The following is a 69,422-nucleotide window of genomic DNA, read 5'->3' on the forward strand; positions in this document are numbered from 1 at the left end:
TTAAACAAAAAAAAGAAGAGGGAGTCAACTTATTTTCCAAAGCACCAGAAGGAAAAATCAGAAGCAATGGTTTGAAATCCTAAAGGTGCTTTTTCAAGAGGCAACTGACCTTTCTGGGTTTTTTTCTTTGAAGACATTTAGCTTCTCATCCAAGAAGCTTCTTCAGCTCTGATTGGATGGTGGGGAATGGAAGGATTTATACTCCTTGCAGACAGCTCAAGGAGTGTCTAGAAGGAGCATGCGCAGCAGAGCCCCAAAGACCAACTAGCCGGCAGAAGATGGGGCATACCAACACCGGCAGTACAGCAAGAGGTAAGATCTTTTTCTTTCATGAGTTTCTGTTTTGTCATTTACAGGGAAACAGAAGCTTATGAAAAAAATGCCACCGAGATCTGACCTGGGGCGATGGCACATGTGCTAGCAGTGAGGGCTCTGCATGCCACCTCTGGCATGCGTCCATAGGTTCACCATCACGGACCTAGAACTAAGAAGAAATTTCCCTACACTGGGAACAATAAACGAGGGGCACAGCTTGCCCTCAGAAGTTGTGGCTGCTTTACCACTGGAGGCTTTTAAAAAGAGACTGGACAGCCACTTGTCTGAAATGGTATCCTGTGTCCTGCTTGTGCAGGGGATTGGACTGGAAGACCTTCAAGGTCCCTTTCAACTCTGTTATTCTATATGGAAGCCAGTGCAGATAAGAAACATATAAAAGAAAATTATAGTTATAGTACAGAGGAGGTGCTGCATTGAAAGGAAAAACTGACATCTGAAGTTATTTTTTTAGGGATGTGTATGTTTGTGTGTGTTTCCTAGCATTTTAAATCAAGCACAGGGGCTTGACAATTGTGTATACTATAGCTACCTAGAGGAGTGGAGGCAGCATTTATTTTTCGGAAAAAACTGTTCTTCTAAAGAGCTATAAACCCTTCCTTTCATTATGTGTAAACGGCAGATTGCCATTTGTTGAAGGGAAAAACATTCAATTTTGACATTGGTAGAAATAATGTTTGCTTATGTTGTCCAATCAATCAATCATATTTATTCTTTCAATAACCAGCAGTATTTAAAAGAATAAAACAAACAAAATCAGAGTGAAGGAAACAAATACAACAATATACTAAGACATAAGCCGAAACATGATTTGTGAACTCCTAAGAAAATTTTCTTGCTACAGAGAGTTGTGATTTCCCTCAGGCAAACAGTCCAAGACATGCTCATTTTCTAGAAAGTACTTTCTGCATTTGGAACACATGTGAGGAAACCTTTTAAAAAGAGAGATAAGAAATAAACAGGAATTGGAAGAGATCACTGCAAAAGTGACTTATGGAATGCATATACCAGGCACAATTTGCTTAGTGTTGGTGTGGGGATCTTTCTCTTGTAGAAAGGCATAAAGCTATCTGAAGTTATGTTTCTCCACCCCTTCTTTTCACAGATGGCTGCTTACTTTATCTGCAAGAATGCTGTGCCAATTCATACAACCAGACATGCAGAAAGGCCAAGCTTTAAAACAGATGTGATGTTGACAGATGGCAAAGTCTTGACTTCAAAAAGGAGGAATGGCTGAATGAAAGAAGGATACCATAATTTTGTACATACACACACATGTGTATATATGTGTGTGCATGTTTCCAATTACCAGAAGAATGTGTATTTATTTCTTCTTATAATTAATGACAAGCAAGCTAAAATTAAGTTTTGCCATTAAGAGTGTATATGAGAGAGAAATAAACACCTCCACTGTATTCCTTAGTCCTTTGATTTCCTGACTCTATCCATACCAGCATTACTTTAACTGTTTAAACCAACTGTTCTATGTCACTTTATGTTGCTCTATGAGAAGATGGATGGTTCCTAAATACATTAGAAAGCACCAGATGATATTAGGCACTTCTAAAGATGCTATAAGCTTGCAAAAATACTGAACCCCTAGTCTGATCTAGTCTCTAATCAAACCAAATAAATAAGATGTTATGGATTCCCCAGGCTGTAATTACTTTGATATCATCACCTGAATTACAGTTTATTCATAGATAACAAAGATACATAGATGCCCAGAATATTTTTCCCTTTCAAGAAAAGTGGTGTTATAGAGAACACAGAAAATTAGTAAGGAATAGTAAACAAAAGAAATGAAAAGCAGATAAAGGCAAAAGAAACTATTACCATGAGTAGCAATTTACACTAATATCATTCTCCATACTTAATCCTTGCAATCTATTCTTGTTTCTGCTGTACCCATACTTGCTTCATAGATTATCTTTCATTCTTTAACATTCTCACCCATCTTTTTGAGGATCTCACTAACACCATTCAAACCACACTTTCTCCATTTTACTTTTCTTCTCAATCTATTCATTCATTCATTCATTCATTCTTCTTTCTTATATTTGTTTTGTTATTCAGTTTTCATTCATTCTCTTTACTTGACCAAATCACTTCAACGTACTGGTCATTTTTATATGCAATCCACCTTCATTCAGCATCCATTTATTTTTGAGTATTTTTTCTTATTTTACCCATGCATATATCTTAAGTATCCCATTCACATTCCATTCAATTTTTTTATATATATTTCTCTTGATATATCCAATTCTCACAAACTGGCCAGAAGCATTTTTTGACATGGTATGTTTACTTTTTTTTAACTAACATTTATTCATTCCTTTCAATAGTCATGCCATCCACTATCCTTCTGTTAGCATTTATATATCCTAAACATTCTCCATCCATTTCTCCATCTTTGATAAACATTCTACCATACATTCATCTGTTTCCTCTAGTTTTTGATCATTTATATATAACTTAAAACTATTCATTTTATTTCTCCTATCAAAAACAATACCTTGGTTTTGTTAACACCAATTATAAATATTCATTATATTAACACCCACTACAAATAATTTGGTTTCACTGTCAATAGCACATCAACTACACATAAAACTTCATTCATGTCCCCTATTAACATCCCTCTACCTCTTCATCTACCATAAATATATCTTACACTTTTATCCATAAATGCATAAAAACACCAAGAGGGATACTACATACTGTATCCTTTTTTACTCTATCCATAATGCCAAAACATTTGCTAAGCATTTCACTTTTTCTCACACAAGCTTTACTTCAATCATATGTCATCTTCATAAGATTGGCTGAGCATAAACCATGATTTGGGGAAAAATGATGTAATTTACACAAGTTGCTAAACAAAAAACTGAAGCCAAATACAGTAAGACACATTTTGGCTCACCACCCTATGACAATAAGGACAGTGTCAGTTAACATAGCAGCACATAAGGACATAGAAAAATTCCATACTCAAATTAGCTTCTTTTTAATTTAGCCAACTTATTTCATTGAGTCTTACACAAAATTCCCTAGTTTTTCTGCCTTTTGTTAAAGCACTGGAATGTTTTGACTGCATATTCTGCCTCTGGCTCTTTTTATTTTCATCTGTTTTTTCCAAATCCTGACTACATCAACCTTTTGATCCTTAATTGCCAGAATATGCATAGTTTGTTCCAGAAAAATGGGTCTAGGATCTGGCAAAAAAAATTTCATCTATGCACAGAAGAGAATAGAAGAATACATTTAAAAGTGTGATTATTTTGTAATCCCTTTATAATAATCTGACAGGAAGAGCCTTACTGAGAATTAATCACATGAGCCTTAAAATATAGCACATTAGGAGAGTTCCCATTCTGTTCAAGTTTGTCACCTGTCTATGAGGACTATTTTATCCACTCAAGAAGCAATTACTGCTTTCCAAACTTTGACAAGGAATTCTCTGAACAATGACAATTCCAGCACACTTTGATTTATTTCCTGAAGACAATACATTTTGGAATAAATAGCAAACATTGCATCTTAATGGATATTTCTAATTAAAGAGAAAGTATTGATCTTGTTGGTGAACACATGTTAAAAGCAAAATACATATAATTGGTTTCTCTCCTGACTTCTGGGAAATTTGAGTTTGGATATAGCCAAGCAAATAATTAGGCAATAGTTTAAAGACAGTGTTACAAAATGAACATATCACAAAGATACCAAAATATTAAGAGAAATAAAGACTAATACCTGTAATATATTTATATTGTCTTAGAATAGAAAAGGGATATGAGAAGACAAAATATTATATTGACAGTACATTAAAAAGTAGCAACAAAACAGATAATAACAAACCTCGCAACAGCTAACAGCAGGCAAGAGACAGAGGTGCTAACTCTTGCTGCACAAGACCAAACATTAAAAATAAATGCATACAAAGCCACAATTGGGAAGAAAGCAACAACAGCAAATGCCGCCTCTGCAAATAAGTTGAAGAAACAGAAGAGTACTTGGTTAGCGGCTGCAAGAAGATCAGACTGACTACAAACGATGGCATTACAAAGTAGCATCAATTGCAAGATGCCACTTGCCTGAAAGCAAGAACTGATGGGACCACAATGAAGTAAGCCAACGTGCTCTTGGAATTTAGAATTCAAATAAACATATGCCATGCCACAGTCCAGACTTGATAAGACAGACCAAAAAAATCTGGATAGTGGACATGACAGTACCTGGAGACAACAGAAGAGAAGAGAAAGAACTGGAGAAGATAACAAAATAGAAACACCTGCAAATAGAAATAGAACAACTGTGACAAAAGGAGGCAAATGTAACACTAATAGTTGTAAGCGTCTTGGGTATAATCCCAATATAACTGGAGTACCACTTGAACACCTTTGGCATTGATAAATTCACCTTCAGTCAATTGTAAAAGGCAGCTTTACTCAGGACAGCTTGATAATTTTAACACTATAAAATGTCAACATCTGCCTATGCTATGCTAGGTTCTTGGGAAGGACTCGATAGGTGGATAAAAATGCTAAATCCAGTCTGAATAACAAGTTGACTGTGCAACGAACCATAATAATAATCTTTCCTTCTTGGGTTGCGTGGTTGCCAGTTATTCTACAGTTTTCTTCATCATACTGATATCAGGCCACAGATGTTTGCAAAACACTAAGAGAAAGACAAGCTGTGCAACCAATGGACTATAAATGATGAAGTCTTTGTTGAGAACAGAATGCCTTGCAGAGCGGGTGCATTGTCTAACAAACAAAGCTTGCGTTAATACTGCTGAAAGCTGTTCATCCATCAAGAAATCAGTGGACATAAACACCCACCATAAGTACTGCAGTTACAAATGGGAAAAAGTGCTTTATCCATCTACTTGGAAGGTCAGATATTGTCAATGGCTGCATTAATGCTTATTTATCTGAATAAACATAACAAGAAATTAGTTTAGTGTTTAAATTTGAAATTAGTAGACACAATTTAGTTTTGCATTTTTTTTTACTTCAGGAAGACACTGCAAATCTTACTTTTCAAATATTTTGTATGTAGCTAATAAACATTAGGTGACCTATTTTCATTTTTATAATAGCTTTGTAATATTAAAAAGATAATTTTTATGGGTTGTTTTATGTTGTTATTTAATTATTCTAAGCCTTCTGCATAGGTGATATAAAATTGATTTTAATAAAATTAAAACTTACCAAACTAGTAGTTTTATGATATGACATGCCACTGAAATAATATATAAAGTCATATTTTAAAAAAATAAATAAAACAAAACTGCAGTAATGAACATAGGTAATTCTTCACAATCAGAATGTGAAGAGAGTAAATGTTTTTGTCAATTAATCCTAAAATCATGCAGACTGAAAACTCTCCTTTTTTTTTTAAAAAAAAAAAAAAGGAAAATGTGATTTACCCCGGCAAGGTGACAGGATATCTTTAGGATCAATTGACTTGAAAAGTTTCTGAGAAAAGTTTTCATTTGAGAATACTATATATTCTCAAACAGTAGCCAGAATAATTATAAAAATTATATCATTTATAATATGTAATTTATAATTTGTATTATATATTATAAATTATATTTTATAATTGAGGCATAATTTGCATAGTATCTGTTGATCTTATTTAAATATATTGATACAAATGACATGTTTTATATCATTTGTTTAACCGACATTATACATAGTACAAATTACCAAAAATAAGGCAATTTTAATGAGAGGCTGTGTTTTTAGATACCTTGATACCGACTGCTTGGATGCAACATGCCCAGTATTTAGAGTGGTTATTGGACATATATTGTACTCATTGGATTCAATGACTGACAAATAGGGCTCCGTTAGACATGTCTAATAAACAGTTAGATTATACAGACGTTTTGATAGCTGGAACTAAATAAGATTAAGAATAGCTCATTATGAAAGTAAAATAGAAAGTGAAAAGTATAAGTTAAATATATACTACATATGCTAGTCTCCGTTGAGGTAAGCAACTTGATGCAAATCATAGAACAGGTATAAGAAATAACATGCAAAAGAAAATGAGAGAGAAAAAAAGGACAGCTAGGTTTAATTTACTCCAACACTACTTATTACTGCCTATCCCACATCTTTTTACATCTACATTCTGGGTTCCACAACATCCACATATTAATAGATATTGTGCAATTCGTTTTTATTTTCTCAGCTCTTTCCTTTTGAAGATCTAGACCTACTCTCTATCTCTTTCTGTTCTCCGTTAGACAAAGAGTTTACATTCTTCCTCCTCTCTTGCTTTTATCTCCTCAATCAAAGGCGTCTTTCCCTCCCTTTTTTCCCATTGGATGGTCTCCTGTCCAATCAAAATTTCACAATTCGATATCCCTGTCAAATTCAGCTCCTTCGCTTCGCCTCACCTTTTGTTCTGCGTGGCAGAACTGAGTAAAATTCGCGCTCGTTCTGCCCGAATAGTAATAATTAAAACAAGGCAGCGCCCTCCGTTCTTCACGCGTCCAATGTGGTGGTGGCTGAAGGCGTGGGGTCGGCTGCCAGAAACGGCGTTTGGGCGGGATTATTCGTGGCAGCCCAGAGCAGGGCTCCCGCGCTCGACGGGGCTTCAGAAATACCAGGCCTCGTTTCCATGGGAACAGGATCCCTCCGTAAGGAAACCGCTCGTGCCCTGCCGTTGGAATCACGCAAAGGAGGCTGAGGGAGAACTTGGCTTCCTAGGCATAGTCGAAAGCTACTTCGACCGGGCGGTACGTGTGGTTGAAAATGAGCTCGTAAAGCGGCTTCGCACTCCCAAGGACGAGAATGAGCGAGTGCTGCGGGTTCGCGGGGTCCTGGACGCAATCCGGAGCTGCGGCCACGTCCTGGAGGTGGCCTTCCCCGTTCGTAAAGACAGTGGCTGTTGGGAGTTGATCAAGGGCTGCCGTGCCCAACACAGCCAGCACCGTATGCCATGCAAAGGAGGTGAGCCTGAAGAGGCCTCCTCTCCTGTACTGTAAATTTAAGCAAACAATAAAAACCGTTAATTTGTCCTTTCACAGCAAGTGTAGATATTCAAAAGCAATAACTGATGTTGAAGATATTAACACTTATTGGGTAAACATGCACAGGATTGCAGCTATTGGTTGTGTTGATTGGACTTCGATCTGATTGACTGAACTGTGGTTTCAATATTGGTCTATCTATGGTATTCTACACCACACAATCATTATGGGTTGGCAACAGTAAATTTAAAATAATAATGGACTAGTTTATGGTTCATTCTTGTGCAAATCTATGCATAGAATTAGATGCATTAAAAGTTAAGTTGTCAGCTTGAGCAGATGAAAGACTTCAGATAACAAATCCCAAAATAAATTGGTGTTTAATATATTAATTGATCACATCTTTAGAATTTGTTAAAAGTAAACATAGCCATCTGGCTATCCAAACAAAAGTGGGACTGCAAAAACAGATTGCTTAACACCTGACAATCTACTGCATGACTAGTGAACCTGCGTTCTAAGAAAAGAAGGTTTATAAACATGTTGGAAACAGTTGCAAGATGATACAAAAGTAGATATCTGGCTATTTTAAGATCTGTCTACTTGTAGTTACCAATCCCTGCTGTTTAAGGAAGCTTAGTGTTCAGAGTTAAACAGTATACAACACATGTGGTAAACTGCCTGCTTTCTAGCAACCCGCAGTTGGTAGATGGTAGGTTGTAAAAATCCAGAGTAACTCCAAGTAAGATTTTATCTATCATTTGGTAAGCAGCAAAGAAATGGTTGAATTACTCTTTACTATTAGTGATCCAGAGTTTTTCAGCTGAGATCTGGTACCTCTAAATACAAACAATGGGTTTTCTGTGGTATTAAAAATAGAACTTTGAAAAATGGTGTGCACTTTGCTGCTTTCCATTCATTAATGCTGCCATCTAGCTTAATAAAATGGTACTGCTATCTGCTCAATTGATTTTTTCTTCTTTTTTTGACTATTAATATCTAGAGGGGTTTTAAAAACATATTAGAAATATATATTTTGAATATGGTCCTAAAATTATGAATTGTTTTAGAAACACTGACAGTTTTTTTCAAATATAAACATTTGGAAGTCATGGAAAACGCTTAGGTATTTAGAGGAAGTTGAAAAATATATAACACAACAAACAAAAAAATTGTATTTCAATGTCTTAATGATTGACAAATGATGACATATTTGTGTTTGTTTTTTTTTTTAAAGAAAAATAAAAAAGTTCTCTCTCTTATATGAAAAATATATAAAACTCTTTCCTATTGATCTTAATCTGGAGCAATGACAATTAGACTCAATCATAGTTTGGCTTGTAAAGTGTTTATCATGATGTGAGTATACTTTTCACAGTTGACTAACAGAGTTTTCTATAGATACATATCAAAGTGTAATTCAAGCTGAGTTCATCTTCCCTCTTTTCCACAATTATCTACCAATATGTAACTTTTCCTCTCATTAACAAAATATGGAAATTAAGAAAACAAAATGCATCGTACTAACACAACTCTAAACAGGGAACTTTGTATGATTGAGGCTGGCACAAATAAAGGATCCATGTAAAAACCTCATCAAAGAGTCTTTGATACAAAGTCTGTAGCATTTTCAAACATTTATTACTAGAGCTCACAAAAATAATAAAGTGTGTTTGCAATGGATATAGATGTTCAATATACATGGATATATATTTGTTTTTTTCTTTCTCCAGGATTTCGATATAGCAAATCAGTTAATTCTGATGAAGTAAAAGCTTTGGCAGCTTTGATGACATACAAGTGTGCAGTAGTAGGTAAGTTAGCACTGTATGAGTAAATATTAAGGATAGGAAGAGCAGACTTGGAAGTCAGTATGTTCAAAATTCACTACATTTGAGACAGACTATTTAACACTTGCAGTGGGGACCTTCACAAAGATTTGTGGTCGAATAGAAACAATTGCATTCCCATATGCTAATGCTAGCTACTGTATATACTCGAGTATAAGCCTAGTTTTTCAGCCCACTTTTTGGGCTGAAAAAAGCCGCCTCGGCTTATACTCGAGTCAGTGAAAAATTTGCCCGAAATGGAGGAGAAAAAGGGGCGGGGCCATGCCGCTGGGTGACACTCGTGAATGGCCCAGTGCCCCTGTGAGTTTCCCCTCCCTCTGTGTCAGTTTGCTGCGCAGCGCGCACCGCACCATCCCCCCTCCTCACGTTCTAATGTAATGCAGGGCTGTCTTACGATTCCCCTTCCTCCCCCTCCTGCCGCTCTGCAACGATGTCCCACCTCCTCCTTGTTATGGCAAGCAGCCACATAGCGATGTCCCACCTCCTCTGGTACAGTGATCCAATGATAGGAATCACTGTGCCGTGTGTCATAGGAGGCGGGACATCGCTCCCGCGGCTGCACGGGACATCATCATCACAGCGGGACATCAGCATCATGAGGTGAGTGAAGTATTTCATTGAATACACCGCTAGTTTACTGTTTTTCTTTGAAATAAATATTCAAAAACATTATTGGTATCTATTTTTATTTTTGAAATTTACCGGTAGCTGCTGCATTTCCCACCCTAGGCTTATACTCGAGTCAATAACTTTTCCAGTTTTTTTGTGGTAAAATTAGGTGCCTCGGCTTATATTCGGGTCGGCCTATACTCGAGTATATACGGTAAATATTTTGGAGAATCTGTTTTGTCCTCCTACAATAAAAATGTTGTCAAGTTAATAGCATTGAACATATTTTGTTATTCTTTTTGTCAATATACATTATTGTTACTATAAAGGTGGTCCTCAAATTACAACACTTCATTTAGTGACATTTAAAGTTACAACGGCACTGAAAAAGTGACTGGCAACAGTTTTTCACACTTCACGACCATTACAGATCCCTAGTGTCACATGATCAAAATGCAGATGTTTGGCAACTGACTCGTATTTAGGACGATTGCAGTGTCTCAGGTTCCTGTGATTATCTTTTCTAACTTTCTGACAAGCAAAGTCAGTGAGGAAGCCAGATTCCTTTAACTTAACTACTGCAGTGATTTACTTAACAATTCTTGCAAGAAAAGTGGGGGAAATTCACTTAACAACTATCTCACTTAGCAACAGAAATTTTGGGCTCAGTTGTGGTTGTAAATTGAGGACTATCTATATTTACAATATGCCAACTAGGGAGCAACATTTAACTGACTATGGATCTCAGAATACTTAAATAGAGTCAAATCTGTTTAGTATTTGGGTGAGAAACTACGAAAAAGTTCCAGAGCTGCAGTTTATATTATTATAAACTACTATCCTAGAAGAAAGTAAAAGGCTTCAAAATATATTTTTATCAGTATTTTATGTGAATATAATGTTTGCTTGACTTCAGAGAAAATTAAATTACACCTCAAGTTAAGTATTTATGTAAAAAAGTTTGTTGAATAGGTCAAATGTTCAGATATTTATTATGAATGTATTTAACATGTTTAAATGTTTTACTTGCTTTTTTCTAAGAAAAGAAAAACTTTTGAATTATAAGGCAATACTCTCTCAACAGTTCTTAAAAGTTGTATTCGTATTAGATTTTTGTGGCTGGATAAGGAATGAAAATATAAGATGCTAATTTGTTGGTAATGGTGTATTTCAGATGTTCCTTTTGGCGGGTCAAAGGCTGGTGTGGCTATTGAGCCAAAGAATTATTCAGTAAGTATAGGTTCTTCCTCTACTTACAGGGCATACTGACTTGCACTTTAAAAAAAAATCAAATAACTTTATTAAGAATAACAACTTATACAAACTACAAAGACATAAAGAAAAAGGCAATAAAGAAAAATGTAAAAAAGGAAAAAAGGAGAAAAAGAAGCAAGTTACCTCTTCATCCCTGCAAATAAAAACAATTTCAATAGTTTATCGCCAACTCTTTAACACAAGATATTCTATCTTCACCCCATGACTTATTTCTTAACTAGAAAACAAAATTTAAAAGCCTTGTTATTCATTCTTTGTCAGCAAAAGTCCAGAAAGAGAAACCAGTTGTATCTAATTTTCTATTTCAGCCTTAATCAAATAAAGCTTAATTGAGTTTTGTGTCCTTAAAAGTCTGCTTCATGAGTATGAGTTTGATGGTATCCCTCAATTCCCAGAACTCAATTGAAAAGTGATTTGCAAAACAACAGTTCTTGCAGTCTGCTCAAAAAGAGCAGCTGTCGGGGGCTATGTGGGTTATCTCAATGATCTCTCTGCTTCTGAGAATTTTTGCCAGTCCAGCCACAAATTTCCTTGTAAATGCAGACCTGCTACCAGCAGGATATGAATTTGCCATGCCCTCGTCCCAAAGTCTCATGACATACTCTAATTTTGAGAATGAATTAGTGTGTTATAGAATTTGAATCAATGTCATATCAGACAATGCACTGTAAAAATGAAAGGGGAAGACCAAATCTTAATTATTCGGTATAAAATAAGAAAACTTGAATCCTTTAGAAACTTATTTATCAACACCAAAGGTGATGCTGGATGGCAAACAGGAATTAATATGAACAATAAATAAAAACAAAAATATGTACAATATAAAAACTCTTATTAATAAATTATTATTAACAAAATAATAATAAAGCAAAAATGTTCACCTCTACAATGGAGTCATGTGAGCTGGACCTTGAAGCCTCAGTCCTGACAACATGCCTACGTAGTCTGCCAGATCTAGTGGGGTGGGCTGATGTAACCGTGAAGAAATGGTCCCTTAGATAATCCAGTCCCAAGTCATGAAATAAAGTATAAAACCAGTACCTTGAATTGGACCCAGAAGCAAACTGGCAACCAATGCAGCTCGCAGACAGAGTTGTAACACATGCTGGTCTAAAAGTGCACATTACTGCGCATGGCATGGCATTTTGTACCACTGAAGCTTATGGATACGCTTCAAGGGCAGCCATATATGAAATGCATTGAAGTAGTCTGGAGGTGACCAGGGCATGAATGATGTAAATAGGATTTACCAATCCAGGAATGGCTACAACTAGCACATCAGATGAAGCTGTGCAAAGGCCCTCCTATCCCTAACTGCCACCTGCTCCTTGAGCCGGAGTTGTTAGCCTAGGGATGATGATTGTTTGGGGGAGGGTAGTGCAATCCCATCCAGCCCCAAAGATGATGAAGTTCTGTAATCAATGAGCCCCACTACCCAAAGCCACTCAGTCTTACCAGGATTCAGCTGAAACCTGTTGTTCCTCATCCAGACCCAAATGGCCCAGACACCGAGATAAGATATTAATGGCATCACTTAAATCTCCAGGGGTAGAGATATATGATTACCTCATCCCATGGCTGTGAATGAGCACCTTGGAGAAAATATTAAACCATGTGGCAACCCAGATAGTAGAGGCCAGGAGTGGGACCTCTCTTTCCCAACTAATACTAACTGGAATGACCCTGAAGGAAAAACACAAACCAACACATTACTGTATTCACCCTGCCCCCGATCATTTAAGCTGGATTTATATTAATTTTTTACGATATATAAAAAGAATTTTTAAATAATTGCCTGTTAAGGCAAAGTACTGATGTTGAAAGATGTTTGTCTTGTAGGATTCAGTTTATTCCTGAAAAAAAAATTGTAATGTAGATGTCATAGGTTTTAGTCACAATTATCCTTTTGGCATCCCTGACAGAGCCTATAATAATAACTGAATGTTGATATACTTATACAGAAAAATGAACTGGAGCAAATAACAAGAAAGTTCACATTGGAATTGGCCAAGAAAGGTTTTTTAGGTGAGTTCATTTTTGGAAAAAAAAAGTCATTGTTTCACAAGCTGCCCAAATATTATAAGAGGTTAAGAGATCATTCTCCAATCTATTGTCCTCTTATTATAGCAATAGCACTTAGACTTATATACTGCTTTACAGTGCTTTACAGCCCTCTCTAAGCAGTCAGCATATTGTCCCCAACAATTCAGGTCCTCATTTTGCCCACCTCAGGAGGATGGAAGACTGAGTTAACCTTGAGCCTGATGAGATTTGAACTGCCAAACTGCAGGCCACAGGCCGGCAGCATTATGTCTTATTATATTGAATGAGAGGACCCAGCATATAGTTATAAAAATATGGGCTAGAATAATGCCTGCCATCTCTTTATGGATATATGGTAACGACTGGCTTGAATTGACATTAAAATCTGATAATTTTATTCTTTAATTAGCACTGTATCATTATTTTGACAAGGATAGAAAAAGAATCAAATTTTGCAGAATTCTACTCCTTGTTAATATCTATTTTTCATTATTAAGGAAAATATGGTATTTTCCAGCATTATTGCCTAATTTTAAAGAGTCTTAATGACCCCAAGAGCAGCATGGTGGCCTAGAGGTGAAGGCACTCGCCTTTCATTTGGAAGAAGGTTGAGAGTTCAGTCATAGCAGGGGCAGATGTTTCTCTATCAGGAAGGAAAGAGAAAATGTGTATGCATTCTGAATAGGCATCAGGAACAGCATTTGGCTAGTAAATACTCAGCTCTACTCAGTCGCCCTGACTCACCCTGAATAAAGTGATTACAGGGTCATAAAAAGAAAAAAAAACTTTATTGCTTAGTTTTCTTGATTATCTTACCTCCTTTCTTTAAACATTTTCAGAGAGTAACATGAAAATACAGCCATATCTTGTTTTTAATGGGGTCTATTTTTTCCAGTCATTCAACCTTTTTCTGCTTACAATTTTTCTTCTTCTTTCTATTCTGGTGCAGAGTGTACTTTCAATTGCACCTCTCTTTATTTTTGGTTCCATAATGATTATCACTGTGATGAGCATATTTGGAGTACTTTTTTTAAAATAAAGAAACAATTTTGCTACTATGGCATTTCTAGATCTTAGGATTTGGGATCAAGATCTGTACCTACTAGTTCTGTTTTATTGCAACACTGCACTGCCTAATAACTAAAAATATAAATGTCAGTTGGGGTATAACATTTACTGAACAAAGTTGAAATGTGACTGAATAACATTTTAGTTGGCTAAGGATGTATTTTAAGTATTCTATTTATCTCTAATTCTTCTCAGTTAACAAGTGTGCAATCTTATAGCCTTTTGCTTAGAAATATATTCATTTGAGTGGGTCTTCTAACATGCTCAGATTAGATTTATGCAGATAATACAATTTAGACTATTTTATACAAATTTTGTTAGTCCATTTCATATGTTCAATTCTCCTTTTCCAACCTTTAGTAAAAGTAATAAAACTGCCATCCATTATTTACTGAACTTAGTACTACAGTATTGAATAAACATACATAGGATTGCATAGAAAATGCATAAATTAAACATATGTTCAATTTTATACATTTGTTTGTACACACACATATACACAATTGATTGATGAATTCTGGCAACATTTGTGATTTGTGCTAGAAGAGACCAGTAAAAAAAAATTGACTGCTGTACCTTTTTTTAATATGAGCAGGTCCTGGAATTGATGTAGCTGCTCCTGATATAAACACAGGAGAAAGGGAGATGTCCTGGATTGCTGATACATATGCCTGTACACTTGGACACAAGGTAAATTAATTCTTTGTGCAAAAAGCTTGTGGTCTAAATAACCTTGCAGCTTGCTTACTTCTCTGAAGATTTGGTTTAAAGGGAAGCTATAGGTTTGGCTGTATTACATTATTTCAAGTTTATTCTCTTTTTAAGTGGTAACTACACATATTTCAGGAAATGACACAGTTCTCAGCTTTCTGGTCTTGGGAAAATAAATATTTAGTTGGCATAGTTATATACTGTTTCATATTGATGTTTGCAGGATATCAACTCATATGCCTGTGTGACTGGGAAGCCCATAAGTCAGGGAGGAATCCATGGGCGCATATCAGCCACAGGCCGTGGAATTCTATATGGAATTGAAAACTATATCAACAATTCAACATATATGGATCTTATTGGCCTTAAAACTGGTTTCCCTGGTAAAACATTTGTTTTGCAGGTAAATATAGTATTTAGGTTCAGTGGCATAGATATAATCTCATTCTTACAGGTTACTGTTTGCAAGTCCATCCTTCCAAATTGGGGCTGATACTGCATTTCAAAAGTAATAGCATAGGCTAATTGGACTCAAATTGAGCTGGGATATTTGATTGTATTTATTAAAACAGTCTTGTAAAAAATGGAGTTTGATTTTTTTCCAGATTTTAGATAATTTGTTTATATATAGCTACATATTATGTACAGTATCATATATATCACTTATTATGGTCACAAGCATTTTTTGATGAGATTCATTATATGTGCATACACATGCATGCACAACATGGTGCTATTATCCTAAATTTATCTGCTGAACATCTCTTCATTGAAAGTTGTGGGCCATTATTTATCATGCTTATCAGGTGCAAGTTGTTGGATAGAAGTTAGGGCTGAGAGAGAAAATGACTGTCACAAGGCCACCCAATTGGCTTCCATATCCAAGAGAGGAGTGGATTGATTGATTGATTGATTGATTGATTGACTGATTTATTTGCCTACCTATCATGTTTCCCTGAAAATAAGACAGGGTCTTATTTTCTTTTGATACCCCTGCCAAATAAGCACTTGGCCTTATTTTGAGGGAGGGCTTATTATTTTTGAAGTGCAGGAGGTGGTGAGCGTGGTCACCTCATGGCTGCTGCTGTGTTGCAATATTTTGGGGAGGTCTTATTATCTGGGGAGGTCTTATTTTCAGAGAAACAGGGTATATTTGAAAAGAAAACAGTGAGACTGAGAGTAATTGATCTGTTATGGAGGGAGGGAAGGCGGGAGGGAAGAAGGAAGGGAAGAGGGAAGGAAGGAAGGAAGGACAGACCTGGGATATTTGGAAGTGGAGAGTGTTGGAGGGACGTGCCAAAGGTTTGGGACATTAACAAAGGAGAGGGAGAGAGGGAAGACACTGAGAATATCTAAGGTTAGGCAGACTTATTGAATCTAATCTGTACAAGTAGTAATCACACTTATTCAGTGATTAAATTTTATAAAGGCACTGAATAAGAGATACTTACAATAGGTTTTATAATTACAACTATCACAGCCTCCCTACAGTCATGTGATCACAATTTGGTAAGTTGGCAACTGGAATCTCCAATATTAATCATAAATTGTGGGATGCTGCCACATAATGATAGCAACTGTGACTGCCCAGACTGCCATCATAAACCAATCCCTTCATCATCTTAGCCACTGTTCTGTGAATTCTTTCTTCAACTTCTTTCTTGTAAAGTATTGTCTGGTTCAGTCTGACCTCTCAAGGATAAATTAGAAATACTCAATTATTTTCTGATCTCAGTATTTTATAACTTTATTGATCTCCAAGGTCCCTTCCAACTATGCTATTGTATTTATATTATAAATAGCAATTATAAGAATGTAAAGTGCTACTAGATTCCTGCTGTTTTGCACCTATGCATCTGGTTCTTTTTACCTAAGTGCACAACCCTTTATTTCTTGTGCTTGAATGACATTTTTGAAAAATAGAGGCCAGAGTTCAAGTTTAATATTAGCATTTTGAACCTTGAAGTTGTCATCTGAGATGTTAGCAGCTTTTTCTAGCTTTGCATCATCTGTAAATTTGCTGAACCTCTATTCTATCCCCTCATCTAGGTCATTTATGAAAATTTTCAAGAGCACTGGACAGATTATGGATAGTCAGATTAGTGAGATATGCTGCCCTGGCTGTTCTTTGGAAAGAGAGAGACGTAGTGCATGTCAGCTTTGGCCTTTTCTTTTTTCTCAGCCAGCAGTGCTGATGCCTTTAATATTTTGCCTATTTGTCATCTACTTTCCAGCAGAACAACGTCTACATAAAGTAGTCTCATTTTTTTCTATATATGGACCACAACATCTGAAACACATTGCAGTTTGAGCATAGCCTATAAAAATACCTGTTCATGGAGCCATTCAGAATAGAAAGTATTCACACCTCTATTGAATTTCTGTTGAAGTAAATTGTTACCATCTGCTTTAAGCTGCTATAAGCTTCCATATGGCCATATAATTGTTTAGGACTTATTTCTGGCAATTTGCTCAACTCCTATCATAGTGCATCTCCGTCTTTAGATAGAGATAGATTAGTAAAATCATTCTGTAAGCTAACAAGATTTGGCTCTTAAAATGTAATCAACTAAAGATTTCACAGCACAATTCATCTAAGCTAGAAGCTCTACCATGGAACAGGTATTTTTTGTTCTTTTCAATCCACTGAAATGTAAAAAGACTTCAACAGAATGAAATCAAATTTGATATGATGGGAGAAATTAGCAAAAGAAAGATTAAATAGTCAAAATATGTATAGGAACTGCAAAAAATAAAAAAGGGGGAAAAAGGAAAAAATCTTCCAACATTTTTCAATGGGAAACAGTCAGACAGTGTTTGGAATCCCTCTGATGCCTCAATTTTAAATCCCTTTTTCTTTTCCAGTTCAGTTTTGTAACTCAGAGTGGAGCTTATGTAGACTACATTACTCCATATAAATTGGTGCACATTTAGCTCACACTATGAAGGGAAAGCAGAAAAACATATTGCATAGACAGCATGTGCGCACATATACTTCTGTTTAACCTGGGGGTAGGGTTGGTGTGCTTCGCCCCCCCCCCTTCCCCAACTTTACTGCATTAAGAGAAAAACATGGACATCTCAAAAGGTAATTACTAATAAAGATGTTAAAGGACTTCCAAAAACCGTGATTTGCATTCTTTTCTTACCTTTCTTATAGTACAATTATATAACATCATATTTATAAACTTGTTGAATTTGTTGGTAACTTCAATATATTAACTCCAATCTTTTTGTTATAGAGCATCAAATTAGGCAATTTTTAAACTATAGTGCTAATCTAGAAATGTATGACCAAATCAAAAGTTTAACTCTAAATGGTATCCAGAATTGCTCACTATGAAAGCGGGGGGGGGGGGGGACGGGGACGACCAGCAGTGATATTTATCATCACGTACAGTTCTCAGCTAAAGTATCAGAGAGTAGAATTCATCCTGAAAAGATAATTTTCTTTTCTACTGTACTGCTTGGAGGTATTTCACTTCTAATATGATGCAGCTACTGACCAGCAACTAGGGATCTCATAAAGAGATCATAAACCCTAAACAAAGCCTATGTGATATTCTATCAGGGTACTTACATTGTACAGAATAAGAAAAATTCTTCTCATGTATATTTTTACATTACTTTAGTTATACTTTTTTATCATTGATGGCTAGAGAGCAATCACAGCCTGCACTGATTGGATAAATTAGTTTGGATTTGGGATGTGTTAGCATTATGAACAGTGCCATCATATGTCTATTGCTTCCTTTTATATTACTTGAATTTTGGGCCTCACTTGTTTAAGAAAAGGAAGATTCTGAGTATTCAGAATATCTGTTTGATTTGGTGATGCTATATCCCTGACAAAAAAAGGCCATGATCTATGAAAATATATGGTATAATAAGATACCCAACTATAACCCTCCTACCTGTTCTCCAAAGAGCTTAAATGTTTCCTTGCCCTCCATTCTGCTTCATGCTCAGTGTGGTCTTATGAAGTAGGTTAAGCAGGCTGAAAGGGGAGTAGCTGATCAAAATATGAAATTCCATAAGTTTCATAACATCTTTTGCTTTTAACTTGAATTTTTCTCAATAGTAGGCCAGCTTTTTAATCAAGGCACTGTGACTCTTGAGGTAATAAATAATTGTCAATTTATATTAGAGCAGAATATCCTCAAAATGTTGTTTAATGGAAGCAATGTTTTACTTGGGTTGTACCTTTTTTGAGTATCAGCTCGCTCTCAGAATGGCTCTCTTGTTAATATATTTCTTCTAAAGTGGAAGTTTGCCAACCTTTCTTATGAAAGAAAAGAAAAATGTCTTTCTCCCAAAGCAATTTTTGCCTTAGGTTGGAAAACTTGGCAAGCAGGGCAAAGCTGAGGTTCTATAAGTAACTATCTCTAAGTCACCTCTATTGTAAGTTTGCTGAGCAATACCTCAATAAATGCTTCACTTACTATAATTAACTTATCAAGAAAATTAAACTTGGAAGGAAGGCCCACAAATCCTTTGGGAGTCTTTGTGGATTGTTATTCTCTTTTTGTCAAAGAAATCAAGGAGGGGCACAGATAAGTTAGTATACAAGCAGTTGCTAAAAGTGGAAGAGCTGAGTTACTGTGAGTTCTTTCCCAAAGGTGGTTTTTCAAGAGGCAACTGGACTTTCTGGTTTTTCTTTTAAGATGTTTCACTTCTCATCCAAGAAGCTTCTTCAACTCTGACTGAAGAAGCTTCTTGGATGAGAAGCAAAATGTCTTCAAAGGAAAACCAGAAAGACCAGTTGCCTCTTGAAAAACCAGCTTTGGGACAATCATGACCTGGGTGACTGAGAATCTCCATAAACATGTGAGTTCTTTCCCACCTGAATTTACTTTTTCCATTCTTGATGGTTAAATCTAAACTGGAATTCATCATATAATATGATTTAGTTGTTGATAAACAACTCTTGGTTTGAGGGGTAGCGAGATCTTACCCCTGTCATGGTCGGACCACTACCTACTGAGGCTTGACTTTCGGAGACCAAACCCCCACTGTAGGGAGGAGGAACCGATTAGGTGGTTCCACCCCAGGCGACTTATGGACCCTTTGGGCTTTCAGACGGAGCTTGGTGTTGTTCCTGATACCCTCGCCCGCAGTCCGGCGGAAACTCTGGTTGCTGCTTGGAATTCAGCAGCGGCAGGGGCTCTTAACCGGATTGCGCCTTTACGGCCGATCCGAGGCAGTGGATCCAGGAGGGCTCCTTGGTTTACTGAGGAACTCCGGGAGATGAAGCGCCGAAAGAGACGCCTAGAGCAACGATGGAGATCCAGTAAGTCTGAGTCAGACCGAGCGCTTTTAACATCCAGCATCAGAGCCTGTCTTCGGGCAATTAGGACGACCAAAAGAACACACATTGCCTCTCTGATTGCTTCCGCTGAGTCGCGCCCAGCCGCCCTGTCCAGGATAACCCGTTCCCTCCTAAATAGGAGGGATACGAGTGATCCTTTGCAGGGCAGAGCTGAGGATTACGTCCAATTCCTCACGGATAAAGTTGCTCGGCTTCGGATGGACCTGGACTCCAATTGCGCAGAGCCAGCCGAGGCACCAGGGGAGAATCTGGAAGGACATCACTGGATTGATTTCCAAGCTGTTACCCCTGAGGACGTGGACAAGGCCATGGGAGCTGTAAGTGCCTCCACATGTGTACTAGACCCGTGCCCCTCCTGGCTGGTTGCTAACAGCAGGGAGGTGACACGGGGCTGGATCCAGGCGGTTGTTACCGCCTCCCTTCGGGAGGGGTTCTTTCCCCCCGCTCTAAAGGCGGCGGTGGTGAGACCCCTTCTGAAGAAGCCATCTTTGGATCCAGCCGTCTTAAACAACTATCGTCCAGTCTCCAACCTCCCCTTTGTGGGGAAGGTTGTTGAGAAAGTGGTAACCTTTCAGCTCCGGCGGTCCTTGGAGGAAACCGATTACCTAGATCCCTTCCAGTCGGGATTTAGGCCTGGCTACAGCACGGAAACCGCTTTGGTCGCATTGATTGATGATCTCTGGAGAGCCAGGGATGGAGGTTATGCCTCCGTCCTAGTGCTCCTTGACCTCTCAGCGGCCTTCGATACCATCGACCATGGTATCCTTCTGCGACGACTGCGGGAGGTGGGGGTGGGAGGCACTGTCCTACGGTGGTTCTCCTCTTACCTCTCAGACAGGTCGCAGTTGGTGTTGGTCGGAGGGCAGAGATCGACCCCTAGGCCCCTGAATTATGGGGTGCCGCAGGGTTCGGTCCTGTCCCCCCTCCTGTTTAATATCTACATGAAGCCGCTGGGTGAGATCATTCGACGGCATGGGATAAAATACCATCAGTATGCGGACGATACGCAGCTGTATCTGTCCGGCCCGTGCCAACTCAGTGAAGCGGTTGACGTGATGTGCCAGTGCCTCGAGGCTGTTAGGGACTGTATGGGGTTTAACAAGCTTGTACTCAATCCAGATAAGACCGAGTGGCTGGTGTGTTTCCCTCCTACTAATTGGCCAAGTGTTCCATCTCTCAGGCTGGGGGGTCAAACAGTACGCCCTTCAGACAGGGTTCGCAATCTGGGAGTCCTCCTGGACCCACAGCTGACTTTTGAACACCACTTGTCGGCTGTGACCAGGGGGGCATTTGCCCAGGTTCGCCTGGTGCACCAGTTGCGTCCTTACCTGAACCGGGAGGCCCTCACAACAGTCACTCGTGCCCTTGTGACCTCTAGACTGGACTACTGCAACGTGCTCTACATGGGGCAGCCGTTGAAGAGTATTCGGAGACTTCAGCTTGTCCAGAATGCAGCCGCGCAAGCGATCGTGGGTGTACCTCGGTTCATCCACGTTACACCTATCCTCCGCGAGCTGCACTGGCTGCCTATTGGTCTCCGGATACGCTTCAAGGCGCTAGTCGTCACTTATAAAGCCCTTCATGGTATTGGACCTGGGTACTTGAGAGACCGCCTGCTGCCAATTACCTCCACTAGACCGATTAGATCCCACAGATTAGGCCTCCTCCGAATTCCATCCGCCGGCCAGTGTCGACTGGCGACTACCCGGAGGAGAGCCTTCTCTGTGGCTGCTCCGACCCTCTGGAATGAACTCCCCGTGGCGATTCAAACCCTCACCACCCTCCAGGCCTTCCACACAGCCCTTAAAACCTGGCTGTTCCGACAGGCCTGGGGCTAAAGAGCTGTCGCCCCCCTCTCGAATGGTATGATTGTTGTGTTTTAAATTATGCATTGTTATGCTTTGTTTTTTAAACTTTGTGTCTGTATCCCCCTTCCCTGGTTCGAGTTGTGAGCCGCCCTGAGTCCCCTTCAGGGGAAAAGGGCGGCATATAAATACAATAAACTGAACTGAACTGAACTGATATATTATTGGAAAGTTCTATAGTGAGTGTCATCCTTGTATTTTGCTGTTTTCTATTGGATTTTTTAAAAGTTCATTGAACAATGAATGTTTTAATGAGTGCAAAGTTCATTGAGCATTTAAATGTTACAACTAATCTAAGCATACATCCTTCTTCTACAGATAAAATAGGGGAAAAGGCAACAGGGCCTGGTTTTGTGACAACAACAAAAACATTTTTAGATTTAGATTTTTTTAAAATAATCATTTCAGCACTAGGAATTAAAGACTTTCTTTAACTAGTAGAAGCCTCCCACACAAGTTCTACATGCTGCAGTAGTATAAAGAAACAACAGTTTATGTATTTTATTTATTAGTTACAGGTAGTCCTCGACTTACAACAGTTCGCTTAGTGACCATTCAACAATACAATGGCACTGAAATGGCACAAGTTACAACAGCATTGAAACAAGTGATTTATGACCTTTTTCACACTTATGACCATTGTGTCATCCCAAGATCATGTGATCAAAATTCAGACGCTTTGCAACTGATTCGTATTTATGACAGTTGTAGCATCCTAGAGTCAGGTGATTCCCTTTTGCGACCATTTTACAAGCAAAGTCATTGGGGAAGCCAGATTCACTTAACAATTGTGTTACTAAGTCAGCAACTGCAATGATTCACAAGAACTGTGGCAAGAAAGTCGTAAAATGGGGCCAACTCACTTAAAAATTGTTTCAGTAAGTAACAGAAATGTGGGATTCAATTGTAGTCATAAGTCAAGGACCACATGTATTTAATAGATTTTTTATCCTACCTTTGTGGTTTGCTATTCCAGGTTCCCTGAAGAGTGAAGAAACTTTGCTTATGCCTGTCAGCTTTGCTTTTATTTCTCAGAGTTTTTCTCCACTACTGAATTAAAATACCATCTATCTTTGAGTCAGCACAGAATAATGCAGTAAAAAATTAACTGAATCCTATTTCCAATTCCTGTCCTTCTATTATGTTGGCTGAAAAGTTTTTCTTGATATCTGAGCATGCTACTAGTTTATAGACAGCATTATTGGTTTCCCCTCTGGCTATCACAAGTAAGCAGGAAAGACATCTACTAATTAGGGCACTACAGAAGATGAATCTCATTTTAAAAATCTATCTTTTCAGAAGTGGTTTTCTGTTCTTCCCATTTACTTGGCATCTCCCAAACTAGTTTAATATGAAAGAAAGAAACTTAAAGGGGAAAAAAAATAAAAAAGAGAAGACAGCCTCTGCCATGATGGCACAATTAACTACTGTATATACTCAAGTATAAGCCTAGTTTTTCAGCCCACTTTTTGGGCTGAAAAAAGCCGCCTCGGCTTATACTCGAGTCAGTGAAAAATTTGCCCGAAATGGAGGAGAAAAAGGGGCGGGGCCATGCCGCTGGGTGACACTCGTGAATGGCCCAGTGCCCCTGTGAGTTTCCCCTCCCTCTGTGTCAGTTTGCCACGCAGCGCGCACCGCACCATCCCCCCTCCTCACGTTCTAATGTAATGCAGGGCTGTCTTACGATTCCCCTTCCTCCCCCTCCTGCCGCTCTGCAACGATGTCCCACCTCCTCCTTGTTATGGCAAGCAGCCACATAGCGATGTCCCACCTCCTCTGGTACAGTGATCCAATGATAGGAATCACTGTGCCGTGTGTCATAGGAGGCGGGACATCGCTCCCGCGGCTGCATGGGACATCATCATCACAGCGGGACGTCAGCATCATGAGGTGAGTGAAGTATTTCATTGAATACACCGCTAGTTTACTGTTTTTCTTTGAAATAAATATTCAAAAACATTATTGGTATCTATTTTTATTTTTGAAATTTACCGGTAGCTGCTGCATTTCCCACCCTAGGCTTATACTCGAGTCAATAACTTTTCCAGTTTTTTGTGGTAAAATTGGGTGCCTCGGCTTATATTCGGGTCGGCCTATACTCGAGTATATACGGTAGGTTTGGTAGTTGCTGAATTCTGGAGAAGTTGGGGAAAATGGCAAATAAGCACTTTCTCTCGCTTTAGGGTCAATTATTGAGAAAAAGCAGGATTGCTGCACCTTAAGATAAGATATATTCTAAAAATAGTGAAAAATGCCTCTTACTCTTCCCTGTGTGAAATTGTGGTGAGCTTTACTTTCATTTAACCTGGAAAGAAATTCGGATGGAAAATGGAAGGGCTTGAGGAAGTAACAGAGGTGAAAGGAAAAATGTCAGATGGAGAAATGTCTATAGAGGTTCTCAGACATCCAGGTCATGGTTGTCTCAAATTTCTCTCCTGATGGAGAGAAATAATGGAAAAGGAGATTGGTTAGTGACAGAGAGGAAATACTTCCAAAGCATACTTCTAATTACATGTATAACTTGACTGGTGCCAAAACAATGAATGACATAGTATTACAGATTTTGTTTATCTTGTGGTATATACTGTTGGAAAATGGAGAAAATACTTTTGTACCAATACAGATGTGGTCAAAAACCAGGAACGAGATAAAGCCAATATAATGGGGATGGAGGACTGTGATTCATGTTGACAGGGCATGATTGGGTTGAAGTTAATTGAGGACCTACTGTAGATAATTTCTTTTCTGTAAATTGACAGGGAGAAATGATGCCACATGGAACAGTTCATTGGGCTTTTTTGTTTGTTAACCATCGAACTTGTAATGCCCACTGTCAATAAAACAAAGAACATTTTTAGGAAAGCTAAATAGAATAATAAAAACATATTGCAAAATAAAATGAAAAAAAATAAAGCATATTTTAAAACCTGTCATGATTGTTAAAGATGTAGTTATTCTTCAACTTGACTAATTCTGCCTGGATAAATATCTAATGCATTTCCTTTGATAGGGCAATCAATTCTTAAATGCCTGACAAGCAGTTTTTTCCCCTGAAATCCTGCCCAGAAAACTGCAGGGCTTTGTCTAGGGCAGTGGTTCTCAACCTTTTTTTGGCCATGCTCCACCTAAGCATTTCTAAAATCCTGACACTCCCCCCCTCTCCCCCAACATATAATTCTTACTTTACTCAAAAAGTGAACTGTACTCATCCAGAGGAAGCCTAAAAGAACATAAACTTGGTTTAAACAAGGTTCAAATTGCCCCCATTAAAAATCAAATTGCCCCCCTGTGAGGCATGGGCCCCAGTTGGGCAGCCATCAAGAGTCAGTGCTGCCTTAATGCCTAGTAGTTACTGCAACTGACATTTATCTTCCAGAGTTATCTGTTTACCTGGTGTCTTTTTTACAACTCCCAACATTGTTGTGTCAGATCCCACTGTCTTTATGGGGAAGTAAAAGAACAAGAAGTTGAGTAACAATGAAATAAGTTCAGTAGAGTCACCTCCAGAACTTGTAACATTAAATGTATGACTAGAGAAATGTGCCCCTCTTCTTTTGGAGGTAGGTCAGTGTTTCAAGAGGTAAATAAATGATAATGTTTATTGTTAAAAGGAAAAGAGGAAAGCTAAACATTTATTGTTAATTTTAAGTATTTATTTGGAAAATATTTAGTGATGAGTGAACTTAAAACTGAAAATATGAAATTACAGAGAAAAGTTAGAAGTATCTCCCATAGTAAAATACTGTAATGGAGTTAACAGACAACAAAAGCAAAAATCATAAAGAGACCTAAAAAGAAATTAAATTAAGTACAATAAGAAAAAGCTACCGTAATAATTTATCTAGAGAATATATCATCTTTGGAACAGATGTTACCTTTATTTCAACTTAAGCCTCAGCTGAGGAGACAAGAGTAAATCCCACTGACTTCCAGTCTATGAGAGAATGGGAGAAGAGGGCATTCTATCTATGAAGATATAGATTGGAGATGTTTACAAATGTTGGAGAGGATACCAGAATATATTGGGAATGTCTGAGTTCTGCTAGCTGTCAAGGGAACATTCACAACAGAAGCAGATCTTCCTTCTTAGTCAAGATAGTGAATGGTTGTTTTTTGCTGACTGAAAATTTGCTCTGTTTTCCCAATTTTGCTTTCACAGGGATTTGGCAATGTGGGTTTTCATTCAATGCGATACCTGCAGCGAAATGGAGCATGCTGTATATGCGTTGAAGAAGTAGATGGTGCCATCTGTAACACCGATGGAATTGATTCCAATGAACTACAACACTACAAACAAGTATGCTGAATACAAGTAGTCCTCAACTTAAAACAGTCATTTAGTGACTGTTCAAAGTTAAAATTGCATTGAAAAAAGTGACTTATGACCATTTTTCCCACTTACAACCAATGAAGCCTCCCTAAGGTCACATGATCAAAATTTGATGCTTGGCAACTGGTTCACATTTATAATGGTTGCAGTGTCCTTTTCTGACCTTCTGACAAGCAAAGTCAATGGGGAATCAAGATTCACTTAACAACCATGTCATTAATTTAACAAATGCAATGAAAGGTCATAAAATGGGCCAACTCACTTAACAAATGTTTCACTTAGCAACATAAATTTTGATCTCATTTTCGTAACTTGAGGACTACCTATACATGGAGGTACTGGTGAGTTTTTTTTCTCTAAAAATAATCCAATGCAAATAACCCCTAGCCTATTTCCAGCACAGATGGACCACTAAATATTAGCGAAAAACATTTTTTCTCTCTGTTTTTTCTCTCTTGGCTTGGCTAACTGATATTTTTATTCCAGGAACATGGCACCATTGTTGGTTTTCCAAAGGCTAAGAAACTTGAGGGCAGTGCCCTTGAGATACCTTGTGATATCCTTATTCCTGCTGCTATTGAGAAACAGCTTACAAAGGCAAACGCTCATCGTGTCCAAGCAAAGGTATTGTTTAGAGACAGTTATTTTTAATCTCATAAACATCAGTCTTGTTTCTAGTAAGAAAAAGAAAGCTGAGGCCTGATTAATTGGATGATAAAAAAATATATACAGATAGTCCTCAATTTATGATCACAATTGAGCCCAAAATTTCTGTTGCTAAGTGAAACATTTGTTATTATACAACCTTCCTTGCCACAGTTGTTAAGCAAATCACTGCAATTATTAAATTAGCAACAAGGTTGTTAATTGAATCTAATATCCCCATTGACTTTGCTTGTAAGAAGGTCACAAAAAAAGTTTATGACACTGCAACTGTCATAAATATGAGTCAGTTGCCAAGTTTCTGAATTTTAATCATGTGACCTTGGGAATGCTACAAAGATTGTAAGTGCGACAAACAGTCATAAGTCACTTTTTTCAGTGCCATTGTAACTTTAAGTGGTCACTAAATGAATTGTTGTAAATCGAGGACTACCTTTATTGATGTACTGCTCAGTGAAAAAGACAATTCCAATATGCAGTGACTAGAAAAATGAAAAATAGTAAGTTCTCTATTACAGATCAGTAATAAACTGTCTAAAATAAAACTAAGGACATTTACTTGCCCTCAGGGAAATATTTGCTGTCTGTGTATTGAGCACCATGCATTCTTCTGGTTGCTGCATTCAACTTACAACCACAACCATTTCAAACATTGCAAGAAGGGAGAAAATGATTTCAAGTTCTCTTTCTCTCTTCTAGCAGTGTTTGAGACACCTCATATTTAATTTAATTTATTTATTTGTATCTCACCCAAGGTTACCCAGCCGGCATTCATAGCTAAGGACAGTCTCAAACTCACAGTCTCTGACCTTCTAATCTGGTGCCTTAACAAGTAGACCAAACTGGCTCTGTATTTGTGTGTGTGCAATCCTCTTTTCTCCTCCTTTAAAGCACTGGAAGGAGTGGAGGCTCTTTTGGGAGCCTTTCCATTGTAATTGTAAGTCATGGTGATCATTCATTAAGCAAAACTGTCTTGCTCAACGACCCCAAAACTTATGCTACCAATTGAACCTGTCATTAACCAATAATATGGGTCATTAAGCGAATGGAGTCCCAGTGCAGGGTTGCTTCAAGAGTAGGGGATGGTAGAGGAGGCCTGGTGCAGGCCATGTGTGAGTTGGACAGTGTATTGCAGTGCAGCACAAACACTAGGAGGCTGGAAAAGAAGCTATAGCCTGGTTGGAATGGGAAGCTTCAGCCACACCAGCCACACCAGTCCAGATTTCTCCTTGCAGTGTATGACACATATATCAGGGGTGGGTTGCTGCCGGTGTTGCTGCTGGTTCGCTTTGCACATGTGCACCAAATGTGCACTGCGTGCGTATGGGCAGTTGACTGCAAATTGTTCTGCGCATGTACAGAACATGAAAAAATTAGTAAAAAACAAGCCTGCAACAGCAGCAGCGACCAGGGAACCAGTTCGGGTGTGTGGCCAGCCTGCTGCCCCTACCAGTTTGGGGACCCAGTCCCAATTTCCACTACCGGTTAACCCGAACTGGTGCAAACTGGTAGGAACCCACCTCTGACATATATGTATGTGTGTGAGTACATATGCACAACTGCCACCTCGATATAGGAACTGACCTGGCTTAGGGCAGGAATCAAACACATCAATTTGGTATCACTACACCCCTGTAAGAGACCTAATTTCAGCCCTCTTTGAAGTCCATTGACTCTTACCTGGCATGAATTTGCCTTGACAGCTAATAGATCAGATTCGTGTGTATAGATTGCATGGAATAAACTCGAAGTACTTTTGAGCTCTATCCTGACTCCTGATTTCCTGCCCCTCGCCTAAAGCCCAATACTTTAAAGAGATGAAGGAGACGTCTTTCGAGAATAGACAAACAGACAGAGGTACCTCAAACATTGCGAGAAAGAAGTTTGGAATTCTCCTTCCTTCTTGCAACGTTTGAAACATGCGTGACTCCCTCCTCTCCTCCTTTAAAGTTCTTCCCCACCATCATGTTGTCTCCAGTGGATTTTTTTCCTTTTTCTAATTGATAGCACATTGGGCAGTAGGCCAAAATCTGGCAACTGTAGACTGGTAAGATTGGTGCTCCAGTGGGGCAAGGGGCTGGGGGGGATAAATCCAATCCTGGCAATGGGGGATGGGCAAAGGCTGGGGCAAGCACTGCTGCAATAGGGAAAGCCACCAGTGGGAGGAAAGCCATTGGCAGGGATGGTTCAGTTGCTATTTCATTGTAGCTGTTGCCACCCACTTCCAGGATGGAGCCATGTCGCCAGGGACACTGTGGTGCAGCGACCTACCGTCCTTGCCTAAGATAAGAGATATCTGTTACTCCAGATGTCTTCCAAAATATGGGGATGGGGAAAAGGGTATGTGCCAGGTGGGATAGGAAGTCGGCCTGTGGGGTTAAGATTGGGGAGGAGTGAGGGGAAGATAGATGGGGTGGAGTGCTGCAGTGTCCCTGTAGTTAAATGTAAAGGCAAATGATGGCACGAATGCTGCAGTGGCAGTAACTTTGAAACTGGATAGCTTTTGGAAGGCTCCGTAGTAACTCGAACAGTTGCTAAGTGACCTGTCATATGTTGAGGATTGTGTTTAACTCTTGTAAACATGCATGAGGTAACTCGTTATGACTTGCATGATGAGAGAAAATTAGAATGTTACAGAAATGAGGGGGTCTTTAATTTTAATCCTGAGCTACAAATATTCTCCTTTAATGTAACAGACAGACATTTTTGCTTAGAAAAAAAAGTAAATGAAGAAAGATATCAAAGTGTGTAAAATCACTCATGACTAAGAAAAAATAGAGAGACATTTTTCTCATCTCAAAATATAAAGTAGAATCAGCCAACCAAACTAATTGGCAGGAGATTTAAATAAGACAAAGCACTACTTCATATCACATATAATTAAACTTTGTGTTTCAGCTGTGATAATTCTGGTTTATTCTTTTATCTTTGTCATGCCTCACAGATTATTGCTGAAGGTGCTAATGGCCCTACAACTCCAGATGCTCATGATATCTTTTTGCAGAGAAAAATCCTTGTACTACCGGTATGTCTGCAGACCTGATGGCTCCATTAATGCCCATGCTCTGCTATTTGAGCCTCTAGCTTATAGACGGTTGTTGAGCATTGTCCACCTTGTAGCACCTTGGAAAACTGGACAATCCTCTTGGAATGCAGTTAAACATAACTGAATTTTGCAGTACATTGAAAATATCCAGAGCAATCTAACAAAAGTTGAATACACAAGGCAACTTGCATTTTTTGTATGGATTTTTGAATGTTACCTTTGTTTGTATATTAATTCCTAATTTTGAATTGGTAGCAAAATGAGGTTAAAATATAAGAATATGACTTTATTTTATTACATTTATTTTTGTGTTGTAGCCTTAATGTGAACTGTAAAATTAAAACCGTGTCCAAAATGTCATAATATTGCCCTGTAGAATATAAATATTTGTAGTCCATTGGACTGAAATAAAGAATATATGCATTTAAATCCTCTAGTGTCAGGACTTAGGTAATACATTGTATTGCTCCTTTTATTACTGTAGTTCTGAATACTTTCTTTAAATAAATGAATTTCTGAATTAGCCTTTGATGGAAGTTTTATCCACTTGTCCTAACCCAGACTGGATTAATAGTAATGGTGTTTCTCAGAGAGATTTTTAGTGAAAAAATTATGTAAAAAGTTAGATGTTATATGAACTTCAAAATTTTTTACCAAATCTTTCACTGGGACTCCACAGTAATTCGCTAATATTGAGGTTGTCAGGTTCATTATTGAGTTTCACCATAGCTGGTCAAATACAGGAGTAAGTATAATCCTCACTGTGTAATAAAGTAAAGTCTTCCAAGGATAAGAATTGGAAGTAGGCATGCATCAAGAACCAGCAACTTTTTTTAGCTGAGAATATATATATGAAAATTTTGAGAAAATGTTAAGCATATTCTTATAAAATGTCTGCTGGGAACTCCTCTATTCTTCTCTTTTATGATTTTCTACATAATCTCTGCTTATTTTTATTTTTTACTAAGGTGTGTATACTTTAAAATTCAATTTTGGGTCTGCATTACATCATTTTTACTTTTGAAGTAAGCTCATGGAGTCTGTTCCTCTTAGGCATGAAAAGTAAATGGAAACTGTGTTTTGCTTTGCAGCAAATTCCCTTCCCCCCCATAAACAATTCAATTATTCAAGTAGGACTCTTATAAATGACAAGAAAGACACTAGTGCTGTATTTGGGGCCCCAAGTTCTGTGTTTAAAAGAATCTGTATTTAAAAGAACAGCATAATGTCCATGTTCATAGACAGTACAAATTATTTAGAGTAAAGAAATGTCAAACAAATTGTTCTTCAATCTGAACAGATGAGAAAATAGCAGAGGTGACTACAGAGGTACATTTACAATGATGTAATATGTGAAGATAACTAAGAAAGAGTTATTGGGGTCCTAAGAAAGAGTTCATTGAAAACTTTGCCTAAGTGTGCAATGGTTGTTTAATAAGGGAAAAAAAGATCAAATGCATCTATTTAAAGTGGAGATAGAGATAGAATAGCACAATCCCCTTGCTATGTTGTGGGCAAGATGTTTTCATTGTATTGTCCTAAAATGTGTTGCTGAAAATGTCTGTATTTGTATTTGACCAGACATTACTAAACAACATGTTGTAGGGGCTTTCCATAATTCATTTGACCTAAAATATTTTCAGTTGGTCAATCCAGGAAGTAATTTCTGTTCTAAGGACCAGTGTATATTCAGAAGTTTACAGAACTTGAAACCTACCATTTGGTACAAGTATGAATAAAACAAGAAATCTGTGACTAGTTTTTGGCTACCCAGTGACATTTGGCATTAGTTTTTTTTCCCCTGTGACTATGATATTACACTACTTCATTTGCCTCCTATTGTTTCTCCCCCTCCCCTTTTAAAAATCATCTAGTGATAATTGTTTACTTATTTAGAGACTCTGAATGGCTGACTTCCTAATATTATGATAATCTCAAATTGTTCAGTATTTTGAATCACTGTTGCTAATATAAAAGGGGAATGGGCAAATGTCTTGGCTTTTGAAGTCTGTATTATCATTCATCCACAGCACAGGAAGTAAATTTCTGTGTTGCAGCAAAGTTGGGTATTCTTTATCTTCCGCATTACAAGATAATCAATGTGTTGTAATACAGGTGCCTGAGCTCATTTTCATTGTCAGTAAGTAGAAATCAAGCAACAATGTGTTTGTTATTTTTAAATTTGTGTGTTGTTTCTTTATATGAATTTGTAACATTCTCAGAGTTCTCTTACAGAGAATTCATCAAGTGACCGAAACTATTTGTTTCTTCATGGCAGGATTTATACATAAATGCAGGTGGTGTGACAGTTTCCTTTTTTGAATGGCTGAAGAATCTCAACCATATCAGCTATGGGCGTCTTACTTTCAAATATGAGCGTGATTCTAATTATCATCTGCTGATGTCAGTGCAACAAAGCCTGGAGAGAAAATTTGGAAAAAGCTGTGGAAGTATCCCTATTATACCCACACCAGAATTTCAAGCTAGAATAGCAGTAAGTTATATATTTAACTCCCCTTCCCTTCCCTTTTGGAGCATTCTCTTAAACAAAAAATGCCTAGGGCACTGTATTTCTCATGAAGACACATGGGAATTTTCATTCCTCACAACTTTCACCAAAAAGGAAATGTTAGGTGGTTATCTAAAACCTATAGAACCAAGAATGGAAGGAACAAACATCTCTTTCTGGTAATGAGGGCATTGAATCTTCATATACGAAACCATTTGCCATCTCCTGGATCTGGTGTATAAACCCACTCCTCACCCCATCCCATTCCAATATCCAAAGAAGCCAGGAGAGGCAAGAATCCAATTTGTAGGTGGATGACATCCTAGAAAGCTCTTTATCCACTTTCTTAACAGGCATAAAAGAAGGCCTAATTACCACAGGTAATTCAACTGGGTGGCCCTTGCCCAAGACAGCATTATCTAGAACAGGGATTCCCCAACCGCTGGTCCGTGACATGCCAGCAACAGGGTCACGCAAACAAGTGAAGCCCCATCCACGGGATGCAGGCAGCACACAAAACCACACCCCTCTAGTCCACAGAAAAAAACTCCACAGAAGTGGTTCCTGGTGTCCAAAAGGTTGGGGGCCACTGATCTAGAAGAAGGTCTCTGAAACAGCCTGCCAATTCAATAAGAAAGGTTTTTGTTAAGTCTCAGGATGGCAAGTCAGCATCCATAGACTGATTTTGTTCTCACATCAATGACCTGAGATAGGTTGGAAGCAATACACTGTGATAAATAATCTAAATATTGATAGGAAAATAGAATGATATACAGTATTTTTCTTAAGTTTGTATTTTTTTCAAGGGTGCCTCAGAGAAGGATATTGTTCATTCTGGACTAGCTTTCACCATGGAACGTTCAGCCGGGGTAGGTATTTCCGGGTTGTATTTATCACTGTCTTTAAAAAAATCATTTTGTTTTTCATACTATAGACTTTTTACTTTATGCTTGTGTGTCTGTAATATCCATTGCTGCATTACTGAAATAATTGTCACTATTACAGTGGTACCATTTTTATTCAATAATTACTTTTTAGGGTTTGGTTTCAGACAATGAAATGGCCGAAGAAGAGATACTGGGGATGGGTGAAATGGTATACTATTTGATTGAATGAAAATGGTATTTGATTGAATCCACTCTTTTGTCTATGTATCACTTCTATACTACGTGTTATCAAGAGAAGACACCAGTGGTGGGTTGCAATTTATTTTACTATCAGTTTGCTCTTGCACCCGCATGCGTCTGGGTGGGTGGGCGGAGCCTCCCACAACCAGTTCGTCCAATCTGGGCCAAACTAGCAGCAACCCACCTCATGTTGAAGTGGGTCATTCAGGATGTTAGTTCTTATCAATATAAGAATAGAGGGTTGAATGTCCACTCCAAATGCCAAGAATTGGAGAATCAACATACAGTTGCAAGAAAAAGTATGTAAACCCCTTGGGATTACATGGAGTTTTGCATGAATTGGTCATAAAATGTGCTCTGAACTTCATCTAAGTCACAACAATAGACAAACACAGTCTGCTGAAAATAATACTACACAAACATTATATGTTGCCATGGTTTAATTGCACATAACATGTAAACATTCACAGTGCAGGGAGGAAAAAGTATGTGAGCCCCTAGCCTAATGACGTCTCCAAGAGCTAATTGGAGCCAGGAGTGAGCCAACCTTGACTCCAATCAGTGTGATGATATTGGATGTGTTGCTGACAGCTGTTCTGCCCTTTAAAAACACACACCTGTTGTGGGTTTACTGGTTTCAAGAAGCACTGTCTGATGTGAACCATGCCTCGCAGAAAAGAGCTCTCAGAAGACCTATGATCAAGAATTGTTGACTTGCATGAAGCTGGAAAGGGTTACAAAAGTATCTCCAAAAGCCTTGATGTTCATGTGTCCACGGTAAGACAGACTGTCTACAAATGGAGAAAGTTTGGCACACTTGCTACTCTCCCTAGGTGTGGTCGTCCTGTAAAAATGACTGCAAAAGCACAGCGCAGAATGCTTCATGAGGTAAAGAAGAATCCTAGAGTGTCATCTAAAGACCTATAGAAATCTCTGGCACATGCTAACATTTTTGTTGACACATCTACAATAAGGAAAACATTAAACAAGAATGGAGTACATGGGAGGACACCACGGAGGAAGCTATTGCTGTCCAAAAAAAAATATTGCAGCACGTTTGAAGTTTGCAGAAGAGCACCTGGATGTTCCACAGCACTACTGGCAAAATATACTGTGGACAGATGAAACCAAAATTGAGTTGTTTGGGAAAAACACACAATACTATGTGTGGGGGAAAAAAGGCACAGCACACCAACATCAAAACCTCATCCCCACTGTAAAACATGGCGGAGGGAGCATCATGGTTTGGGGCTGCTTTGCTGCCTCAGGGCCTGGACGGATTGTTGTCATTGATGGGAAAATGAATTCCAGAGTTTATCAAGACATTTTGCAGGAAAACGTACGACCATCTGTCTGCCAACTGAAGCTCCACAGGGGATGGGTGATGCAACAGGACAATGACCCAAAGCATATAAGTAAGTCAACACAAAAATGGCTTCAACAGCACAGAATACGTCATCTGGAGTGGCCAGTCAGAGTCGTGACCTCAACCCGATTGAAATGCTGTGGCATGACCTTAAGAGAGCAATTCACACCAGACATCCCAAGAATATTGCTACACTGAAACAGTTTTGTGAAGTGGAGTGGTCCACAATTACTCCAGATCATTGTGCAGGTCTGATCTGCAACTACAAGAAACGTTTGGTTGAGGTTATTGCTGCCAAAGGAGGGTCAACCAGTTATTAAGTCCAAGGGTTCACATACTTTTTCCTCCCTGCACTGTGAATGTTTACATGTTATGTGCAATTAAACCATGGCAACATCTAATGTTTGTGTAGTATTATTTTCAGCAGACTGTGTTTTTCTATTGTCGTGACTTAGATGAAGTTCAGAGCACATTTTATGACCAATTCATTCAAAACTCCACATAATCCCAAGGGGTTCACATACTTTTTCTTGCAACTGTAGATCAGGCTCCTTACAAGGTACACATTGACTTGGAAAGGTAGAAGGAAAAAACTCAGGATTTCAATGGTTTAGAGTCCTGGATTATGTAAAGATACTAGCTCTACATTGCTTATGTTTATATGTTATTTTCCAGCAAATCATGACTGTAGCCACAAAGTATAATCTAGGCTTGGACCAGAGAACAGCTGCCTATATTTGTGCCATTGAAAAGATATTTAAGACTTACATTGAAGCAAGTTACATTTAATGAAACTACCCACTTGCTGGCCTTCAACCTGCTGGTTAAAAAACACAAACAACAAAAAGTATGTTTTACTTTAGAAGATAAGGAACTTCTAAGCATGAAATCTGGATCAAGATTTTGCTGTTATGTTATAGAACATTTTTCTCTTGTTTTTATCCTATTCCTTCCTTTCATTTTCACAGACTTTCTGAGATATAATTATTTTTTTTCCTGAGTTTCAGCTTCAATCTATAGGTAAATGCTTTGTTGTTGTGCAACTCTGTTACTCCTATTTCATTTGTCGCTAATTCTTTCCTCTATTTTGGTCTTTGCGATACTACTTTTCTATTTGTTTTGTGACCTCCTCTGCAGATGAAATTTATTACGAATTAATGTTTTTTTTTAAGTTGTCAACTTGGCTTCTGAATCTGGCAAAGTTTATTCCTTGCAATAAACCTTCTTATTTATTTTTATTTTCAATATCATACATATAATCAGTATTTACATCCTTGATGTTCTGTGCTGCATAAACAAACACATGCTGATTATGTCACCAGATCATGCCCCTAAGCAGAAGTGACATGCACAACCCGCACCCTCCGGATAGGACTTGCATAGCCCTCCTCCCTGGCTGGGATGTGCATAATTGACCCCCGTGGTGTAGGATTCACAAGGTCATAACCCTAACCGGATATGTTGTATTGGCTTAAGCCCATCATGATAAGCATGACTAGCCCTAACAGATAAGGTGTGCAAGGTTCTAGCCCTGTTTTTTCAGATAAGACGTGTTGAACCTAACCCCATCAAGAAAAATGCCAAGCCTCTGGGTACATGATTACCTTAACCCTAGACTACTACTATGGACGTTCAAGAGGGAGGGGGGGTTGTGAAATAAAAAAAAATGTTTTTTTATTTCTAATCATTCTCCTAGGGCCTGCATTTTACCCCAGTTTTTCCCCCTAAAAGTTATTTATTTCTAGGCAATGATGGTTTTAATTTTTGTGGAGACAGGGACTGCATTTAACCCACCTTTTTTTTCTAAAAGGAATTTATTTCTAGGTGGATTTAAAAACATTTCCTCGAAGACTGGGGGGGGGGGTACAGCTCTTTTAAACCCTGCAGCTGGTTTTTATCTTTGTAAAATCTAAAGACACATATTTTGCCAATTGCACCCTCAAATACTCATGTAACCGTTTGAAGACCACCTATAGGAAAAGACAAGGAATATTAACAGGAATTAAAATGTTCACAAGAGGCAATCTGCCAGGCTGCATGCAGGGGTTAAGCCTTGTTCAGGCATGTCTGGGAAATGCCCAGGCATGTCATCCCCACCCATCCCCACCCCCTGTGATTCTGCACATGCGCAAGAGGCATGCCAGGGAAATGCCTGGGCATGTCATACCCCCCGTGATTCTGGGCATGCGCAAGGCATAAGGACTTGTCATTACAAGAGCTGGGAACTTTGTGCAGGTAGCCCCCTTAATTTCAGCAGTCTCTTGGAGATGGAAACCTCTGATTCCAAAGATGTTTTTAAAGCAACAGCAAAAGCCAGCATCACATGCTCTGACACAAGATCCCAGCAGCCAGAATGCAACAAACCCTGTTGCAAGGATTATGATAAAGAATTTTTTTATTCAGACCCGTTTTGCATGATTGCAGCATGGTGTGTTGTAATTTTAATGATGAGGTGCAGAGTATTTACCGGACAGTATGTGAAACAGCGAATTATGCTTCCTTACCTCCCAGCAATGGTAAGTAAATATTTTTAATTTATGATATTGTAAATGACACTGGAGTGGATATCTCACCAACAAGATGTGCTTTACATTTTGCAGACTCCAAAATAATAACACCTAGTCAGCAAACACTTCAAGACACTCCGATTTTATACTCCAGTGCTAATTGCTGTGGTCACAAAGCTTCTGCAGATTTTTCTGATCTAGACTATAACTGGGATTCTGAGCTATCCCAGAGACTACACTATCCATCCAGTGAGCTAAAGAGCTGCAATTTGTGTAAAGACTGGTTTGCATGCGGCTCTGGCCATGATATGTGGAATACAGACGAGTCAAGGAATTGTAAAATAGCACGTTATGCCCCTCTATATTCTGCTCCTGATAGTAGTGATGAGGGATATTTTTCTGATGGATGTGCCATGCCCCTCTGAACTCTGTATAACCAATAAAAGATTGTGTTAATGTCAACGCTTGACCCATTTGTCAGCGTTCTTTCAGTATAATGATGCATGAAAAACTTCTAAACCATGTTTATTATACACCAGGATATTTAGGGAGTTATGGAGGAGTAAATACCCCTTTTCAGGAAGCTAGAAAACATGATAAAAAGCTGACCATGAAGCAAGTCAAGACGTGGCTGTCAGGGCAAGATGCTTATACGCTTCATAAGCCTGCAAGAATTAATTTTCCTAGAAATAAAACCGTAGTGTCTGGCTTAGATCATCAATGGCAGGCCGACCTCATAGATGTCTCCAAAATTTCTAAAGAGAACCATGGAAAAAAGTACATCTCGGCAGTTATCAATGTGTTATCTAAATATACCTGGGCCTTCCCTTTATCTGGTAAATCAGGGGGGGAAGCAACATCAGCCTTCCAGAATATCTTTGAAACAGGATGCGCACCCCAAAAAATACAGACAGATGCAGATAAAGAGTTTTGGAATACCCAGCTGAAGAAACTTTTAGCACGTTATGGCATTCATCATTTTGTCACTCATAGTGAAACTAAAACAGCAGTTATAGAGAGGTTTAATAGAACCCTAAAAACAAACTTGAGATATTTCACAGCTAGAAATACCCATCGGTATGTGGGACATTTTGGCAGATACTCTTCAGGGGTACAATAGCACTTACCATCGTAGCATTGGGACTGCTCCTTACACTGTAAATTTGTCTAATGAAAGGGATGTGTAGATGAGGCTTAATGGGGTAGGTTTAAAAAGTAAAAGAAAGGAAAAATGTCTTAAGGTGGGAGATCATGTCAGGGTATCTAGACTGAAGGCAAAGTTTGAAAAGGGCTATCAGCAAACCTATACGGATGAGATATTCATCGTCAAAGAACTGGGGGACAAGTGGGGAAAGAATGGTGTATAGATTAAATGATTACACAGGTGACCCTGTAAAGGTTTTTTTTTTTTTTACTTTGAGGAGCTCCAAAAGTTTCCTGCTGACCAACAGCACATATACAGAATAGAGAAAATTATTCAAAAAAGAAGGCAGGGGAGACACAGAGAATTTCTAGTCAAATGGACTGGATGGTCAGAAAAGTTCAACAGTTGGGTTAAGGCTACTGAAGTCCAACCTCTTTAATATGGCGGAATTTTACATCACCCTTCCCAGCAATGCATCAGCAGCAATTTTTCCCCAAAACAAACATTCTAATTTTACTATTCAATTAGCGAGATCATTGGATCTTCCAGGGTCATGGGAAGTAGGTCTAGCAGAGATACAGTATCCACATAGTTGGCACACATTAACTTCTGGATATTTTGAAATTGCTAACGAGAGAAAGAAATGACATTTTTCTTTGAGAAGTGGATACTATAATAGCGTCTGACAACTCTTAGAAAATATGAACAAGCTTATATCAAATGTCAAGGACGGACCTAAGACAACCCTACATTATGATTCAGTGGGTCGAAAAATTAATCTTAAAGGAGATGAACCTCATACCATTCTAGTTAGCGGAGAACTGTTAGGTATGTTCCCTGGATTCAGCACCTTATATGTTTACACAGACATTGTAGAGCTCCAGATAGTAGGTGACTTCTATGTGCCATTACTACACTGTGTGCCTGTGCAGGGGCAAGATAATGATTTCATAACAATGACCTCTGGCCAGCCACATTATGTGCCAGTCAGCAAACATCACATCGATACCTTACTATAGAAATCAAAACCGACCAGGACAAAAATATGCATTTTTATCACGGGAAGGTGATTGTCAAGCTTCATTTTAGGCCTCAGAAAAGTGAAGGATGGTTGTAAACAAGGAGCACGGGAGACCTCAAGACTACGTGGCTTACTACAGGGCACAAGCTGGGGGAGGCCTTCCAGGCTTCCGAGGAGCCCCCATTATGTACGAGACCGGTTTAGGAGGGTTGTTCCGTGGACTTTTTCGAAAAGCAATGCCTTTTTTGAGGTGAGGATTAGAAATCATTAAACTGCATGTGAAATCTGCCAAAAACATTGCCAGAGATGTTGAGGGGCGTCTTGTATCCTGTGTTGTTGAGAGTGGGCAGGATGGATCAGGGCTGGTCATAGCCAGGAAGAATTACACATTGAGCCTGACTATTCCGTTTAAAAAGAGAAGACTTGTGAAAAAGTCCCATCATAAAAAGGGGAGACGTGCGCAGAAGAGGAAACCCTGTGACAAGGAAGACATATTCTAAGACAATATGTCATTTATTCATTCTGCTTCAAAGGAATGTGTTAAATCTGAACTGGGATCTTTTTCAACTGGCACCTCCACAGGCCAGTATTGAAAACAGTACCTATGTCGAGATCCCTTCTTTATCAGCACTAACGCCCAATGCCCCCCTGGAGTTTTTCATCATGGGGCATGGTGAACATTACAGGGATTTAAACAACACCCTGCTGTATGTGAGTTGTAAGATTGTAAAGGCTGACAGGTCAGATATTGATGATGGGGCAAGGATGGCCCTGACCAATTACCCCATAGCATCACTGTTTAACTAGCTGGATGTTACCTTGGGAGATCAGCTCATTACACAGAGCCATCATTGCTATTCTTATCGGGCCATAATTGAACTGATTCTCAACTTTGGTGGTGATGTGCTGGATACCCAATTTACTTCTGAGGTTTTTTACAAAGATGACTTGGGCCTCATGGAAAATATCTTACTGACAGCGGCTGGGAACTCTGGTTTCAAAGCGAGAGCAAGACATACAGCTGATAGTCGTAAATGGGACCTGCTTGGGCCTCTGCATAGCGATCTTTTTTTTCAAGACAGATTGCTAATTAACGGCATTGATGTGAAAGTCAAACTCACAAGAAGCAGAAATGAATTTTGCATGATGAAGGATGGCAATGATAATTACAAAGTGCAACTCCTGGCAGCTTCTCTCTTTGTAAAGGGTGTAAAAGTAGCCCCGGGAGTGTGCCTTGGCCACGCAGAAGCTTTGCTCACCTCCAATGCCAAATACCCCATTGATTGAGTGGTGATGAAGGTTTACAGCATCCCCACAGGTAGTCTTGTGTGTAATCAGGAAAATCTATTTCTGGGGCAGTTGCCTAAACAATTAGTGATTGCGTTTGTGGACAATGCATCTTTTAGTGGGGATTATGAAAGAAACCCATTCAATTTTCAACACTGCAATGTCAATTTTTGTGCCCTGCATTGTGATGGCGAACAGATCCCCACAAAGCCTCTTCAGCCTGATTATGTATTTTTATGTTGTATTTTGTGTTTTTTAAATTGTTGTGGGGATTGCCTGGTTGTTTGATTGGGTATGGTGTGAAGGCTGGGACTGTAACTGGGTACCTCCTACACTGAGTGCTTTGCAGAAGTGTTAGGGGGACCCAGGTTGGATCCCGTCCTTAGTATGTATGATTCGAAGGGCCTGTCGGGGAACATGGCGGCTATGGAGGAGGGTGAGGGGCCCATGGGCACGGGAGTGGGACAGAGCATTACGGTCCTAACCGGGAGGGGCAGAGATATGGCGGGGACTTTAGGGCTGGCCATTACCGGGGAAGGAGGGTTCGCTACGTCACAGAGATCCCCCCCTTCCGGCCCTATTAGTCCCACTCCAAGGCCAGATGGCGTGAGTAGTCAGGGCCCTGGGCTCAGGCTGCGGTTGCTAAATGCCAGGTCTGTGGTGCACAAGGCTCCCCTCATTGGGGACCTAATTTTAGACGAGGGGGCAGACCTGGCATGTATTACTGAAACCTGGCTGGGCCTGGAGGGAGGAGTCCCCCTCACTGAAATGTGCCCAGAGGGTTTTCAGGTGCTACATCAGCCGTGACCCCAGAGAAGGGGTGGGGGTGTGGCTATTGTTATTCGAGAGTCTCTAGTTCCTCGTAGGATCCCTGCTCCGGAGCTTGTCGGGTGTGAGTCCTTGCTGGTGAAGTTGGACCTCAAGGGTCAAGTGGGCTTGCTGTTAACGTACCTGCCTCCCAACAGCGTTGCAACAGCCCTCCCCTCACTCCTTGAGTCAGTAGCCAAGCTGGCAATTGGGTTCCCCAGGCTTATGGTTCTGGGGGACTTCAATCTGCCTTCGCTCGGTGAGCACTCTGATGGAGCGCAGGAGTTCATGGCTTCCATGACAGCCATGGGCTTGGCCCAAGTAATCCGGGGCCCGACTCACTCAGCGGGTCACACGCTCGACCTCGTATTCCTCTCGGAGCAGTGGAGTTGTGATCTTGGTTTGAGGGGTAGCGAGATCTTACCTCTGTCATGGTCGGACCACTACCTACTGAGGCTTGACTTTCGGAGACCACACCCCCACTGTAGGGAGGAGGAACCGATTAGGTGGTTCCACCCCAGGCGCCTTATGGACCGTTTGGGCTTTCAGACGGCGCTTGGCATTGTCCCTGATACCCTCGCCCGCAGTCCGGCGGAGACTCTGGTTGCTGCTTGGAATTCGGCAGCGTCAGAGGCTCTTAACCGGATTGCGCCTTTACGGCCGATCCGAGGCAGTGGATCCAGGAGGGCTCCTTGGTTTACTGAGGAACTCCGGGAGATGAAGCGCCAAAAGAGACGCCTAGAGCAACGATGGAGATCCAGTAAGTCCGAATCAGACTGAGCACTATTAAGATCCTGCATCAGAGTCTACCTTCGGGCAATCAGGACGTCAAAAAGAACACACATTGCCACTCTGATAGCTTCCGCTCAGTCGCGCCCAGCCGCCTTGTTCAGGATAACCCGTTCCCTCCTGAACAGGAGGGATACGAGCAATCCTTTGCAAGGGAGAGCTGAGGAATACGTCCAATTTCTCACAGATAAAGTTGCTTGGCTTCGGGCGGACCTGGACTCCAATTGCGCAGAGCCAGCCAAGGCACCAGGGGAGAATCTGGAGCGACATCTCTGGATTGATTTTCAACTTGTTACCCCTGAGGAAGTGGACAAGGCGATGGGAGCTGTGAGTGCCTCCACATGTGTGCTGGACCCGTGCCCCTCCTGGCTGGTGGCTAACAGCAGGGAGGTGACACGGGGCTGGATCCAGGCGGTTGTTATCGCCTCTCTTCGGGAGGGGTTCTTTCCCCCTGCTTTAAAGGCGGCGGTGGTGAGACGCCTCCTGAAGAAGTCATCTTTGGATCCAGCCATTTTAAGTAACTACCGTCCAGTCTCCAACCTCCCCTTTGTGGAGAAGGTTGTTGAGAAGGTGATGGCCTCTCAGCTCCGGCGGTCCTTGGAGGAAACCTATTATCTAGATCCCTTTCAGTCGGGATTTAGGCCTGGCTACAGCACGGAAACCGCTTTGGTCGCGCTGATCGATGATCTCTGGAGAGCCAGAGACGGGGGTCATGCCTCCGTCCTAGTGCTCCTTGATCTCTCAGCGGCCTTCGATACCATTGACCATGGTATCCTTCTGCGACGACTGCGAGAGGTGGGGGTGGGAGGTACCGTCCTACGGTCGTTCTCCTCTTACCTCTCGGACAGGTCGCAGTTGGTGTTGGTCGGAGGGCAGAGATCGACCCCTAGGCCCCTGAATTATGGGGTGCCGTAGGGTTCGGTCCTGCCCCCCCTCCTGTTTAATATCTACATGAAGCCGCTGGGTGAGATCATTCGAGGGCACGGGATAAAATATCATCAGTATGCGGACGATACGCAATTGTATCTGTCCGCCCCGTGCCAACTCAGCGAAGCGGTTGACGTGATGTGTCAGTGCCTCGAGGCTGTTAGGGTCTGGATGGGGGTTAACAAGCTTGCACTCAATCCGGATAAGACCGAGTGGCTGGTGTGTTTCCCTCCCACTAATTGGCCAAGTATTCCATCTCTCAGGCTGGGGGGTCAAACAGTACGCCCCTCAGACAGGGTTCGCAAATTGGGAGTCCTCCTGGACCCACAGCTGACTTTTGAACATCATTTGTCAGCTGTGACCAGGGGGGCATTTGCCCAGGTTCGCCGGGTGCACCAATTGCGTCCCTACCTGAACCGGGAGGCTTTTCACAACACTCGTGCCCTTGTGACCTCAAGACTGGACTACTGCAACGTGCTCTACATGGGGCAGCCCTCCGAAGAGCATTCGGAGACTTCAGCTGGTCCAGAATGCAGCTGCGCGAGCGATCGAAGCGCTAGTCGTCACTTATAAAACCCTTCATGGTATTGGACCTGGGTACTTGAGAGACCGCCTACTGCCAATTACCTCCAATAGACCGATTAAATCCCACAGATTAGGCCTCCTCCGAATTCCATCTACTGGCCAATGCCGACTGGCGACCACTCAGAGGAGGGCCTTCTGGAACGAGCTCCCCGTGGAGATTCGGACCCTCGCCACCCTCCAGGCCTTCCGCAAAGCCCTTAAAACCTGGCTGTTCCGACAGGCCTGGGGCTAATGAGTTTTTTGTCCCTCTCGAATGGTATGGTTGTTGAGTGTTTTAAATTGTAGTATTGTTTTGTTCATGTTCTTTTTTCTTATTTGTACCCCGCCTCCCGACTTGGTTGTGAGCCGCCCTGAGTCCCCTCCGGGGAATAGGGTGGCATAGAAATATAATCAACTCAACTCACCTCAACTCAACTTATGAGCATGGTCTTTTCATGAGAGAGTACATGCAGATGGTGCAAGCAACAGGCAAAGGCATGAAAGACAGGCCGATGTTAATCAGCCGGGAAGAGTTTAACTGAGGATATACTTTGTATTGTTTTGACTTGAGTCCTAATCAGGGGTGCTCTGAGCATTATTCTTTGATCAGGAATGGTAACCTGAGAGCCAAAATTAGATTTGCACAGCCCCTCCCCAACACCGTCAACATGATTATCTATGCAATCTTTGAAAACCTTATTAAAATAAGTCACACAAGGAATGTGCTTTTTGATTATATGTGAGTATGGACACACAGCAGCTCCTCCACTTGTTCTCTGGAAATACTGCCTTTCTAGGGGTCTACCCTTGTGACCTGCTATCCCAAAGATAAATCTCCAAAAGACCTTTTGGATTAATCGTAAATACTCATTCTCACACGCTTCCTGGCGAATACTGGCTGGCCCTCTATTTCCCATCTCCCGGATATGGCGAATTTTTTGATTCTTATGGAAGGCCTCCAGATAGCCCTGACTTTCCTGGCTCCATAGTGATGTTTTTAGAGCAGCAAGCTGAGAAATACACATTTCACTAATGCCAACTGCAACACCCCAGTGCCGTGACCTGTGGACAACACCCTGCGTTTTTTCTACTGAACCATACTAAAGGAGTGACCTATGAAAATATTTAAAAGATGTACTTCAATGCCGATATTAAAAATGATCAAAGCTGTTTGTAAAAACTTACAAAGGTGGGGAGGGGGCTTGGAACCTATAACCATCATCAGTGCATGCAGGCATGCCTGCCTTACTGTAAAATAAAGAAAAAGACTTAAATGTTTTTACTTGTATCACTATGTTTTTATTCATTTTACAAAATTGATCCAGTTACCAAATCTTAGCCTACTTCTAGGATTTAATGTCCAAGGACTAGAGGGAGTGCCTGTAAACAGAGGCTTCTGAGTCCCAAAAGGTGCTGTCGTAACAGAGTTGGGGCTAGCAGCAGTTTCATCCTTAACAACCAGAGTATCTTTCAACTTTTCTATTTTCTCTTTAATGGCTGTAGACCCCAACACAAAAGTCGGAACATTCACCTCAGCCATAACATTCATAAAATCATCCCATCCTTTAGGTTTCCGCTTCTCAGAAGGGGCTTGGTGTTGCGAGGCGCTTTTCACCAAGTCTAAAATATTAGTACCAGGAATAGGGACACCTTTGTATAAAAAGGTACCACGATCATCCCAGGTAGAGACGTCCTGGTGCTGTTTCATTTTGTTCTGCAAAAGTTCTGCATTTTTCCTATAATGGATGCTCACACTGCTTAGGATCTCATCCATCGCTGCGTCCTGTGGCGGCTATTCTGGTATTCTGGTCAACTTTTTAATGATACCTTTCTTTCTCTTTAGAGACCGGAATTGTGAAAGTTTCAGAGGAAGGTTTCCTTTTAGGGTATTCAGTGATATTTCTGCTATTGCCCCACCAGGTCATTATTAGCATTGCATAAGATGGCTTTTCTCTGTCTTGGTCTGGTCTTTACTAAGATTTTTAAAAGCTCCCAATTTCTACGTACCCTCTCTGACATTCTTAAATGAACTAGTGCTAAGGTAACCGGGCTACAACTTTTTACACTTCTTTTTCATTGTATAAACAGTAGGCCAATCGGGGGAAGAGGCTTGTTCTCAACCTATAGGATTCTAGAGTGGTGGCTGCCAAATCTACCAATAGGTAACCATGTGGTTTGTGAGTGGCATCTTGGAACACTTCTAAAAAATAATTTGTGTTAGTGGGAGACATCTGCCTGGCCAGTGTGACAATTCGCATCTGATCACGGGGGTTTCTGAATAAAACCAAATATTTGGAATTCAGAGCTATTGTTCTCATTTTCTTACCTTGAAAAAACAGGTTTTGTAGTATGAGAATAATGCTCAGGTTTCTGTGATGAACGTACTGTTTAAAAACCTTCTCTATTTGGTCGCTGTCACCAGCAGATGCCATGAGATCATCTATCACGGCTAGAGTGATTTGATTTGGCAGAAACAAATCATCATCTTCAAAAGAAGATGGAAGTCCTTCCATAAACTTAACATAAGGGAATTTATTAAGCAGTTCTTTGTACAGAGGTTGCCAACAGCTATAAAACCATACAATATTCTGAGGCCTTTGAGACAATGCCACATCGCCATGTTCTAACATTTGTTTGATAAAAAAATATTTCCCAGAATTGGATGGTCCACTTATAATACAGGAGAAAGGGTATATAAATTGTCAAATATTTTCCATAATCCTTAATAACCGTAAGGCAGCATACAGTAATCCTCACTCTTTAATAACCTTTTATTATACACTACTTTATTATACACTAGAGTTTTTCAGAGGACCCGCATTTCTAGAGTCCACTGTTTCTTTTTTTAAAAAATTTTTTTAATTAACAAACATGTAAAACACACACAAAACTTAGATGTACACCACATTTATACAATACAATACGAACAGGAGCTTCCTGTTCTTTCTAATAGCAATTATCAATAGATACCGCTCACCTTATATTATTTCCCCTTCTGTTATATTTCATTTGGATTTCACCATTCTTAACCCTCTTATTTTACTCATAACTATTATTTTTGAGTTTTGTTATAGTCCTTCATTGATTCTTGTTTCTTTCCTCCATCTACCTATACCATTTATCCCATATCTAGTAGAATTCTGATTCTTCTTTTCTCTGGATTTCTTTAGTTAATTTGTCCATTTCAGCACAATCCATAATCTTTCTTATTGTTTCATCTTCGCTTGGAATTAATTTGTTTTTCCATTTCTGGGAAAAGGCAATCCTTGCGGCCGTAATTATATGTAGTATTAAATACTGGATTTCTTTTTTGTATTTCGCAGACATTATTTCTAATAAAAAAAACTTCCGGTTTCCATTCTATTTTAACCCGCTATTGCCTCCAGCCAATTTTTGATCCTTTTCCAAAAAATTTTAGCCTCCTCACAGGCCCACCATAAATGGTAATATGTTCCGTGTATTGATTTGCATTTCCAACATTTTGGGGAGGTTAAGATTTTAGCTAACCTTGTTGGTGCCAGGTGCCATCTGTAAAACATTTTGTACTGGTTTTCCTTGTATGCAACTGATAGTGTCATTTTTAAATTTGTTCCCCAAAATTTTTCCCATTTGTCTAATTCAATATTATAGCCAAAGTTCTGCGCCCATTTTATCATTTGTTCTTTCACAATTTCCTTTTCCATTTTATACTTCAGGAGAAATATATATATTCTCCCTATCATCTTTCTATCTGAGCTTCGAATAATTTTATCCAATTCATGTGGTTCTGTTTCGATGTCATATAATTTAGTATCATTATTGTATTTAGTTTTGATTTGGAGGTAAGTTAGCCAGTCAACTTTCAAGTTCTGTTCTGCCAATTCTTCAATTGTTTTTAACTTTCCCTGCCTATCAATTAAGTCTCCGTATCTTAGCATTTTGTTCAAATCTATAAAATTTGGGTGAGTCGTCCTTTCTGTCGGTGATAGCGAATTCGGGATTTTCATATAGTGGATTTTTTTGATTTTGAGCCATTTTTGCAATAACACTCTTTTGATTAAATGATTTTGAAAGTATTGGTATGTATGCCAGAGTTCACTGTTTCTTAACCCTAACAATCCCCAACTGTTCTATCCTGCTCTCTCTTTTCCCTCTGCATCAGACAGATAATAATCATCTACCAAATCTTTCAAGCTGTCAAAATTAACTTTACTGCTATTACCACAATTTAGCGTGATTCCCTTCACCTTTACCACCGCTTCACCGTTGGACAAAGCATAAGCATATGTTTTGGGGCCAGCCGCAACAAACTCTGTTATCGTAGTGTTTGATGGAATTTCGCTTGTCAGTTTTCCTAAATAATCACCCAAAGGGGGTATCCACGCCCCGTCTCTATTTACAAAGATGACTGAATCAGTGTCATGGTACAGGCACCTATCACCCAGCACCTCCAGTAGCCTGTATAATTACAACCGCTTAAATGATTGTAAAGCTGGCAATGAATACATTAGTGCATGTGGATTTGGTGGGGTGGTTCTTGGCTGTTTTCCACATCACAACGGCTGTCTCTGTATCCACAAACTCACATGAAGAAACCTAATAGGGTACAAAAAGATATTTGAATAAATCCTCAGGGTTTGTCACCACGGATGTGGTCAGATGATTGGTGCTCTGGCCAAACTTGCCCCACAACAAATTTAAAAAGAGTTTGGCAATCTGTCTTTTAGCAGGATTTACTTCAATGTGGTCATGTTGTAAGTGGACACCTTCCATCTTTTTGTAATCCTGAATATATTGCTTTTTATCGTAATCTATTTGCACCATTCAGGGTAACCACTGGCCTCCTGTTTCTGTCTGAGATGCTTGTTCATATATCCTGAAAATAGCTCATTTGATGTTCTTTCAAAATGCCAGCTCTCGTAGATTTCAACAATTCTGTAACCTTTTTCTAAGGCTACATTCAATTCAACAGTACATGTCCCAGTCAGAGCTCTTTCCTCACCACTGTGTTTACAGGGGAAGGTTTGCAATTTTTCTGTGCAGGTTGCGCACAAACTAAACATTAATTTGCCCTCTGATTTGTGAGATAGGACTGGGAAATTGAGATTCCTTGGCGGGTATACTTTCACTTTGGCTAACCCAAAATATTGTTTTATGTCCCCAAAGTTTTGATAGATAATTTTAGGGTGCCCAATTGGGTACTCCTTGGTCTTATTGACAAAAGGATACAAACTGGTGAAATCATAGTATAAGTTTTGTTCACCAGGTTTTGGTTTGTAGTACAGGCATGTAGCATTTGTTCTACCACCAAAAAAAGCATCTTGAGGATTCAAAGAAACTGCTTCAAACTAGAAACTGCTTCAAAGAGGTGTCATCCTCCACCATGGCCCGCCATTCATGTTCCCAGATGCAACGCACAGCATAACCCTGTGCCCTTAGGTACTCTTCTTTAATCCTAGTACGGCTGTGCAGGCTACCATATGTTGAATCAAGTAATTTGTTGAAGTCTTTTTCAGAGTAGCAGACAGGGCACCCATGAAAAAAACACCCGTGAAATTCAAAAGCCGTAGAGGTTCCATTTATGACAGCAAAACCACTCCAAAAATATTTGCCTACTTGCTTTTCGCCGCCCTTCAGACAATGTTGAATATTGAGTTTCTCAGTGTGCTGTATATGCAACAACCATTGAATCGTTGGAGCTTAATACCTTTTCTGTGTCTTATGATAATTGTCCAAAGGATCTAAAGCAATGGTATTGCTTTTCAAATACATGTACAGGTACTGCGCCATGCAGACAGATGCCAATCTGATATATTGGAAGGGGTCAATGCATCGAATCTCCTCAATATCTCCCCTGACCCCACTGTGACACTCACGCTCAGTCATTTTCATCACCTGATCCCTAAATCGAATACAGCCTCTCTTAATATATCTATATCCTGTCTGCAATAGTAAGCCAGAGCCTTCTTTAGTTTACATACAGTACCTCTATTAGCAGTGTGCCATTTCAGGAAGTCTTCTCTCTCCCTGGGCATCATGGTTTCTGGGCTGTAATACTTGGTTTCAGGGAGTAGTCCCATGTAGTCTTGATTGGCCATTGTATTGAACAAGTGGGGGAAATATCCTTTGCAGCCTTGAAACCCTATAACTTTGGGTAATTTGCTTAATTTAAGTGGTAAAAATGAGAGGCTATCAATAAACCAAATCTTATAATCTGGAAGGGTAATACACAGAAGTTTCCCCCCCTGACTTATAAGTTGAACCCTAACCTTTTCACTGATCAGCTGCCTCAGTACTAGGTACTCGTCATAACCTTTGGAGTTGTGAGCGATAAAAGTACATCCTTTAAACTTATGATTTATAAATTTCTTTACAAACTGCTCCAGGCATCTAACACCATAACAATCCCACCTCACAACATCTTTATTGTCCCCATCCTTCAACATATCCCTGGCACATGTATAATTAGGTATATGGGTGCCTGTCTCTTGGCAGCATTCAAAATCATAAATGATGTATCTTTCACCAATTTTCATGGTCATTCCAACGATTTTAGAAAGCATAAATGCCCTTACAAGCTTTCAACCTTCTCAGAGCACTGCCCACACTTGACTTCCTTGCACTTTTTTTTGGGGGGGGGGAACGTAAACCCCACACATTTCACAATATTCTTTCCCCTCCATAGCAAGTTGTGTGTGTCTTTCAACACATTCCTTAGAACGACAAGACGCTTTGCACCTACAGCAGTGCATCTTCTCCACCTCAACCTACTGGCATTCTTGCTTTAGGCAGGCTCTGCAGATATATTGACAGCCATGACTAAATTTGTGGTGGTAGAGCATGTAGCAAAATTTACAGAAATAGTGTTCACCCAGGAAGTCCTTGATATTTTTGATGCCATAGTAATGCTTGTTTTGTAACAATATAGACACTATTTTTTCTTGCTGTGGGCGACCTGTGACAAAAAACTGTTTCATATGCAAAAACTGCATATAAAACAAAATATTTATAGTGACCCATAAATATTCTTCAAAGATGTGTATCTGAGAAAAGTCAATCCTGTTTTCTGTGGAAATACCCAGTCTGCTATAAAGTTTCCTGGCCCTGGTAATAATTTCTTGATTTCTAACATCTGCACCAATCAGACAGAGCAAACAGGTAGCAAAACAAAGAAATTCACCTTCCACATTGAAATCTACTAGGTGTTGTCTTTTTTCCTCGAGTACTCTGGTGAGCAGCACAGTGTTTAACTTCCTAAGTCCTTCCCCCTCCTTGTTCTTCACGATGGTAACCACTAATTGTAAATTACCCCCCCACACACACACACACAATATCTCTGCCTTACTTTGAAGCAGATTTTCAACACTGGTCAGAAAATCATCAGCATTTAAATCATTCACACACCTCCTAAGAGAAAAGAGGGCATGGTTTAACTCCTCTGCATCCAACCGGAGTTGAACAAAATCATTTGGGCCTATGTTCATAGCTACATTATTCAAAAGAATCTGTAAGATATTATGAATAGCCTCTATAGCAACTACAAAAGACTGGATTCGGTCAAGATTAACAAATCTGTATCGATGATAATATTCCACAGCTCTGAAATTTTGGATAGGTTTCTCCCATGCCTGCACCATATCCAGATAAACTTTGTTCATATTCTGAGAGTTTGCAGAGCTAGGGATTGTAGTGGGGGCATACAATGACATATATCTTCTTCTGGTTGAGAGGCAATCATAGACACAACTAACACTGTCTGCTGGGGATGCAGGAAGTCCATGGCCATGCATTTTTGCTTTTTTGCAGGCTGGCTCTGGTTAAACAAACAAACAAAAAGTTATCCAACATTCCTAATAAAGTAATACCAACACACACACACACACACACACACACACACACACACACACACACACACACACCTATAATTTCTAAAAAAAATAATACTAATAGTTTTGTAGTTGGATAAAATCTAGATATTATACCTCCTAACATCATTCGTGTTGTGTGGCTTGTGGAAGGCTGAGGGGTCATGTCATGCTGGGGCCTCTGGTGTTCTGCAGGAATAGTGAGCTCCATGAATGGCTGATTCTCCTCCCATTCTGAAGGAAAAGAAAACCCTAATGGTCAGAATTGTTGCAGAAATGTTTATAAGAATCTAAATGTATGAAAGTATAAAAGATAAATACCTTCATATGCCCTCACAAATTCTGAGTCTGTCAATTCTAGTGAAAAAAACAGTCAAACAAACAAGCAAACAAGCAAGAATGTTATAAACACATTTTACATCTAAGAGGGGTCAGTATTTCAAAAAAATAGCCAAACATTCTGAGTCTCTCAATTCATTCTAGTGAAAGAAAATTATCAAGCAAGCAAGCAAGCAAGCAAGCAAGCAGACAGGAACACTATAAAAACCATTTTGCATCTAAGTGTTTCAAAATTAGGTATAAAATTACTTACAATAGTAGCTTCCATTGTGAATAGGGTTCTTCTTAGCAGATCAAATGGCTCCGGAGGTATGGCTATGCCTGAAACCAGCAAACATGACTAGCCAAGTATGGGCCCTACTTTTATACACGCTGGTGATGTCACAAATTAATCACATCAGAAAAGGGGAGTTCTTCACACCTTTTGCAAAACTGTCCACCCTGTCTACCTGGAAAGATGCATTTGAATAGTAGACAATGTCACAAATTAATCACATCAGAGTTGGTGAGTTCTTCACACCTTTTGCAAACACTTGCCAGGTCCACCACCAGCATCAGGAAATCCTAAATGAATAATATCACATGAGCATTGATTAAACTGTATCTCTGTGTTTAACAACTGACAAGGTTAAACAGGAGGGTCAGTAAAAGAAAAAAAACATAATACATATTACATGTGATCTGTAAAACACATTTTATTATAAATTTCATAGCTTTAACAGTTGCTTGTAATTAATTTCTGTTACATTCTGGCATATGAACCTCTTCAGATCCAATGGCAATTCAGCTTCAATCTTTGACATTAATGACAGCGGTTTACTGCTCTTCTCAATACACTGTGTGAATGTCTTGAGCTCACCAAGGGAATCCTGGGTGAAATATAATTTATTCACTTTGTCAAAAATACTGATGATGATCCAGAGAACATGCGGCATAGAAAGTCTAATACATAAGCTGTTAATAAGATCTGTTTCACTGTTAGTTGACATTATCTTCTGATTTTAAGCAACCCATTAAACAATGATGTATTATTTTAATAACAGATACTTTCAGAACCTGTGGCATGCTGACATTTTGAGGCTCCACCGTTGCTAAAAGCAGGAAATAAGGTAGAATTAGATTGTCTGTTTCAACTAATCAAATACTGTTTTCTTTATTTTTATATTTACTTACCATTTAATATTTTGCAGAACCTGCAATAACAAGGCTTTATAAGTTCATTCTCTTCAATGAAGCCTGTAGCTCAGGTCTTTTTCTCATTCTACGCCCAAGCTTGGGAGGTTTGGGGGTCAAATTTATATCAAACAAATCTCCATCTGAGGTTGCCATTTTCAAGAGACTGCTGGAATTAAGGGGGCTACCTGCACAAAGTTCCCAGCTCTTGTAATGACAAGATCCCCAAGATGCCCAAAATCATGGGAGATATGACATGCCCAGGCATGTCCCTGGCATGCCTCTTGCGCATGCGTAGAATCATAGGGGGTGGGTGGGTGGGTGGGTAAGGCATATCCAGGCATATCCCGGACAAGCCTCTTGCACATGCGCAGAATCACAGGGGGTGGAGATGGGTGGGGATGACATGCCTGGGCATTTCCCAGACATGCCTGAACAAGGCTTAACCCCTGCATGCAGCCTGGCGGCTTGCCTCTTGTGAACATTTTAATTCCTGTTAATATTCCTTGTCCTTTCCTGTAGGTGGTCTTCAAACAGTTACATGAGTATTTGAGGGTGCAATTGGCAAAATATGTGTCTTTAGATTTTACAAAGGTAAAAACCAGCTGCAGGGTTTAAAAGGGCTGTGTTTCTTCTCCCAGTCTTCAAGGAAATGTTTTAAAATCCGCCTAGAAATAAATTCCTTTTAGAAAAAAAAGGTGGGTTAAATGCAGGCCCTGTCTTCACAAAAATTAAAACCATCATTGCCTAGAAATAAATACCTTTTTGGGAGGAGGGAAAGTGGGGTTTAATGCAGGCCCTAGGAGAATGATTAGAAATAAAAAAACATTTATTTATTTCACAACCCCCCTCCCCCTTGAACGTCCATAGAATTAGTCTAGGGTTAAGCTAATCATGTACCCAGAGGCTTGGCATCTTTCTTGACGGGGTTAGGTTCAACACGTCTTATCTGAAAAAACAGGGCTAGGACCTTGCACAACACCTTATCTGCTACTCATAGTTATGATGGGCTTAGGCCAATACAACATATCCGGCTAGGGTTTATAACCTTGTGAATCCTGCACCACATGGGGTCAATTATGCACATCCCAGCCAGGGAGGAGGACTATGCACGTTATATCCGGAGGATGGGGGCTGTGCATGTCACTTCTGCTTAGGGGCATGATCTGGTGACATAATCAACACGTGGGTTTATTTACTTTGATGATGTCACTGATCAAAAGTACTGATAATTTTCATCAAAAAAGGTATATATGCCCTTTCTACTGTAATTTGTTTCTCATATACAGTATATTCCCAAGATATTGCAACCTAAATTGCAGCTTGTCCCTTTAAAGGAATATTATCATTGCATTGTTGAATAACACTGATGAAATATTGTATAGTAGTAAGGAAATGTAATTGCAAAGATCTATCCAAATCTCTGGATAACATTCTGTTAATTAGTCTTTCCAGTCACATTTCTGAAAGGATGTATGGCTGTGACAGAACTAATGGAAAAAAGAATTCTGCCTTAGATATCTGGGCAAAAACTTTTATGTAATTGTACTCTGTTCAGAAGCAGCAGCAGGAGGAGGATCTCTTTATTCAAGGAAGCTGATTCACAATGTTATAGTAGGCTATAACATTTTCTGATAAACCTGGTAAGTTCTTTTGTATGCACATTTGCCTATTTTTTCTAAGCAACTACAGAAATTCCTTCTTATATTACTAGTGAATTTTCAGGACTTGGCAAAAATCAAGGCAGCCATGTGCTTTATAATTGTGACTCAATGGACAACATTCACAAAAATGAGGAATCTGTTTCAAACACAAATCTTTTGCCTCTAGAAAATTGACTTTTAAAGTTTAAATAAATAAATTTGATAGACAGATAGATAAGACAGACAGACAGACATGGTATATAGATACATAGATAGAAATAAATGAATATTAATAATAAAATAGCTGTAAGTTTGGAAACAGAATTGCATTGTGAGTCATTGTTTCTTTTGGTTTCAGAATGTCAAGGTTATTATTTTTATAAAGCATCCAAAAGTTTTAATAAATTTAAAAAGATTACTAAGATCTAATTACCATAGACAAATTTAATGGGCAGAGTTGTAATATCTAAAAAGTAGCAAAGTATTTGAAGTATTTCCATTCCCTAAGGGTTGTAGATTTAGTCACAACATGTTTGGGCATTTGACTAATCATATCCCACTTGTAAATGTTATCAGCAGGAATCCCATAGGTCGTATCCGATTAGGTCTAAGTAACTTATAGGCACTTACATCTCTCCCACCTGGCTCATAATTTGTTTATACATCTGCAGTGATAGTCTTTGGTCATAAAGTTCAGTATCATAAAAAGGCTTTTGCCACCAGAGGGCAGGGTTGACCTTAACTAGGAGGAAAAAGGGAAGTCTGAGAATAAGAAAAGAAAAAAGACTGATGATAACCATAAAAGATAAGCCTAAGAAAGGGACAGGTACTGGTAATCCTTTGTGACAAGAGAGTTGAACGGGAAAAAAAGCCTGTCAATTTAACCTTGTATTATCACTATATACTGTACAATTGGTGTCTGTCTTGGTAGAAATTGCTTTTCATCTCATTCAGGTTGGTTTGGCTGCAGTAAGGAATGTTATATATTCAAGTCAAGTCCTAGCTTTCTTATGAGTGCATTGAATTCCAAAGGGAATTACATTTGAAGGCAACTTTTATACCAAAAAGCATAAAAAATTAACAATACTATATTATCTTGGAAAAGAAGTTTTGGTTCTTTGATAGTAGAAATGATTATGTAAATGTTCCAGGAAATATATTGTGAACCTAAGTTGGGCAGACTTTATTTTTTTTCTAAAATTAATTCAATTTGGTGGTGTCAGCAGTTGCATACTATGTTTACATAATTCAGAAAGCATTGAGCTGCTATTAGAACTCTGCTGGGAACACTTTAAAGGAGCTGTTGAATTCCTCATTAATGGGGCAAAGATTTCTATTATTGCTGCCAGATTTGGGCTACAAAAATCTAGATGACAACCAGATGATGGTGATATTTTAATTATTATTTTTATTGACTGAGGTTTCTCCCTCTAGTTTAAGAGGAATCTTCTCTAGAATCATTTAAGTTGCTAAGCATTAACTGCTTTGAATACTGGCTTGAAAGATGATTTATTTAAAGAATAAAATAGATGAGGTGCCTCAAGACTAATGGAACATGGATCAACATGTGTGTTTGTATGCATAATTTCTGTTCTTGCAGATTTTGAATTGGGTTTAGGTCAGCTCATAAGAATAAGCAAAAGAGATGTTCATGCCAACTATTTTTACCTGATATATATATATATATATATATATATATGTATGTATGTATGTATGTATGTATGTATGTATGTATGTATGTATGTATATGTATGTATAGTGTTTGTGTTTTTCTTGTGATAGCTATTCATTGAAAGCACTCACTGTTTTTGGAAGCAAGCAGGAGAGGTGAAATTCCATTCATGTGAGAAGAAGTAACAGCTCAGACATGGTGCCATGGAACGGAAGTGTTTCAAATAGATCCTGGCTTAACTGATTCACTCCAAGTCACATAGTTTTCATTCAGCTATATGAGGCGAAACATATATGGAATATCCGGGATTGGTTTTGAACTTGGACACATGCATGGGTCTAGTAAAGCTATTCAGCTCTGATGCTTTTATTTGGTAGACTGTGCTTCTTCCTATTATTTATAGACAATATGCACACTGTGCTGAAGCATGGTAGGCAATGTTCCCTCTAATTTTTTTTCCGTGTGAGCGGAAAAGTATAGTGTTTGAGCGGCATATTTTCATGCCTGAGCACCTGAATTTTTTTAACAGATGTCACCTAAGACAACAAGGAAATCAGTATTATTTGAAACTCAAAGTTATGTTTATTCAAGGGACCCGCTTAATTAAAAGTGTTATATAATATCAGTATCACTTAACAACGCTCCTGCTTAGCAACCAAAATGTTGGCTCAGAAAGTCTAGCTTTTGAAGCACGCAAATCTTAAAGCTATTGTTACAACACCCTCACACCCCTAAACCTTTAGAAAAAAAACCTCTGGGGTCTTCAAACCTGACAGCTTTAAGACTTGTGGACTTCAACTCCCAGAATTCCTCCTCCAGTCATGTTGGCTCAGAAACTCTGGCATTGAAGCATGCAAGTGTTAAAGCTGTCAAGTTACAAGATCCTTGCACCCCTAACCCTTTAGGAAAAAAACCTCTGGGGTCTTCAAACCTGACAGCTTAAGACTTGTGGACTTCAACTCCCAGAATTCCTCCTCCAGTCATGTTGGCTGAGAAACTCTGGCAGTGAAGCATGCAAGTCTTAAAGCTGTCAAGTTACAAGATCCTTGCACCCATAACCCTTTAGGGGAAAAAAACACAGAGATCTTCAAACCTGACAGCTTAAGACTTGTGGACTTCAACTCCCAGAATTCCTCCTCCAGTCATGTTGTGGCGACATCATCTGCGTGGATCTGCTCCATCTTCGGGTTTTTTCACAGGGGCCAGGGCTGCCGCTGAAGATGCCGACGAGCCCCACCACCACCAGAATAACTGCTGCCGCCTCCCCCTCCTCCTCCAAGAGGACCACCACATTTGCTGCCCAGCGCTGCAGCCGAGGTGAAGCCTCCAAAGTTCCCGCAGGCGCCCCCGCCCATTGCAACGGCGGCAGTGCCTCCCCCTCTGCTCGGAGCACCTCAGCTGGGCTCTGGGTTACCCCTGCCGCCGCCTCCACCTCCGCCGTGCTTTTCAGAAGCCAGGAGGCCTTTTTTCCTGCTCCTGCCCCCTCCGTCGCCTTTCTACTAACTCCCATGGCCTCATGGCTCCTCAAAAGCACGGCAGAGGAGAAAGGGGGAGGGATAACGTGCGGGCCAGCTCAGGTGCTCCGCGTGGAGGGGGAGGCGGGGGTGCTGCTGACGGGAGCTTTGGCGGCTTCATCACAGCCGCGGCGTCGGGTGGCAAATCCAGTGCTGTTAGAGGAGGAGGAGGAGGAGGAGGCAGCAGATATTCTGGTGGCGGCAGGGGCTTTGGGGGGTTACTACAGCCGCAGCGCCGGGCACAAGCGGCTAGGATTAGCCGCCCACAAAGGACCTCCCCGGGCTTGCTTTGCTGAACACAGGGGCGACTGACGCTAGTTTGAGCGGCCGCGGCTGGCACAAACTACCGTCAGTCGCTCCGTGCTCATCAAAACAAGTCTGCGGAGGTCCTTTGCGGACGGCCAGTTCTAGCTGCCTGCAAAGGACTTCCCCACGTTTGCTTTGGCAGAAATCACTGCGCGGCAGTTAGAAACTGCTGCGCGGAGTTTTCTTGCCACGTGCGCGGCCGCGCAGCCGCGCACCTTAGAGGGAACAGTGATGGTAGGGTTAAATTTCAGGCTCTATCTTACAGTATATTAATGGGATTTCCTCCTGTCCTTGAGTCAAGACAAAGTATAAGAATGTAAACCCCTCCCTACTTTAATAACCTGCTCTTACTATGCCTCAGTAATGAGGTAAAACAGGGTTGCTCAACTCACACAATTAAATGCAGAAATTCATAAAGCAATTGCAAGATTTGCTGTCATCCTCTCCCTTTCTGCTCAGCAATACTTACGGCAGGAAAACCAGTCCTCCTCCTAAAAATATAATGGGGTGGAGAGTTGGATGTTCACACCTTAGTTTGTAATATTTCTTTATATAGCCTTATTTTTATTATTTAGCGCATGGTTCTTATGACCTATCCATCTCTCAGGAGTTCCCTAATCTTATGAAAACTTCATGGTGTTTTCAACCTGAAGTTTTCAACCATACATGATTTCTAAATGGTTTATGATATTTCATAAAACTATAAATCATAGTCCTGTCAGAGAAATATAATATTAACATACTTAGGAACATGGCCAAAAATATTGATATCTCCACTTTTCCCTAAAGAATCCCAATTTGCCAGGAAATAAGTAGAAACTGACCCACCATTTATCATTCCATAGAGACAGAACAGAGACTTTGCTTTTGATGTTTGATTTAAGATGTTTTGCTTTGGGAGAAGAAAGAAAACAATAGTACCAACCATTCAACCAACCAACAAACAAGAACATCTATAGGTAGTTCTCAGTTAACAATGGTAAGTGGGACTGGTATTTTCAGTGCTAGGCAATGCAATAGTAAAGCATAACATCACGTGACCACGTCATGGAGCGATAGTAATCCCTGCAGTTCCCGCTGCCATCACTAAGTCAGGATTGCATGTCATTAAGCGAGCCCCTCCTTGCAACTTCCTGCTGCCTTCCAACAACCAAAATCAGTGGGAAAACTAGTAGTCACTTTCAACTTCCAAGTGGCTCACAAGCAGGCTGGCAGGCAAGTAAATGGATGGGTGGATGGCCAATGAGAGTCAACACGTGCACTAGGGTTGGAGGATGGTACAGAGGAGGTGCAAGCAGTCCCAAAGCAAGAAGCCCTAGAGATGTGATACTTTCTCTGCATGGCTAGGATAGTGACCCTAGGGGAGGGAAGACAGGTGAAGACGACAAAGATTAACTGGGGGATGGAGGGGGGCATGCATTCTAGCTCGAATTTTTATCACATGAGTTAGGGATGCTGTAATAGTCATAAGTTCAAGAATCAGGCATTACATTCAATGGATGTAAATTGTGAATTTTTAGAATTATATAATAAGCCAAATGTTATATCAAATGAGGCTATATGAGGTCTTTTAAAATAATATCAATTTGCCACATTTAAATTACACAAAACCAACTTTTATTTGCTTCACTATCTGAGTTAGAGACTAAACAAATATTTTTTTGAAATGCCAACTTGTAAAAAAATAGAAACAGGTTTAGATGGCTTCCCTATCAAGTGGTATAAAACATTCATAGATCTTCTGGTGCCAAAATGAGAGATATTTGATAAGGGAATATTATCACCAGTGTTTAAACAGACTTATATTATAGTTATACCAAAAGCAAGTAAAAATCACATACAATGTGCTAATTATCGTTCAATTGTATAGGTTAGTGTTGATACAAAGATTTTAATAGCAGTGTTAGCAAATAGATTATAGCAAGTTATATCATTTGTTACTAACCATGATCAAGAATGGTCTATATAAACTATTTAAATAGCAGACAACATAGTTATATACTTGAATAAAAATAAATAACAGTTTGTAATTTTATTATTAGATGTTGGAAAATGTTTAACAAAGCACATGCAAAGTCCTGTTTGCTGTACTAAATAGATTCAGATTCCCTTTGGAATTCATTAAATGAATGAAGGTATAATATGAATTGCCCATATCCAAAGTAAAGGTTAATGAAATGTGTTTTCCTTCTTCCATTATTGAGAGGAACTAGTCAAGGATATCCACTTTCATCCTTACTTTTTAATATCTATGTGGTAGACAACACAGAGAGATCTACAGTATTGAGTAACACATAATTCATGTAGAATATATGGTTTTATTTGCAGATGACATTCTTTTGTTTATTTCTAAACCTCATATACTATCCTAGTGTTGATGCAAAAGATAGATACCTTTAGCAACATAGCAGATGATTCTAGTAACTTGTCCAAATCAGAATTGATGCCAATAGGTGAAAATTGGGTTATCCATCCATTTAAGAAATACCAACTCTGTACTTCTATTGAATCCATTAAATATATAGAGATGTGTATACCAAAGGATATAACTCAATTAGAAACATGTAATATAAGTAAAGTATATAGAGAGGTTTCTTCAGATATCAGTAGAAGGGAGTCATTAAATTTTATTCTTTGGAGAAAGGTGAATGCTTTAAAATGAATAATTTTCCCGGGTTAATTTATATTCTTAGTGGTATTCAGAATATGTATAGAAAATTGTGTAGAAAATTTCTATGGGAACCATGGATTCTGAGAATATATAGCATCTTTGATTGGATGGACAATATTAAGATACAAATATACTAAAACTTTAATATTTTTGAAAAGTATTACATCAGTTAAAAAGTTATGGAATGGAATGGCTAATAAAAAAAGATTCAACCCTTCAATACATACCAAATTGACCTTATGGAATAACCAACTTTGAAAATTGACAAGAAGATGAATTTTTAACATACTCTGTGTTAAGACATAGATATCATCTATCAAATGTAACCCAATGACAATATTTATAATTACGACATTTAACAACATAGTTTGGACCAGCAACATTTTCAGCTTCTGACAGTCCTGAAATACTAGAACAACTGGTATGGTTAAATCCTTCAAAACCAAAAACCGTTATCATAAATCAAATCGATATGCAAATGTTAAGAAATGAATGGAATAAAAAATGTCTAAGCAATGGGAGTGTCTTAAATTCTATAGCACGAATGTCAATAAACCTCAGATTACAACTATGGAGCTCCATTACATTTGTAAGAAAAGATTGTCAAGAAATGACTTCGTTGGAGATGTAATAAAAATAATGCTTCTTTTAAAACATGTTTCTACAATGTCCTACACTCACCAAGTTTTGAGAGAAAGTAATGGATTATATAAATGTCATTCTGCAACAAAAGCTAAACTTTTCAGTAGATTTGAGCTATGTACATAGTATATGGAATTTGACAACTGGAGAACATAAATAGATTCTCTGTGTCCCTATTCTGCGTAAAAGGCTGATTTGCAAAGATAAATGGAATATCTTTGGATATTGGAAAGATAAATTTATGGTTGTATTTAGTCAATGGGTCAAGGAACTGATTGCACCTGCCACCAATCAGTTGATTGCCTAGAGAGGTAGTCCTCGACTTATCAGTTGCTTAGTGACCATTCAATATTACAATGAACACCCGCCCCAAAGGGTACTTAAAACTCGGATTCAAAATTCTGATGTTCTTCCCCCCAGAGTCATATGATCACATGTTGAGTGCTTAGCAACTAGTCCACATTTTCATCTGTTTGCAGTATCCTGCAGTCATGTGACTGCAATTTACAATGTTTTCTTCCAGAAACCAGTATTTACTTCCAGTTTCTGGCAAAAAAAAAAAAGAGAAAGACGATTGTGGGCAATAGGTTCACTTAATAGCTTTCAATACCATCAACCATAGTATCCTTTTGGATCAACTATGGAGACGGGGGCTGGGCAGCACAGTTTTGCACTGGTTCGACTCCTTTCTCCGAAGCTGGTCCCCATCAGTGTGACTAGGGAGTGAAAGGTCCAGTTCTGGGTCACTATCTTGTGCATTGCCACACCACTTGATATTCTCTCCACTCCTTTTTAACATCTACATGAAACTGCTGGGTGAGATCATGCATCCCATCGGTTGAGGTATCTGTAGTACACTGACCATACTCAACTCTATATTTCCACACAAGACTGATTGGCTTTGGATGCATGGGGTCCCGAGATCTGGCATTTTGTTATCTTTGACTTTGGTTGGGATGGTGGTACCCCAGACAGATCCAATCTGCAACTTGGGGATTGTCCGGGACTCACAATTCCTGCTCAAAGAGTAGGTGGAAATCATGGCTAGGAGAGCCTTTCCACAGCTTGTGTGGCAGTTGGAACCTTTGTTGGCTCAGAAGTCCATGTGCTCAGACATTTAGTCCCTAATCATCTCACTTTTGGACTATTATAGTACATTCTATGTGGTGTTGAAGAGCATTCAGAAGCTGCAGCTGGTACAGAGTGCAGTTACGCAGGCAATTCTTGGGGCTTCAAGAATGGCCCATGTAACACCATTGCTCCATTAATTGCCAGTCTGTTTCTGGGTACAATTTAAAGTGTTGGTAACCTTTAAAACCTTTCATGGCATGGATCCAGGCTGAAGCTGGCCCCAATCCTCCTGACCATTCATAAAGGCCTAAAGACTTGGCTCTGCCAGTTAACTTCGGGACCCAATGGGAGAACAACACAGTGGAGGTGGTTGATTGTTTAACAACAGATCTCCCCTCCCCCAATCCTGTCCCCACCCTCCCCATCTGTAATTGGGTTGTAGCATCTGCAGATATTAATTGGTTTGTGTGTGTGTGTGTGTGTGTGTGTCTTTTGTTATAAGCTGCCCAGAGTTACCATGTGATAAAATGGGCAGCCAATTTAAAAAAAGGAAGGAAGGAAGGAAGACCACAGCATTTGTTTTACAATTGCTGCAGAAAAGATGATAAAATCGGGCACAGTTGTGATGACCCATTTAATAACTGGCACAATTTCTGAACTCAATTATGGTCATAGGTCAAGGACTATCTATAGATGTAGACTTATTAGACATGTATAAGGAAATATGGGACTCATACAAAATACAGTAGTTTAAAAAAGATGTATAAATGTATTAGAAATATATACATACTTGACTAATATTTGCATTAAATAATATATATATAGAATTGTAACTTAAACATTTTTCTCTCATTTTTTCACTTTTTATTAAAGCACTTTCTATGTTTTGCTTTCTCTTTTTGATAGTATACGTACTTCTATCATTACCTTTACCTTTTGCTCTTTTTCTTTCTGTCATTAATGACACCCTGTCATTGGCTTTTCCAGCAAGCCAGCCTGGCCTGAACAAAACAAAATAAATTATTGATCATTGTTAATTTTAATTGAATTTTCTTAAAAATGTCATTGTTAATTCTAATTGGGTTTGTTTGGGATATTCTATTTCATTCTTTTTAACTTTTGTAATATGTGTTTTTTTAATGTTGAACGCCGCCCTGAGTCCTTGGGAGAATAGATCTAATAAACCAAACCAAATCAAACCAATTAATTATAAATAAATAAATAAATATCAATCAGAAGTCCAGTTTTTCAGCAGTCATAACTTTGAACTGTCATTGAATGAACAGACATTAAGTGAGGAGTATCTTAAAAACCACTCTAGGTAGCTTCAGCAACAGACCAGGGATGATATGGAGCAGCAGACTGAGTGGGATATCATGGGGACTTGTCCTTCAAAAATAGTAGTGTCTTCAGACTGCAGCAAGCAGGATATGAGAGGTATTCTCAGAGAGACAAGTGAGGCAAAAGATAATACATGCATAATGATGTAGTCATGCAAATGCCAAAATTTATGTATCTGCATGCAACATCTTCAATTACCTATTGCTGCTGTAGTAGAATTTTGTAGGGAACAAAAGACCAGGATACATTACATTGAAGCATTAATTCACTTATTGAAGTACTGGAGGCAAAGACAAGCCAAAAGAGGATGCGGTTAAAGAGTCAGCTAATTAGCATTCTTTGGGCTTCTAATGTTATTGTGATTGGGTTGAGTTTTAGTTGCCCTAGGAAATTGCTTTTTTGTAATTGCTTTATTTTTTCCAGGAAGATGTATTTGGGTTAGGTGGCTTTTAGTCTGGACATCTAAATTCTCCTTCAGTTACCGTCTTGTTATTATGTAGTCATGCACATGCATATTTGTGTTGTGGTTTCCTGCAGAATACATTAACTAATTGTGACAATTGAATTGAGTTCATGAACATAGTATAGCAGTGGTTAAATGTCAAACAGTCCAGAGCAATGAGTTGTGCTTGGCTTACCTGTACTAATTGTATGTCCCATGTTACCTGAAGACAAATTATCTATCATCTATCTATCATCTATCTATCTATCTATCTATCTATCTATCTATCTATCTATCTATCTATCTACCTACCTACCTACCTACCTACCTACCTACCTACCTACCTACCTACCTACCTACCTACCTATCCGCCCACCTACCTAATGTATATGTTGCTCACCTTGCTGTGCAAATAAAACACATGGAAGTAAAAACAAATATAAATATAAAAATGATTGAAATAACAAGAGATCAAAATAAACTAAAAAACCATGGATCTGGAGCAGAGAGCAGCAGCTTCTCTGTTACTATACTAGCCATCTCCAGCCAACATCTTCCTCCTTCAGGGCCCCATGCCAGCCAGCATAGATAGCCAAGTTTTAAGACATTTTCTGAAGGCTAGAAGAGTGGGGGTAGACTTTACTTCTTCCATCAAGATGAAATGGTGAAGGCATTTCACTGTCTTCAGTATTGACAATGCATATTGATAACACTGAAGCTCAGTGTTATAAGTCATGTTATGATTTGTTGTTCCAGATTGTCAGCCACCAAGTGTGTGCAGCAAAGTACCAGCACTTTATTTCAGACAGCATTGTGATTTTTTTTCTTCACCTGCTATAGGATAAAAAACAGCTGTCGTGAATCTTCCATGCTGAGATCACCAACTTGGTATTAGAATAGAACAAGGTATCTTACATATTGTGCATTTAAAGGCATGACTGCTATCATGCTATGCTTCTGTATAACTATTCATCTTACAACAACTTACAGCCATTTGCTTAACAACTTTCAAAGGTACAACAGCACTGAAAAAAGTGACTTATGTGGTCCTTATACTTATAACCATCACAACATCCCCTGTGATCATCTGATTAAAATTCTGGTGCTTGGCAACCAGCATGTACTTAAGATGGTTGCAGTGTCCCAGGGTTGCATTATTGCCATTTGAGACCTTCCCAGACAGTTTCCAACACGCAAAGTCAATGGAGGAAACCAGATTCACTGAATAATGATTCACTTGAGAACCACAGTGATTTGCTTAATGACCATGGCAAAAAATGTAGTAAAATCAACCATGACTATAACAACCTTGTTAGTGATGGGAATTCTGGTTCCAATTGTGGCCATAAGTCAAGGACTGGCTATAAGTGATTTTAAATTAGAAAATTGATGCCAAAGTGTAGGATCTCTCATTCAATGTGGAAAGTCAGTTTAACATTAATAAATGACACCCTGAATTAAATGCAGAAACTAAGGACTCGTGTTAAAAGAATGAGCTTTTATCATTCTCTTTAGGAGTTTGATAACAACTGTTGTCCAGCTCACTGCTAAATTGCAGCTCCCATTCTTCATATGTCCAGTTATGAATACAGTATTAGAGGCCAAAACTCTCAGATTTGAAATCAACACTGAGCTGGGCAGAAAGGCTGTGGGTGTAGCACCTTTGACTTCAGAATGCCTAATACAGACAGTCCTTGTTTAGCAACTGTTCATAGTTACGATGTTGGGTAAAAAGTAACTTTGTTGACCACCCAAGGTAAAAAGACACTTTGGATGGCTTGCAAGGAAAATAATAATTCAAACCATATTACTTTGAAAATCAGACATGAATTACAAAAAAATTAAAAATAACAATGTAAAAGAACCCCAAAATGGGAAGAGGAAAGCCGTCATTTAGCATCACTGAATCAGTTTGCAGGCTCGCCATGTGATTCTCAGGTTAATGGAAAAATCATGTTGTCAAGGTTTTACGGATGACTAACGGATGGACTAATCTCATCTTGGGGGGGGGGGGATAGTGTTCCAGAGGGCAGGAACTATAATAAAAAAGGCACATCTCCTGGGTTCTGTCAGATGGAACCTCCTTCACTGACAGGACTAGGTGGGAGCATGCCTTTCTATTGTACGTGATAGGGCATGTAGATGTAACCAGGAAGAGATATTCCATCAGATAATTTGGTCCCATGCCAAGCTTTAAAGGTCAAAATCAGCACCTTGAATTGCGTCTAGAAGCAAACTAGTAACCAGCGCAATTTGCAGAACAGAGATTAACATGTGCCATTCTAGAGGCACACATAACTGTCTGGGCAACTGCATTCTGCACCAGTTGAAGCTCCTGGATGTTCTTCAAAGGCAGTCCCAGGTAGAATGCATTACAACAATCCAGTAAACTAAAGATTATGATCTTTGCGGGTCTGTAAAGCAAAGAAAAGCTGAAGAACGGTCAGAAGTACAGTTGCAGTTTCACTTAGCAACTGCTTTGCTTAACAACTAAGCATTGGCCTCAATTGTGGTTGCTAAATAAGGACTAGCTGTATATTCCCATTTGGGAACTGCTTCACCTTTTTTCATGTGTTAGTCTTTATCATCATGGGTGATGTTGATAATCTTTGGTGAATAATGTTCTTCCCTTCCCCTCCAGACCAATTCTCTATCATTCACTACCATTTTCATAAAAGCATATATTCTACATGGGAGCAACTGAGCCTTTTCCACAGATGAAGACCAATGTTTTTTACTTCCACTTGACTGAAATGGAGCTTGAGGCCAATTCAGGCTTTGAGAAATCTAAGTTTCATTTGAGAGTTTTGTATAGTAGTCATGACAACTTTATTTACATATACTCATGTGATGATTGGAAATATCTGCAATTCAGAGTAGGATCTAAAGCTTCTCAATTTAATAAGTGCATGTATATAGTCACCCATTGCCTCTTCTCTGTTGATGCAGCTCTAAAATTATTTTCCCTTTTAATGGTTAAAAACATGTAAAGATTGGGGACAAGGAAATAAAAACATTTTTTTAAATTTCTCTAGCAATTCCTCTTTAAGATTTTCATTTTATTTATATATTGATTAATATTAAGTTCCAATTCGCTGAGGGGTAACTTTTACAACATTATTTAGTTAATACTGTTGGTTTTGCAACCTTTGGGATTGTTGTAAACTAATACCAGGTTTATAACTGAGGCATCACCCTCGCAGTTTATTCAGTCCCCTACCTGCTTCTTCAAATTAGAACTTACATGGGCCATTTTGCTGCCATAAATTTCCCATCTCATCCATTGTATCAATACTTTTACTGACAAAACGTATTTTTCCAATTCTTTTGTTTTCTTTGCTGTCTATTTTGGGCTTTAACAAATTGCAAGAAAATAGGTTCTAATAGGTCGCATTCTCAATAAAATATTTTTTTTCTTGTTGCTAGAAAATCAAGGTTCAAGTTGATAATCTAGGAAATCATTTAGTAATCAACCTTGTGGCTATTTCATTTAGTAGTTTAATTGCTGGTCTTAGATGTGATGTTAAAGTAGGGGCTAATGTTGTGCAAGACAAATTGCATAGCATGCTGTCATTGTGTGTGAAGTCATCAATTAAGCAGGTAATACATGTTTTTCTTGACAATTATAGGCATGTGTTAAAAATGCAAAAGAACATACAGGATTCAAAAGGGCAATTCAGAATTGCTAAACAAAGTAATGTATCTTAAAATATCAAACAGAACCACCATTCTAAGAGTTTCAGGGATGACATATAGGTCTGTAATCTTGATATGTATGTATCTAAGACAAATAGACAAATTGAAAGAGACTGAAATGTTTATCGAGAAAGCTTTATCACAGGAAAGGGAGACAATGTAAGATTGGTATTGATTTTAAAATAAAAGTTGTAATAAGAAACTCCACAAATTATTAAGCCATCTATAACTTAACAAAATAACATGGAAATTAGCAGCTACAATATTGTTCTTACCTTTTAGCAACTATTCAGATATTGGGTAGGTAAATTGGTAGGGATTTCAAGCCACAAAAGTAGATTTTGTGGCTTAAAAGACTTTAAATTTTCTCTCATTTCAAAGTGGAAGGCACACATTTTTCTGCCCCGTGGCAGTTTTTCTGAAGCGTGATTTTCCCACTAAAAGTAAGCAAAATGCCCTTTTAATCAAGATTTATTACATACTGTCTTCATCAATCACATGAATAGCATTATTATTAATTAATGGCAGTGCAACTGTTTTAGAATTGGATACTAGATCGACTACTTATAAGCAGGCTTGGTATTCACTGGACTATATTAATTTCTAATAATTATTATCTCAGAAGACAGTGTTGCCCTAATATCTTAAGGCTGAATAGGGGTATTTGTGTGTGTGTGTGTGTGTGTTGACATGTATATCTTAAGACTGTAATAGCTCTCTTGGATCAGATCTATGGCTTATCTAGCACAGCGTTCTGTCTCTAGCCATCACCAATCAGATGCCTCTGAGAAGCCAATAAATACAATAATGCAAATAAGTTTCCTTCTCTGATAATGGTTCCCTAGTGATAGCTTATGGCCATGATGACTAATCTCTGGCATGCATGCCAGAGGTGGCACACAGAGCC

The 69,422-nt window shown here is 39.2% G+C and overlaps 1 protein-coding gene across 1 annotated transcript; it reads left to right on the forward strand.

The window, feature by feature from the left end:
* Positions 1-278: 278 nt before the first annotated feature.
* On the forward strand, positions 279-35,904 carry LOC116523975 (glutamate dehydrogenase, mitochondrial-like). The gene is given in 14 exon segments (XM_032239069.1): positions 279-312; positions 6,917-7,008; positions 7,010-7,304; positions 9,058-9,138; positions 10,958-11,013; positions 13,020-13,083; positions 14,765-14,859; positions 15,104-15,283; positions 26,234-26,371; positions 26,891-27,028; positions 30,012-30,092; positions 32,392-32,607; positions 33,429-33,491; positions 35,791-35,904. Coding segments are annotated over 14 exon segments (1,647 nt in total).
* The last annotated feature ends 33,518 nt before the right edge of the window (positions 35,905-69,422 follow it).

The sequence above is a fragment of the Thamnophis elegans genome, chromosome 2 (genome assembly GCF_009769535.1).
Source record: "Thamnophis elegans isolate rThaEle1 chromosome 2, rThaEle1.pri, whole genome shotgun sequence".
NCBI lineage: Eukaryota > Metazoa > Chordata > Lepidosauria > Squamata > Colubridae > Thamnophis > Thamnophis elegans.